The following is a 72,089-nucleotide window of genomic DNA, read 5'->3' on the forward strand; positions in this document are numbered from 1 at the left end:
ATCAAGTATTAAGTACAAATCATAAGCTATTATTCTAGGACCAGGAAACCAGAGTTCAGTACTCAGTCAAAAGGGAAGAATAATTAAGATGGCATTAAACACATAGAGAAGATAGGCTGAGCTCAGGTGGAAAGTATTTTGAAAATAAAGATTAATTTAAACTTCTTCACCTTACTTTGAAACACTTCAGTTTTACAGCTTCTCTCCATTAGTTTTCAGTCTCTAAACACCTTCACAGGAAAGAATTGGAGAACAACAGGGTACTAACCCCAATTTATTTTTCTACAACTGCTGCTACAATTTAGTGCTCATAATATTTCTGAACTTCTAGGAGAATATCTCTTGCTTAGAGGTGAGCTGAAATGAGCCCACAGTAAACTGGATGCTTTTAATATTCAGGGCAACATTTTCCTGAAGCTTATGAAGACAAAGAGGAGACAGGGAGAAAGGTTAATATATTTTACTTCAGGTGAATTGTTGCTATGAAGAAAATCACTTTGCTGAAAATCAAAGCTTTTTGAACTAATCAATGTCTTACTGTATTCCAGAAGGAAGGTTCCTGAAATAATTTTTGGTAAAAAATATTTAGGAGCCAAAGCAAAAAGCAGCTACTAGATACATTATAATGGAAACTCATTGAAACTGACTCTCTTCCTCTGTTGGAAATGGAAATATTCAGTGACTTCTATGAATCCTTAAAAATAACACAGTCTCAGTACTGAGGGTGGGACCTTTTAACTTCCCAAAGAAAATTGTTTTCTTATTTTTTTGTATTTTATATTCAGTTATAGCAAGAGTTAAACAAAATCCCCCAAGTGGATTAGAAAAGATATAGAACAAATATGAGAGGGACAGCTTCTATAAAAAAACCAGACTCATCAGCCTCCAAATGGGCCAGTATAAACAAATAAAACGGTGCTCTTAAAAATCATGAATGGTGATGACTGCAAGTAGAAAATTCCTAAAATATGTTTTAAATTATTACTTCTACATTTAGACATAAGTACATATTTTCAATTTTCTGTTCAGTCTCTTTTTTTCTTAGTGTTTCTTTCACTTGCAGATTTGAAGGGTGATGCATTTTTTACAGGTTGTAGTGGTAGGAGATAGTTTTTATACTGCACACTACCACTTGAAAAAGTCCAGTCAATCCAAAAAGAACTCGAAGATGTGGTCAGACTCTCTTCGATGTATTCTTGTTTCTGAGAGACAAAGGAGCTCTATGGTACATTAATCATTGAACATTGTCTTCCTCCATACTAAATAGTAATTGTGAGACTGATAAGAATTGTAAGGTGGTTTAAAAAATCACTGGCAATAATTTCTTGAAACAGATAAAGAAAATAACACATCAGAATGCAGAGACAGTTCTAGATTTTCAAGATGTAAAATTTTTTAGATAGATAATATTTTATTAGCAGCTGATTTCATCCCACAAGGGGAAAAGCAGGAAAGCCTGAATATCAATTGTATTCTATGTTGTTAGTGCCAGCCTTGTCTGGCTGAAAACAAGTTATTATGGATTTGTAATGATAGATTACCTTCTAGTGCAGAAGAACTGTACACAAGCATGATTTCTGATGTCTCCTTAATGAAGAGACCAGTCATTGCTGGAAGCAAGCTAAAACAATCTGAAGTTGAAAGCACTTTCAAGATTTCCAGGTTATTAATTTTCACTGTTTAATAAATATACTTAGTAGACACGGTATGGTATAATAAAGTATAATATGCTGAATGGATCAAGAACTGGTTAATGGACTTAAAAATGAGCTGTCAGTGGTTAGTCATTATTATACAGGAGAAGGAGGTTCCATAGGGAGCAGGATACTATCCAAAGACACATAATAAGGAACTAATTATGTAATAACCAGCAATAAAACCTGTGGAAGGCAAAATATTTATCCCAATGGTAAATAATAATCAGAATGTAGATGACATAAAATAATATGGATAGTTTGATAAACCATTTATATTCAAATGAACTATTTCTAATGCAACCATATAGAAAGTTATTTTAATATTGGAGTTTGCAGAATAAGATTTTTCCCCCAAAATGAAAAGATTCAAAATACCTGAGTCCTAGCAGCAAAATAACTAGCATTCAGAACAATGCCATAGCAACTAGAAGTAATATTGTTCTTGGAGAAGGAGGAGAAAATTAATTACAGCATATAGTTTATTTTACCATTGCAGGGAGTATTATCAATTTATTCACAGTAATTATGTTTTTTAGATATTTTAGAAGAAGGACAAAAGTTTGGGAAAGTTCACAAAAAATAAGATTGGCAAAATGATGAAGGCAGTGGAGAAAGTACCTTAAAGTGAAATACAGAACATATAAAAAAGAAGATTGTAAGGTGATTTGATTGCTGTGTGTAAGTATCTTCACAGAAAAAAAATACATTAAGTTCTAAAGAGCTCTTTTATTTTGTGCAAGGCATGGTAACAAGAACCAGTAGCTGGAAATTGAAACTAGGTATTCACATTGGAAATAAGTTATTTATTTTCATCAATTGTTGAATAAAATCTATCAATTCTAGTGACAGGTTTTCTCATCTCTTGACACCTTGAAATCAAGACTCAGAAGTTTTCTAAAAGTCTATTACATCCTCATACGGTATTAAGAGGAAAGTTTTTCTATTTCATTTAAACTATGGTGTAATTTAAGGACAAGAAATGTTATTTATGGATTAATTGGAGGATCCAAACAAAATGGTCCCTTGTAGAAATTCCATATGATTTACAGTCTTATAGAATTGCATCATATATTCAAATTGATAAATTCTGTTTTTTGTTAGGACAATATAGAGTGCAGGCGCTGTATTATTAATTTTCTTTCCTGATGATTACTTTGTGGTATGCAGCTTCTGCAATATCCTCAGGAAGTTATAGGACTCGAGAGAGAAATGTTACACTCCCTCAAAGAAAATGAAAGCACTTTCTTTCTCTTCCTTAACTGATGGCTGGATTTTAAATAATACCTTCTACTTCCTCTTACTCATCCTCTCCTCAATCTCTGCATCATAACCCTCCTGTCTGATCCTTGATTACCAGTTGCTTCTGATCTTAAAATTCATTTGTCTTGGCCTTCTTCCACTGGCAGCACTGACAAGTATTTTCAGTCTCAAATGTTTCTTGGATTATTATTTCTTTTCCTTGCAAAAACTAAACAGTTGACACCTTGTGGTTTGTGCAGATCTCAAAGACTGAAATTTGTTTCTACTTTATTTAAGAAGGAAGTCACAAAAGACCTCTAAAACTATTAAAATAGAATCAACTTCTTTGACAGCGATCATGAACTTGAAAATATCTGAATTTTGTTTTATGAATACTATATTTGATTCTACTTGTGTCTCGTGTTGCTGACCACCTGCTTTTATATCATTTATGTTAAAGGTACATGAAAACACTGTTAGATTGAAGAAGAAAAGTAAAACACTAACCCAGTCAGAAGCATCCCCAAAGACAATATTGCCAGATGTATAGCTGAGCAGGGCATCTCAGGAGATTTGGTGACTCATCAGTGAAAAAAATCTTGTCCTGGAAATTGTTTCATCAAGGCCATTTATTCAGAGGTGCTTGTTACTTTTGAAGCTGGTAGCTCTGGATTCTTTTCACACTTTCATCTCCATCAAGAAAGCTTTAAAAAGTCCAGTGTTCAGCCAAACCTAAGAAACTCCTTTTTTCTGTCATAGGGAAGAATTTTTTTCTATCAATGGAAGTCTGTGCAGCTCTGTTTCATGATCCAGTCTTGGAGAGCAGCTTGTTATCAAGACTGAAAAGAGTGATCAGTTTGAAGAATGGCCTGTGGGTTCTCTGGGGTAAGGCAGGCCATCTAGGATGAATCAGAAGAAGCTGACAGGAACATGCTTTGGACAACTGAATGGAAAAATTTATAATGCCTTGATTTGACAAAGCTGTTTTAAAGCCATTTTGATAAGATATTTTCAAATAGAGATCCCAGGCTAGATTTGGTGACGTAACTACATTTGTTATCCTGGGATCCATAACCCAGGATATAGATTGGGCTTGAGCAAGCTTTTCCTAAAGCTTGCTCAAAAAATAAACCCTTTCCTAGAAGGTGATAGAATTACAACTAATATCTGCATGAGGGATGATAAAATCTTGAGCAAGAGCTGTAATTCAATCAGTCTGTGGTGTGCAATATTCCCTCTATTCCTCCTTCATGACAAGTTTTGAAGTTTGGAACTTTCCTAGAAATGTCCTAGAATTATTATTTTTACTTTTATTTTATGTTTCTCATCTCCACTTCTTACTTAGCTATACGTGAGCTCAGGGTTAGATTATGGAACACTTTCTTTTCTTAGCAACACTTTACATGATAGAAGGTTATTATCTTATCCTTGGTTAGTCTTTTCCAAATAAGTAATTCTGTCCTCTCAATCTTTTGTCAATATATTTTTCAAATCTCAGTTCTCATATTAATTTATCTAATTGATCAAAACTCTTCTTTAGGTATCATGCCCAAATGTATTTCTTGAATTATGATGCAGAACGGAAGAAAGATAATTTCCTGCATTTTAAAGATGACATTTCTATTTATTTCAATAGAACTTACATTTGTCTGTTTTTGTAACCTATCATTACTTATGTTCATAAGTCTCATGGTAATTCTCTTTCCACAAAAATAAAGGTAAAAAAAACAAAGAAGAAAGAAGGCTTGTTGGATGTCACTCAGTGGAAAAAGGTCTTTAGTCCTATTCCAGTGCTACATCCAGATATTCATGCTGTTCTGTCGTATGCTTGTTTTCATTTTATTTTCAGAATATGTTTGCCCCATTGACATGTGAATTTACCGTCTGCTTCTCCCCAGCAGGTCTGGCCACTGCAGACACATGGCTCAGCAGACACTGTGCCTTGCTCTGGGTCATTCCTAGGGAGCTCATAATAAATAACTCAGATATTTCCCCAAATACTGGATTAAAATGATGAAATGCTAAAATTTCATTGAGCAAAAGGACCCCCCTGATATGTACATGAAGAAAGAATTTAAATCTTGGGACAGCATAAACTGTTTCTGAGTGTTCACAGCCGTACATAAAAACATTTAGCAGCCTGTATGTCCTTTCTACAGGCCTAGTACTTTTTGCTGTGGTCTGGATTGTGCCCACTACTTTGTTGTAATTTGTTTTATCATTTATATGGGGAAATAGTAAAAAAATGGACATCTAGGTTATTGGTAAAAATATATTTAACATTTGTGAAGTCTCATCTACCATAATCGTATGATTTTCTGTCAACCCTTTTCCTCAGAGCAGCTCTCTGACATTCTAGCCTTACAGTGGGAAACAAAAGAGCTGAAACACCTGAATGTTTGCTAGACTGTTGCAATACCTCTCATGTTTAAATGTCACCTGTTAAATTATAGTGTATGATTTTTTCCTATTACAGGAGTTTCAGTAAATAGGAGCAGAGAAGAAAGAAAGAAGCTATAAAAAAAAAAAATCCATTTATTTCTTTTGCTCTATCCACTGGAACTCTGGGTGAAGTAAATTTTTATCTTTGTTTCTTTACACTAATTATTTATTTGAATGCATATATGGGTAACAATTTGTCATTTTTCACTAAAGCTTAAGTAAAAAGCTCAGATATATCTAAAATACAGTTCTGAGAAACAATCTCAGTCCAAATCACTGCTATATTAGAAAACACTGAGTGATCAGGCTGCTATTCAGATTTTTAAGAATGTCAGTGGTCTAAAATTAAACTTCAAAAAGCAGTTTAGATGTCCCAGGTTATCCATCAAGTTTATATGTGTCTATAACACTACAGGGAAGCAGCTGTGGGGAAGCCAAAAAATGAATGAAACCAAAATGGATGTTCAGGAGTCAAATATGTGCAAAGAATTTTGTGAAGTCCTGACCTAGTTCAGCTTTAGCCTTGCAGGGTACCCTTTTTACTACCCTTTAGGCATAGGAAGCCTCCTATTTGTGGAATCATGAAGATGTCTAGCAAGAATGATTTTCATTTCAGAATAGCCAGGTAAAGAGATGATGCAGAATAAATATCTCCAAATTTAGCAGGGAAGGAATGTGAAACTCTTTTTCCCATGGCCTAAATAATTGCCCTGATGATAGCTATCCTCCAGCATCCTGCAGTTTCTCTCTTTATTTTATACACCAAAATTTAAATTTCAAAAGGGTTTGATTTAAATCTAATGTCAAACAGGGACAATTTCTAAATAGTCAGAAACTAGCCTGCATCAAAAAATGTTTACTAATTTACTCAAAAATAAAAATGCTTTTGCTACATGGTAAGTAAAACATCAAAACACCCGAATATTTAGAGCTACTTTTGACATGCTTTTTAAAAATATTAAGTATGCTAAATCAACTTCAGGTTTATTTTATAAGCCCTTGTAGAGTCAAGGCTATCATTAGGTAATACTGTGATAATGTGTGAGGAAGAAGTCACATTGAAGCATAATTATTAACCCCAGTGGTGTGGTAGGACAATATCTTGGAGCCTTGCTACACTAAAAGCTTCTGCAAAATCATGGTCCCTGATTTGAAGAGCTTATCATCTAAATAGATCATGCAGCAGCAGAAAAGCAGCTGTACAGATGAAGAGAGCTCTGTGTTGTTGTTGAAAAAAATCAACACATATTGTTCAGTGTTTAATTCTGCATTTTCAGGCTCACACTGAACCAACAGTTTCTGAGGTGATATCATGGACATAGGTTAAACATCAATATGTTTTTCTTTTGTTGTTCTTCCTCTCCAGTGTGGAAAGCATATCCCTTTGCTTAAACACTTCCTCTGAGTGACTGGTATCACATTTCATGTACCCTCAATACCTTCTAGCAGTATCCAGCATAATGAAACCTACTTCAGCATTGACCTTATTTCAGTTGGGCTGTATGTGTGCTAACGTGCGTGATTTTTATGTCTGATTTCATATTACTGCTTACTATTATGTTTCTAACATCATATCCCTTTATTTTATCTCTTTTTCAGCTGTGTTCAGTTTTCCTTCCAGATACTATCAGACTGATTATCAATGAATTCCATGAATATGCTCTTTGTTCTTTTAGATCATTAAAGATTGGAAATAAGAAGAGATATCACATGGGCTTTATTTATCCCAGTAAAAGCCCTTCAGCATATTCACATTTTGCCATTGCTCATTAGCTTCTGCTTATATTTCTCCAGACAGCATGTAGTTCAATTGAAAATACCTAAGCACTCTTATCTGAATAAATAATGTTATGTATTTTGCAACAATTACTCACTACCAGACGCATCTACCTAGATAGTATTTTTTATACAGAAGATAATCATAGTCAAATAATTTTAGTAAAACTAGGAATGCAATTTCATATCAATGCTTATGTATTTTATCCATGAAAGATATAATAGTATAAAAATGTAATCATACTAAGTGTATGTGCTAATCTCAAATACTGCTCTATAAATCTACCCAGCTACATAAAGTATAATAGAATATACTTATCGACACAGCTGTATCAGCTATATTGCTGCCACAAAAAGAAACACTTTTAGTTTTCTTGCTCTTAATCTGCTGGTGCATTTTCCAACTTCAGGTGGTCATTTTCAATCCTTGTGCATTGTCATGGGGTGGCTTTACCTTTAAGGTGGTTTTGAGAGCTAAGGAAGTTGAAGCTGCTGGTGGCTGATGGGAGTCTTTTCTCCTGACACAATTATCAGTCGTTTCTAAGAACTGACAGCAGTTTTGACCATTAAAAAGTGAAGTCAACTTGTGAACACCCCCTTAAGATGTACAGCCAAAGCTCTCTTGTTCTCTTTGTGTTTCCGGCTTCTGGAAAGGTAACAAGGCTCTGTCTTGGCCTCCTCCCCCCGCTCCAGGCTGGACAAGGCCGCAGAGGGCGGGGGGGGGGGGGAGAAGCAGAGCCGGCCAGCTTGGTTTAGTTTTCAGTTTCTGCTGCTGGACTGAAACATGACACCATGAACTCTTGCAGCTTTTCTAAGACTTTAATTCTTTTACTACCTGGATAATACGTACAGATTAATCCTTTTTCCCAGAGAGACAGAGAGAGAGACAATCAACATGAAGAAGACATCATAAAACCACCAAAAACAGTGAAGAAAAGAGTTAAGTTTTAGATGGGGAGAGAATTAGGAGATGCTTTATAAGCTGAAAATATCTTTCTGTTAAAGCTATGGAGATGGAGAATAGGGTCTTGAAAAACTCCTTTAATTCATGACAGAGTATATAGGGAGGAATGGAGTGTTCAAGGTTTGGATTTTGAGCAAAAGGTGGAGTAATTGTGATACAGTGAGGTGCTGGAACAGAGTGAAGCGAAGATTTGAGGCCTTTGAGGGCAATGAGAAAACTGTTTCCAGAGAAGCTCACAGAGACAGATGAAGAAGACTTTTGCCTTTGAATAACTCATCCTTAAAATGACATCCCTAGACTCATGGCCCATACACACCTCAGAGTGATGTGAAATGGGAGGAGTGAACTCTGATGACAGAATTTCCAGGCAGCTGGCATCAGGAAAATAGAAAACTGTAACAGAAATAGTTTTCTCGTGAGAAACTCCATAGATTAGCAGAAGAAAACTTCTGTTTCTCTACAAAGGCTGATGAAAAGACTCTAGTAAGAATTGGGACTGTTTTAACCACCAAAGTTCTAAAGTTTTTCTGTCTCTATGTTGTCACGTGTACAAAAGAATGGTCAGGTAGTGGGGGATAAAAGAGTATTCTAGAAGTTTATTCTGGTGTTTTTATTCTTGTAGTTTTGTTAATAAACTTTCTTTATTCCTTTTAAGTTTTAAGCCTGTTTTGCTCTTGTTCTAATCCATATCTCACAGCAAGAAATAAGTAATATTTTTAGTTACTGCTTTAAAACCACGACATGCATTTATTTGCAGCATTGTAATCTATGAACACAAATCAATACATATATACAACAAGCATGTAGAGATGCAAATAAAAATGTAGAGGCATATTTTAGGTATATGTAGATATTTATGTGTATGAGTGTACAATTTTAGATGTAATGAATCTGCTTTTACATAGATATTTGTATTACATTCAAGATGCAAAACATTTGAACATTTATGTAAAATATTCTGCTATTTTATATCTGCAGTGAGGCTGTAAATTAAATTGCTATTTTCACAAGTGTTATTCTGATTTCTAGGTGAAAATTCCATAATTCGTATGGCTGCACAAAATCCCACTTGTTATCTTTCTTGTATTCATGACACAAAAATATGAATACAGATGCTAATTGCATCACCTTTCCTGAGCTCTTAGTACTCTTGCATTTCAGAGCAATTCCATGATACCTTTAGGAAGCTGATGTAATGAAATTGCCAACTGAAAAGTCATCTTACTTTATTTTCTATGAGAATAGTTTCAATATGCAGATGACACCAAGCTGGGTAGGATTGTTGATCTGCGGGAAGACAGGAAGGCTCTGCAAAAAAATCTGGACAGGCTGGATTGATTGGATGAATCATGTGAATTTCACCAAGGCCAAATGTCCTGCACTTGGGTCACTACAAACTCATGCAGTGCTACAGGCTTGGGCAAAAGTGGTGGGAAAGCATCCTGTCAGAAAAAATCCTGGGGTATTGACTGACCATGTCTAAACGTGAACAAGTGTGTGCCCAGCAGCCAAGAAGGCCAATGAGATCCTGGCTTGTATCAAAAATAGTGAGGTCAGCAGGACCACGGCAGTTATCATCACTCTGTATTCGGCACTGGTGAGGCCACACCTCAAATCCTGTGTTTAGTTCTGGGTGCCTCACTACATTGAGGACATTGAGATGCTGGAGAGTGTGTAGAGGAGGGCAACAGAGCTGGGAAAGGGAGCAGGAGCACAAGTCTGATGAGGAGTGGCTGAGGGAGCTGGGGTTATTTAGCCCAGAGAAAAGGAGGCTGGGGGGAGACTTTATCACTCTCTACGACTACCTTACAGGAGGCACCAGCAAAGTGTGAGTCAGCCTCTTCTCCCAGGCAATGTCAAGACAAGAGGAAGTGTCCTCAGGCTACACTAGGGAAGGGTTGTCAAGCGTTGGAACAGGCTGCCCAGGGCAGTGGTTGAGTCAGCATCCCTGGGGGTATTTGAAAAATGCATCAGTCAGGCACGTGGTTTGTGGTGGACTTGACAGTGCTGGGTTACTGTTGGACTCAATGATCTTAGAGATGTTTTCCAGCCTAATTGATTCTATGAGTCTACAATAATCTGAGAGAAAAAAAAAAAATTTATCAATTTTATTATGGAGTTATCTTAGTGGAAGAATTTTTTTCCTCGCTAAAAAGAAGGGAAAACTTGTGTCACAGGACTGGGATTGCTTCAAATTGTTCAATATGGAACTACAGTGACATTAAAAGATGAAGGGAGTTCCCATCAGAACAAAGACATCCTCATTTTTCGTTGTCTTACCTCATTAGAGATAGATGACATGAATTCAAGAGTAATACACATTTCCTTGGGCAGGAACGCATTCAGTACTACTCTTCAGAGATCAACTTAACAGTGCCAGAGGGTTTCTGGTACTGAAAATTTTATTTTACTTCATATACTAAATGCATACAGAGAGGCATCCAAAACTACTAGTCCTAGTCTTTGAACAAGAAATGTACAGAAATTCAAAGTACAGCAGGAACAGAGAAGGAACAGAAGGAACAGCTGCACAAGTAAATGGAAGCAGAATTTGATAGGAAACTGAATAAAGACACTGACTAAATTACTAGCTTCACTCTCCATATTTTGAGATGTGGAAAGTTTTATTTCCTTAAATTATTTATAGGGTTAAATTAACAACAGTTCTAAAACACATAATAACATTTAATAACACTACAATAACTTCTAAAGTGACTATTACTGCAAAAACACGCTAAATTGATGAATAATAGAGTTTTCATACATTAAACACATGAAATATTGCATTTGAAATTATTAGCTTACATAGTTTTGAATTGCAGTAGCTGCGATCTTCAATAATAAATGTTGAGTTTGGATGAATACAAATTACATTATAGTACAATCGAGATAAATGCCAGGTAGATTTTACTATGGAAATTTTTAGGGGCAAGAGCGTAACAGAACATCTCTTTTGTCTAAGAAAAGGTGTTTTTCTCCAGTGACTAGATTCCATATCACCATTCACCATCATTCACTACCATACTCTGGGCCTGGCCATCCAGCCAGTTCTTAACCCAGCAAAGAATGGCATTGTCCAAACTGTGGGCTGCCAGCTTTTCTAAGAGTATGATGCAGCAGACAGTGTCAAAGGCTTTGCTGGAGTCCAAACAGGCAACATCCACAGCCTTTCCCCCATCCACTAGACAAATCACCCTGTCATAAAATACCAAGCTGGTTAGTCAGCCCCAATGGCCACAGCCCATGCTGGCTGGGTCTGATCCCTTGGTTGTCAACTGCACCACTCAGCTCAGTGTCATCTGCAAACTTGCTGAGAGTGTACCAAATGGCTTTGTCTATGTCATTAATGAACGTACTAAATAATACTTGTCCAATATGGATCCCTGAGGGACACTTGTCACCAACGTCCATTGGGACTCTGAGATGCTGACCACCAGCCTCCGGCTGCCCCCATCTGATCACTTTCCTGTCCATCTAACAGTCCACCCATTAATCCATCTCTCTCCAATCTAGAAAGAGGGATTTTGCAGGGGACCATGTCAAAGCCTTAATGTAAGTCCAGATAAATGCAACTTTACCTTTCCCTCATCCAGTGACTCCATCCTAGAAGGTTGTTCAGACAGGATTTTACCTTAGCTGTACTAACTGTCCTAAACCACCTCCCTGCCCCACATGTGTCTTAGAACAGGTTCTATGAGGAACTATTCCATGATCTTCCTGGGGACAGAGGTGAGGCTGACGGGTTGGTGGTTCCCAGAGTCTACGTTTCTACGCTGTTTAAAGATAGGTACAATATTTCTCTTATCCCAGTCACCTGGGACTTCATCTGACTCTCATGTCACTTCCAGTATCTCAGAGAATAGTTTGGCAACCACATCAGCCTATTTCCTCAGGATTCTAGGATGCATCTGATGAGACTTATGAACATTCAGGTTCCTCAGGTTATGAACCTAATCTTCACTTACAGTGGGACACTTTGTTCCTCCAGTCCCTATCCTGCTTGGCACCCATTTGAGAGGCTTGGGAAGAGAGTCTGACATTGAAAACTGAGGCAAAAAAAATTGTTGAGTACATCAGCCTTCTCCTCATCTGTTGTAACGAGTTTTACAGCATTCTTCATGAAACTTCTACACCTTCTCTGACTTCTTTTTCTGGTTAACATACCTGTAGAAACTTTTATTATTTTTTGAGTCCTTCGCAAGGTTCAATTCCATCTTTGCTATGGCCTCCCTCATCCCATCCCTACACAACTGTATTTCATCTCTATACTTGTCCCAGATCACCATCCTAGGTTCAGCTACCTATATATTTGCTTCTTTCCCTTTAATTTGACCAACAGATCCCTGCTCAGACGTGCCAGTGTATTGTCTTCCTTACCTGATTTGGAATCAGGTCCAAATCCCAAGATAGCTCCTGGGAATTGCTAGCTTTTGCCCTCTGTGGGAAAATAGGTACACGAGAAGTGCTTTTTAAATTTAGGGTGTGTATTCGATTCCTAACTATTTACAATTCTTGAATAATATACACCCATATCAAAGATCAGAGTTGGTTTATTTGTTTCTAGTAAACTAAGTTTCTAGTAGTGACTTACCAGTCTGTTTATACAACATCTGATTCAGGCATCATTAAAACAAGTCTGAAAACTTAATTATTTTAATCGGACTTGGATGATCTCCCAGATGATAAGGAGCAGTGACACCTTTTTTAAGTTTTCTGTTACATTCCTCTGAGCAGCAAAGATGCCTGAGTAACTTTCTGCTAGCAAAAGTGACAATTCCACTGTTCATTCCCCTGCTTCTTGTCTGAATCCTCCCCTCCCTTGTGTTACATGGATTTGAGGATACCTTGCTGAGCCAATTCTATTTATCAGCCTGGCAAAATGCTGATAAGCTACAGTTGGTCTACAGTTTTGTAAGCATTTTTGCTGAGATGCTGAAATGAAGTTATTCACAAAAGCTTCAGCAAAACATCAAGGTGAGCTGAGCAAGGACTGTAGAGACAGGACTGAGGGAAAGAAAAATGAGATGGAGAAGAACTCCCTCCTTTTGAATTTGCAATCTCCCAAGCTAGTTCACTCCAGCCAGTGAAAGTATCTCTGTTAACGTAAGTTTCTGTTACTTATGCAAGATCTGGATGATGTTCTCCTCTTCCATCTCTCCATCCTGTCTGTCAGTGTTAATGGATCCAGAGACAGGACTCCACTCCCTGAATTAGGCTCTGGAAGAAAAAAATTGTTGTCCAGAAATGTTTAAATCTGGCATTTTTCTGCAAGATTAAGTAATAGCTCACTTCATAAAAGTGCTCACTTCATAAAAACTAACTTTCCCAGCCCACGATCATGACATAAAAGTCAGTAGGTATTACTACAAGAAGACATCAGACCCAGCTTCCTGTAACCATCAGTAAGTTACCAGTGTATAAGGATAATCTCAGGTAAAAGTTTTGTGTCCTGTTAATTCTACACTCATACAATGGAAAATCTGCCTAAACCTCCCAGATGATCTGAGACTGTATAAACCTAACATGAATAATAGATTAACCATGATTAAAACATTTCTCTTGAAGTCACTGACTATGGCTGTCTGTCTCAGTACACAGTGATTCAGCAAAGAGAAAGTACAATCTTGGAGAAGCTAAGGGTGAACAAAAATGGAAAGAAACCCACTGTTTGCATTAGGATGGTGTACCATTACACTCTGAACACACATCCTTTTCTAGTTCTACATTACCTTATGGACATATCCATCTGCTGATCACTGCCTCTGTCCACCCTTGACTCCCAGGCAGAATTTACTATCACTTTGAAATGTCAGCTTTGCTGCTGCCAAGACAGCTTCAGTGTTCACTCTTAGGAAAAATCTTGTATTTAAACCCATTATCTTAGCCCATCTCAATTTCACTGCAATTTTGACATGAACAGCTCTGCTGAGAAGTTTAGGTGAGCGATAGTTCATAGTGAACGGATCTGGCAGTGTGGTAATAAGCAGCTGGAAAAGTAACCCTTCCACCAGTTTGCAAAGCACTCTTCTGCCTGAACATTTACAGGTTACCACAGCAGCACCACTGACTATTGTTTTACACCTGTATTTTGTAGGTGTATTTACACCTGAATATTGCACCTGTAACTATGTATTGGCATGTGTAAAGGTAAGAAACTAATTTCTCTTTGACAATACTGAATTTAATTTGGACTGAATTCTGGCAAACAGAACACTTAAGACAGCTTTTGGATCTGCAAATATTCAATGAAGGGCATTGACAAGATTGTTACCAAACTGACAGGCCACTGAGGTACATAAAAGTTAATTTATTCATCAGACCAACAGTCCTTACCCTGAATAAAAAAGGACTGATTAACATATCAGCAACAGATCTGATTTTCTATGTTAAAAGGTTGAAATTCTATGCTTTTGTTTTCTGACAGTTAAGGTTTTCATCTTTGGCTGAGAAAATACTCTTTTGCCTACATTGCAAAAAAAAATAATGTCATTGAAAAGTAAGAAAGAATCAGTAGCTTACTTCATTTTCTTTACAAATATAGTTGAAAGGGGCCTCAGGACTTTATCTGGTCCATGTTTTGTCCAAGAGTTTCTTATATGTATGTAGATCTTTCACATTTGTCTTCAATTCTTGCACAATTTGTTCTTCTAAATTTCATTGGATGGAATTTTCTGAAAATATCAGTATTCTCCAGTTTGAGAATATCTTACCATTGATACCATCTAACTGTTAGAAATAAGGTGGAATGTGGTGGGGGAGGATTCCAAATTTTAGAACACAATTAGTAAGAAAGAGTTCAATGCTTGAAGAAGAAAAATAATGGATTACAAGTCCAGTTTTGCACCTTCTCCTTTGCCATTTTGTGAAGAGACTGAAGGCACTGGGAAGGAAGGGTTTCATTTCATTCACATTTCTACTCATCCAATTATCATCACTAAAGCTTTGAGAAGAATCTGATAAAGGCTTAGCTACATGATGTGTTAGGCTCATAAGAGAAGTTTCTGCCTTATTCAAAGGCACAATTCAGCTATTTAATTTTTTGTTTTCTTTTTCTACATTCTGTAGAACTCAAATAAATCCTCCTTTTGTTGACTCAGAAATGAACATGACTATGGCTGTGAGAGAGGGGTATTCTTCCACAGTATTCCGAGAGGAATTGATCTGTGTTCTCATAAGAGGAAGAATAGCACAACCATAATCAAAAAGAAAAAAAAAAAAAAGCCACATCAGAGCATTTGTAATCAAATCAGAATTCCATTCTTTGAAAGATGTTATTGATTTTTAGAAATTTCAATTGAATTATAAGGAAGAGATTACCATGTCTTATTTGACAGAGGACCCAAGCATTCATCCTGAGTATTGAGCTACTCTGATGTCACTTCTCCTGAGGTGAAGAATTTCTCATATCAGACCCTTCTGATACAAGATTAGATACTTGAATTTGCATTTCCTCTATCCTCAGCCAAGAGGATTGAAAAGTGTGAATTTATTTCTCATTAGAGGTCATTACTGAGCACCATATAGAACAATTTTATTAATTTTTCTTTCTCTCCAAACTGAAGGCATTATTTATATTTTAAAAAATGCAAGAAATCCTTTCTGCTGAATATTTCCCAAAAGATATTTTATTTGCTTTGATGAGAAAAAATGTTATGAAAGGTAAGAAATCATTGCAAAATAAAGTTTCATTCTCTGTACAATTGCCTTAAGAATATAAGTTTAAAAAATTACATTTAATAATATGAGCTTGTATTTCATGCTGAATTTGTTAAAATTAAGTCATTTTGCACAAAACCAGAAAGAACACGAAATTTATGCTAAGTGCAACAATGTGCAGTCACATTTTTTCAGTAAAATTTGATCAGCTGCTGCTAAGAAGGTGAGTTCTGCCCATGTTCCAAAGAAAAAACAGAATTCTTGAGAAGAACCAGTGCATTTGGCAGTCTTATTATAGAGGAAGGAAATTATTCTCTGGGTGTTAAATTTTTCAAGTTGGTTGAAGCATAGTGCTAATAACACCAAGGTTGTGGTTTTGATCCCTATATGGGTCATTCCTCTAAGAGCTGGACTTGACGATCCTTATTAATGGATGATGTTCCTTCTAACTCAGAATATTCTGTGATTCTCTGACAAAGCACTACAGTCATTAGCAGAAGCACTGTGTACTTCTCCAAACTTGGTTTGCATATGTTGAGACTGACTTTTTGTCCCACTGCTTCTCAGATGGTTTGATCCTTGCAAAACACACCTCATCCCCTCACAGCTCTTAGCACACCAGAACCATTACCAAACTGAGACTCCCAAAGCCTGTTACTCTTTCAGTGCATAAAAAGATGGCTTTCTAATCCTAGGCTACACTAGAGAAGATTTCTAATATTACTGCTCCACTTGTTCCAACTGGTCAAGATGAAAAAATGGCTGCATTTAAGAAAAGCTACCATACAAGAACAGAAAGAAGAGAGAAGCTAGGAGTACAAGATAAGGAAGCTCAGTAAATAGGAAAATAGGAACAAACAGATAGGAAATATGCACACAGAGTGAATAGGAAGAAAAAGACCTTGTGATCTGTGGAACCACAATGAAGAGCTGTCGTGGTTTAACAGTGGCCCAATGCCAGGCACCCATGACAATCGCTCGCTCACCCTCCCTTGCCACAGCCAGGCAGAGGAGGGAAAAGGGAAAAAAAAAGTTTCAAATGTTTCAAACGTTTCATGAGTGAGATAAGGACCAGAGAAATATTTCAAGGGCAAAACAGGCTCAACTTTAGTTGTAAAGTGAAATTTACTACTAACAGAATCAGAGTAGGATAATGAGAAGTAAAATAAGCCCTTAAAACACTTTTCCCCCCCAGCCCCTCTCTTCCTTCCAACCGACAGTGTGGGGAGACAGGACATGAGGGTTTGGTCAACTCATCACTGAGATTTTCTTCCGCTACTCCGGGAGAGGAGTCAGTCCTTACCCTGTGAGACCATGGGGTCTCTCCCACGGGAGACAGCTGTTAACTTCTCTGGTGTGGGCCCACTCTCACAAGCAGCAGCCAAAAGGCACCTGCTGCAGTGTGAGCCCCTTCCATGGGCAGACAGTCCAAAACTGCTGCGACGTAGCTCTTCCCACAGGGTGCAGTCCTCCAAGGACAGGCTGTTCCAGCAGGGAAAGCAGGGACCCCCTCTCTCCACTGGGTCCTCCCCTGGATCACAGCCTCCTCCAGGCATCCACCTGCTCTGGCTTGGGCACCTTCCCCATGGGCTGCGGGTAAATCTCTACATCCCCTGTGGATCCCCAAGGGCTGTGGTGGATCTGGGCATTCCCCGTGGATCCCCACAGGCTGCAGGGGCACAGCTGCTTCACCATGGTCTCACCACAGCCTGAAGAGGAACCTCGGCTCTGGCACCTGGAACACCTCCTCCCCTCCTTCTCCACTGACCTTGGTGTTGCCATATTGCTCCCCTCACATGTTCTCACCTCCCACTCTTCTCTTAATAGAGGTAAACCCCTAACTTTGTTTTGATTTTGTTCGTAAATATGTCATCACAGAGGTGTTACCAGCCTCTCCCATTGGCCCAGCAGCATCTTCAGAGCCATCAGCCATTGGCTCTGCAGGACACAGGGGAAGCTTCCAGCAGCTTCTCGCAGGAGTCGCCTCTGTGGCTCCCCCTGCTACCAAAAACCAGGCTGTGCCAAACCAATACAAGAGCCAAGAGAATAATTGAGAACTAAACCACCAGCAGAGGCTGAGGAGATTGGAAGGAAAAGGGAAAACTGTGTGGTAGTAAGTACAACATATTTGCAACTGTTAGGCGGCACTTTTTGTTGGAAATTAATATATTACATGTATCAGCATTTCTTTGTTATGTGAAATATATGATTTAGTGCTTTTCATAGTTGTGACTAGACTTTTTTCCATAATACATAAAAAGAAAAAGTGGTTTTCTTCACCAGAAGCATTCCAAAACTGTATGCTTAAATCATTTGTTCATAAATGAAAATAAGTTAAAGAAAAGTAAACCATCATTTTTAATTTGATTATATATTATGATTTGAATTTGAACAAACCTTTCACATGAAACAAAGCACTCTGAGGGTGCCTTTCAGGACCTGAGTTATTTTTCTTTTGTTATGTAGCAATGAAAGAATGTAATTCTGCATTAGAAACAGCATTGCCAGCATGTCAGGGGAGGTGATCGTTCCTCTCTACTAAGCCTTGGTGTGGCACTGAGTCCAGTCCTTGACTGAGAGGTATGGACCTACTTCAGTAGACCAAGCAAAGGGTTACTAAAAAGATTAAGGGACTGGAATATCTCCAATCTAATGAAAGACCGAGAGAGTTGAGACTCTATGGGATCTTATCAGTGTGTACAAACACCTGAAGGGACAGTTTAAAGAGGGAGCCAGACTCTTTTCAGATGTGTCCAGTGACAGGAATACAGGTAATGAGCCTCTCTTGAAACACAGAGGCATCTGTTAAACTTCAGGAAACACTGATCCCTGGAGCAGATTGTCCAGAATGGTCCTGGGCAACCACCTCTAGGTGTCCCTGCTTAAGCAAGGTGTTGCATCAGCTGGCGCACAGAAGGTGTCTTCCACCTTCAGCCTTTCTGTGGTCCTGTGATTCTATGATTTCAGAGGCTATCTTTGGCTTCAAGCTTGAGGTTAAACAACAAACCAAATGAAAGCATCTCAAAGTTGACACGTTTTTGATTAAACACTTAATTACTTTTGGAGTTAAATAATCAGTCTTGATTGCTATATTGTCCTGATAGAGGATAATACTATTATTAACAGTGCAATTTTCAAATTTCTAATATTTAGTTTTAAAAGGAAAAAAATAAAAAAGATGCTTCAAACAATACATGATTAGAGTATTTAACTTACAAATAAAGTTGTCTAGTTACAAAATTCCTATATTACCATTTGCAGTGCAATTTTAAGTGAGCTCCTTTATGATATTCTCGATTTGCATAATTTATGGAATGATCCCTTTTTAAATAGAGTTCATAGCTTATAAAAGGCTCAGAAAAAGGACTGAAAATGCAAGACAATTAAATCTCCTGAACTCTGAGTAGTGAGCTCATTGAGCCCAGTAGTCTGTGAATACTGGTATTATTAAAAGAGGGTTCTTTTAATAATATTATCTTTTCTGAAGCTGCTTTATCGTATAGCTAAGCAAAACTTGAATTTCAGTAAAGGATTAATAGAACAGGTTACTGTCCTCTTCCAAGACAGTACATGAAAATTACATTTCTTAAGTAGTTTTATTACTTGCAGTCATTAACATTTGAAATCTGTAGAAAGCTGGGGAGGTGAAATGAGAGTCCCAGGCAGTTGAATGTCCGCGCACAATCATAGTCTCTATAAGATTTCTTGTGTCCGTAAAAATGCCCTTAGGTCCTGCAAAGCCTATAATATAATCTGTAATAAGAATTTTGGCCATTCCTGATAATGGCAAACCTTACAAACCTCTTCCTGACTTTGGTTTTCTACCAAAGCTATTCATGTATATATTTATTCATGAATTTGCAACAATTTCTGTGAGGAGGCCTTCCTCATTCACATCTGCAAACTGAGGATAGGGTCTGATTCTTCAGAGTAATTCAGCAGTCTCATGACCAGGCTGATCTCAGATAGGTCGTAAGTTTTCCCTGTTAGGTGATTAAAAACCGTAATTTATGGAGCTGAGGAGGAAGGAAAGTCATGTTTCAGTATGTAAGAGATGATACAGTCACACTATCTTAGAATTCTGTTTGAACATCATTTTTCAAAAGTGAGAGGTAGTATGTATACAGTCAGGAGGAGTATACTGGACTTGGAATGGACAAAAAAAAAATACCTACATAAGACTCTATTATTTTTTTAGCATTAAGAAAAATTTGGCAATTAAATGATGTCCAGAGAGAAAGTTATCAGAGGATTACATTAAATTGTAAGAATATTTATACTTGTGTATATATTATATGTGTTGATGTGTTCACCCACATACACACCTCCAGAAGACAGACTAGCAGTGAAAAAAAAAAATCTGTCATGTGCAAAGAGATTTAAATAGGTGACCCAAGATGTTTTTTCCAGTAATTTTAGCTGGTGATTAGGAATAAAAATTTAAATAAAAAGTGCATAGAGTGTGAGTTCATGCAATATCCAGGCTCAGAACTCATTAACATGTTTTCAGTGCTTTTTTTAAGCATACAGTAAGTTGCATTTTTAAAAAGAGTTTATATAGATTGCAACAAAAAATGGCACAGGAAAAAAAACAGTTGTCAACATCAATTAAGAGAAAACTATCCAAAACAAAAATAAGCTGATTACAACAGAGGAAGAATTCTCTTCTCCCTGAAGATTTCTTATAGTTGCCATGAGAAATTAAATGTGTAACTGAAACTGAGAGGAGGGAGGATGACTTCACATGAAGATGAGTTATTTAGGTGTGACAAGAAAATATATAAATAAATTCCTTGTTTAGCTTAGAAATAAGATCAATATTGGAAGACTTATTAAGTTTTTTTTCCTATTTAAATGTTAAGCTTTATAGATTTATAAGCATATAATATTGATGAGCGGTATATATGCACACACATGTCTTATTATTTTAAACTACTTTTATTATTACCTGTACCCAAACTGTGTGTTTAACATTTCGCAAAGATTGCAAGGATCAGCAAAGGCTGATAATAGAAGAACAGAAGATTTTTTCTGCATGAGAATAAGATTGATAAACAGTTCCCTGAATGTGACAATGACAGTTATCAGACATCTTCTTCTCTAAGATATTTTAGTGTGTTCAGGTTTCAAAACAAGCTGATGATCTCATCAAATCCCAGCTCTTTCCATATGTGTGAACCTTTTACCTGACCAAAGCAGAATGCAGTAATACAGAACAATTTATTTCCTTATGCTAATAACATTGTTCTTGATCTGCATATCACATTTGAAAAATTAAATTAAAAATCGTGAGAGTTTGGGGAGTTTCCTTTTTCTTGTTTTCCTCTTTTATTTTCCATCTTTTTAAGTCTGATTGTGAGTAACTGATAGAACTGATAGTCTGAGCAAGTTCTTTGACCTCTCACATGCTCCAACTTACAGGCGGAAATTGCACTTCCCTCCTTTTGTTTGGAAAATGAGAGAAGCCTAGAGTAAAAAAAAATGGAGCAGAAAGAAAAATAAGTAAATTAAACTCTTTAGTTACTAAACAGAAAATCAAAGCATCTCTCTTTTTTTCTGTCTTGCTTTTTACCCAAAACAATATCATTCATATTTTATTTTCTATAAGGCTTTTTTCAAAGATTAGTAACTTATTGCTTCAGTTCTAAAGAGACCCAACCATGTAATTTCTTTGCTTTAAATATAAAGGTAACATGGGCAAATCAGGAATGCATTTTATCAAGTCTTGCTAAATTTCCATTAGTTCTCACAGCTATAGATTTCACTCAACTTGAAATGAAAAATCATGACCCTTTGAAGAAAAACTTTTCATTGCTTAAATATGTAATTAATATGACACAAAATTCCTTGAATCAATCAGCCAAAGGTGAGAGTGTCATTGAGGAGTGATCTGAAGGCATATTTTACTGAGCTTCTTCAAGTAAAAGTGTAAAACACATCCAAATAGTCTAAATAAAAACTTCAAGCATGAAAAACACTGAGTTTATCCTTCTGTCACTGCTGAATATTTAGTTCTGATCTTGAACAGCAGCACAGCTGCCTATTGTGATTCTCAAGTAGATATCTTTTAATTTTCTTTTGTTTCATGAATACAAATTCCTATCACTAAACTTCAATATCCTTGGACTTTGGAGGAAAAATGCTATCATTATTGTGTGGAAGTGAGAATTCCAGGTCATCAGTATCAACCATTTAATAGTATCATTGAATGCCAGTGAACTGCGTGCAGTACAAAGTAAATACTTATAATTAACTGGCATAGCATAATTATAATTAATTAACTGCCATGATTTCTAAGCTGCGTGTAGATCTGGGGGTTTTATCTTTTGAAAATAGATTAAAGTTCTGTCTGAAAAATAAAATTCTATTCAATGAACTTCTAGCTTTGGACTTATAAACCTATAGCAGCTACAAATTGATGATTCAGAATTGTTTCAAAGGTTGGGGAAACCTGGGAATCTATCTAAATGCATAAATCTGAATATTTGCCAGTAAACAAAGAAATTTGTATATCTCCAAGGATTTAAATGAAATCCTAGCTACAAAATTAAGATGTATTTTGCATAATGCAGGGTACTGCAGAGAATTCTTTTGTGGGGATGTTCAAAAGTAATCTTTCAAATTGAAACTCACTGTAAAAATCCATTTGCTGTAATTGATTTCTTAAGTGTGGTACATATAGAAGGCAGTGTTTCTATAATGAACAATTAATCTTAACAGAACATGTTTTTTTTTTAATCTAATAAAATGTGGATTATTTGATTGTTTTGAATAGAAATGCACAAAAAATTATATTGCCAATAGACAAATTTATTAAAATAAGTTTTATTTTATTTCCTTATTTTTGAGTTACTCAGGGTAGCTTTATATAAGTGTTTCATTGTGTTTTCATGTCTTACTTTTGCTTCTGGCATTGTGACCTCTCACTTTCTAGAGCTTAATGACTTTGAGCTCTAAGAAATCAAGGTGGCTACTTGTGGAAATATTACTATTTTTTTCATACAGGGCTAGGTCTTAGAAATATAAGGACCTCAGCTTTCAAGTAAAAAAAAAAAATTCATTAACTATAAAGAAAAGCTTTTGAAACTTTGGCAGGACAAAGCAAGGTTTCAAACTTCAAGAAGAAAACAAAAGAACAAAATGTGTTCCTTCTCAGATAAACTTAATTAGATCATCGTTATAACATAATTAAACAGTCTATCTCCATCATAGTTGATTATGTCTTTATTATAATCTTCATCATCTGGGAAAGGAGGAGAGCCAGCCAATGATTATGGGACATTTAAACTGAAAAGGGTAGATTTTGATGAGCTATTAGAAAGAACCTCTTCACTCTGAGATACTGGAACAGGTTGTCCAGAAAAGGTGTGCATGTTCCATTCCTGGAAGTGCTCAAGGCCAGGTTGGATGGGGCTTTAAGCAACCTGGTCCAGTGGAAGACATCCCTGTGCTAGTTCCTGCTATATGAGATTATGTCAGAAATTGTATACTTTTGTTTTACTGAATACTAATCCCTTGCACTAATCTATGTGTCTCTTGTCTAGAGAAGATGAATAGAGAGATTTGGCTTAACTGTTTGGCTGATTTTGTAGTCAGTGAGAAGACATAAATGTCTCCAAAGTGCAGACAGTTTGATCCAAGATAGTTACAGAACACGAGTTCAGTTCTTTCTGGAATTCTGTACACCAACCTGCCCTTTATCAGCTGTGAAGGGAGTGAAGAGAAACCCTTCTATTAACTGGTGATAAGATATTCCAGTCCCATTTAAATATAGGTATTTACCTATATTAGGTTTACCTCACATTTACAGATAAATCAAATATGAACATGTGCAAAATTACCAGTTGAGACAGGATTGCTGTAGTTTTGAATTGAGCTTACTGAACCGGACCACTTCCTGATTTTGAGCGCTAAGCCCCTCTCTTTAGTTTATCCTTATAGTTATTTAGGTGAAACTCCAATTGAGTCTTAATTATTTGAACTTACTTGGTCCTAATGATTTAAAATTTAAGAGTATTTAATCGATGTTCTGTGGGCACAGTATATTTTTCAGTTTTATGTCCCATAAAAGGAAAATATTAGTATTTTTTTTCCTCAATACCTAAAGAGAAACAAAAGGGAATGACCTGCACTTAAACCTAATGCATAGCGACAGACAGGGTTAGATCTCCAACAAATTTCTCCTTTCCACAGACGAGCAAATGATCTATACATGATTCCAATTTAGTTAATGATGTGACTTTGCTACAAAAGAATTCCTCATATACAAATAGAAGAAAGGTCTGTGAAACATATTAGCTATTCTGTTCATTCTACCCATTAGCATCAGTACCTTGGCTAGAAGATTAAGTTTCAGGTTGTGGTTAAAGAGGGATATTTTCCATTTGGAGACAGTCTACAGAAGACTAACACAGGTGATCAATAGAAATCACTGGAAAAACTGGATTTGCTTTGTCTAGACAGAAAAAGACTAAGGTGAGATATGATAAGAGTCTTCTAATGTGTAAAAGGGAGCTGAAAGAGAATGGGAATAATTTATTATTTTTTCCTGGGTACAAAGTAATGGACTTGGAGTTCATCAAAAATGACTGTGGGAGGTATTTAAAATGAATGTCAGCTTTGAAGACAGATCTCCAATTGAGTAGGTTGTCTGGGAAGGTATGTACTCTGCCTCACTGAAGATATTTTAGAACAGGTTAGATGAATATGTGTCTTGGGTGGGTTAGTTATAGCTGATCCTGCCTTGGATGTGCAGACTCAGCTAGAAGACCTTTCAAGCTCTGATCTATGACTCTATAGAAACAATACTAACCTCCTTTGTAACACACTTTCATATCTACTGTTAAAATGCTAAATGCTATCTTCAGATCCAGAAGTGAAATGAATTAAAATGTAGTGAAAAAAAATTACTATATTTTTTACTTGAACATATTTTCCACCATTAAATTTATTAGAAGAATTAACAGACAAATAGGTGAACATATTTGGAGGTTACAACTGTATCATTAATTCCTCTAAAAACCAAGACTACACTGAGTTACTTCTGGGGTTTGGGTGTCTCTGATGTCAATTTATAAAAGAGATGAAGATTACAGAAAAAAAATTTTCTTTCACTGTTCTAAACTCTATTTATATTCATCTGTAGATACTATAAAGCTGCTTTTTTAGCTTCTTTCTTGGCTCACTGGTAACATCACCTCCATTTGTAGAAAACTGTGAGGTTGTGGGAGCCCAGTCTTCAATCTGACTGTGCAACAGGATCATATTTCCTGTCATTCCTAAACTGAAAACTACTTTAAGCATGTTTTTAAAGTAATATGACGTTTTCTTGTAAATGCCAGTTAACTCTTAATGCAACAACTGTGAATACAGCTAAAACAAAAACTACATATAAATCACAATTTTTAAATTCCCTATAACAATAGCTATTTATTTGTGAGTTAATGAGTCTTATGAGTAAAAACTGAGAAATATGCAACATAAAATTTATTTTCTATATTTTGTTTAAGTTTAGCTTTTAGGGGGAGGGATTAGTGTGCATTTTTTATTATTTTTATTTACAAGATACTAATTTAAGGGTAAGGTTTCAATACATATCTGTTGAATGGTAGTCTGTGGTTTTGACTTTTAGAAGACTACTGCAGTAAAGAATCCTTTGGTGAAATTGGATCAGATTTTGATCAATGTTTTTTGCAGTATTTATGTTTACTTTTAAAACATTTTTGCCATGATAATGAAGTCTCGGTGGTATGCAACCTTTCAAAGGGATGTTAATATTAGCTCTTTGTTTCTTAACAACCATTGCCTATTTGGTGCAAATTATGGAGACTAAAGCTTGAAAAGTGTGTTTAAGAAAGATTCACGGTTTAACATGCACTAAATAAATCATCGTAGAGTGCTCTGAAGGTAGAAAATATAATTCATATCACAACTGTTATTGATGGAGAAAAAGTAAAATATGTGCTCTTGAGGATATCCACTATTTAATCTTAGTTGTGAATTTTCATAGTTTAATGGACTGATTTTCTCAAGATAATATAAAATATACTAGAAACAGGGAAAGATTTAAACATCTTTCCATGTTCTCCAGATAGACTATCCTCCAGTCTTTTTATTGACTTGCATAATATCAATGAAAAATTTATTCTGTAGAATATAGCACCATAGGTTGGATTAGCAAAAAGTTGTTGAAATTATTGCCACTGGTATTTCTAAGCATCTCAGGCAGGAATCCAGAAGAGATCAATGTGTCAGGCACCAAAAGAGCTGAAAAGTAGGGTTTAGCCAGCTCAGTAATTTTAGATGTAGCTGGGGTGAAGCTTCTAGTTATGCAGTGTTGCTGCTTCATAAGTGTCTTCCAGCAGTGGATTTCCACTGGACCTTTCTCAAAAAAAACACTGTAATAATATTTAACACTAATCAGAATACCTCCAATGACATTTTTTTTTATATCTGAGAGCATTTGAAATAATATTTTTTTTAACAGTGTTTCTGTCTTTCAGTTGCTGCTTCTTTAGCTGTTCTGAAGCAATGCAACACAAATAGATCCCATTTCACCTTTATGCTCCTACTTGGTTAAACATTTTGCTATAGATATTTACACTAAAGCTCTTTATACATTAGTGAGAGAAAGATGTCAGGATACACTGCATTTGTGGCAATTGTAGTCCCAGCTTTGGGGATAGGTCCCCAGTTTAAAAAGAAGGACACAGTCCAGATGGATTTAATCCACTGTGCTGCATAATTGGTCCTTGCATGAGCAGCTTGCATGAAAATGCAAATTTTTGCTTTGCTAGCGTAATAGAACCCTCATCATAAGCATAGTGGATTTCGATGCACATATACTTATTCACAATGCCCAAGGCCTTTCTTACTAATAAGTATCAAATTTAGAGAGCATGGATATGCATATTTGGAAACAGAGGTTTACTTCCCTGAGGACATTTTACTGTCAAAATGCAAATGCCCGCTGACTCTAAGTACTGTGCAGCTTAATATCAGCTGAACATTGGCAGTGAGAATTCTTTGGGGCTTTTAGGGGTAGCATTTTTTAGATTTGGAAAGAAAACATTACATAAATCATTCAGAATCAGGGTCTAAATATTTCCTTTAGAAGAACAACTAAATGCCTACAGTAATACAAAGCAAATAAAAATATATATTAACTGACATTTGCAAATTCATCATCTGTCTTAAATATATTAAGGATGGTGTTTATGTTTTTTTCATCTTAAGGGGTCTGTTTTACTCAATGTTGTTTCTCATAGTTTGTTTATAGTTTATCATTATAAGAATCCTACAGTGATTCTCCTTTCAGCTCCAGAGAATGGTTGCTTAGAATGAGCAATCAATTATCAAGCAGAGTTTTGCTCAGGAAGCTATTGACTACAAAGTTCACGGGTGTCTGTGAGATGCCTTTTCAATTATTTGAAACTCTTAAAGTCAAATGCAGGTTAGGTACTACTGATGAACCTTTCAAATACAAGATTCTCTCCTCATCTAGGTGAATTAAGGAAAGTAAAATAAAAATAGCTTGGAAAATATGTAGGTTTTCCACGTGATATATTTCTTTTTTTCCTGGAAACATATAATTTCAGCTTCACAGATGATTTGTCTCCTTCATTCTGACAAATAAATAGATATTTCACAGTCAACTAATAATGTTACTCTCTTTCCAAATCTCTAATGGAGAGTTATGTCAGAGCATAACTATGTCTAGGTGTCTATTTGTAGGACTCCTTTAACCCAGCAACATATCATGATCATCACCGATTTTCAACTCACTTCTCCCCATGGCTCTGTGAAATAGATTTCTGAACACAGGCAGTCTGGGATAGATGAAATTAGGGATGCACCCAGAAAAAAGCAGAAGAGAGGGAATGATCTAGAAGTAGATCAGAAGTTAATTACTTTCCACTATAACTGTTGTATATATATGCTTGATATCCAGTTATCTTTCATAATGATTTGTATGCAGTGAAAGAATCTCAATGCATCTCAAAGAACAGAGGTACCATTTATAAAGCCTATTTACATCCTTATTTTAGATGAAAGGTTTAAATTTAATTAAAATTTAAACAACGGGTTTTCTTTCCTCCTTTCCTCACTCTCTTCATATTACTATCTCAATGATAAGTGTTTTGAAGCAGTGTCACTCTTTTAAGACCCATCAGTAGAGTAATTAGCTCAATCAGGACCTGTTTTCCTCTGACAGCTCTGCACATTAATCACGACAGCATTTCTAAACTTTTTTCCATTTCACAAGTAATTAAATAGGAAACCCAAGAAGGACTAGTCCAAGAGATCTTAGATGTGCTAACTGCCTAATTTTGTCGAAAAATACCTTAGTTAGCATAGTATTTCATAATTATTATGGATGAGAATCATGTCACCCACTTATAACTGCATGTAGTTTCTAGCATTACAGCCACAGATAAATTATGCTTCATGGGGAACCTATAGGCCATAGATTAGCATCTTCTTAACTACAATGTCCTCTTCAAAGAGGCCTATATCTCAGCACTGATTTTGTCAATTTCTGTGCTGTAGAAAAAAGAAAATAAAGTTTATTTTTCTGATAAATAACTTTCTTATGAATGTAAAACAATAAATGAAATACAGAGCAGTCAACATTCTGTAGAAAAATGCTTATGTTTCATATTGTTACCCAATATTTTGTCAGAAATAGTTAAAAAATTAGGTATTTTGCTTTCCAGGTAAACATGTAGCCATCTCTCAGTTACTGATCACTTGTGGGACTGAGGGTTGAAGCCAACCCTCTGTGCATAGTCATGTGTAACTAATAGTATAACTTCATGTTCGTGTACCTGCAGGTAGCTTCATAAGCAGAAAGCACCTTCCAATTCCATTGAAAATGTATGAGCTAAAAGAGAGTCTATCTACTTATTCAAAACTATTGTATATCTGCAAAGCCACCATGAGTAGCAAGCAAAGGTATACATACATGTAAAAGGTTCCACTTCAAGTTTAAATTTATTGACTGCTAAAACTCAAGTGGAAAAGAACATAATGGTGGACTAATTTCCCTGTGACAGATTATATTTTTGTGTGTGATAGTGACAAGATGGTAACTTTATCTCTGGAAGAAAAGTGTCACTTCTTGCACCAGATCATGTAATGGGAAAATGTGGAATGAAATCCTTATTTTCTTATCTCCTCTTGTAATAAGCACACATGACTAAGATAGATCCATGGAAAATATTTTTTAGTTAGAATATAATTAAAGGGTAAGTACAGACTTTCTACCATAATTTTTTTAGCAGGAATACGCTTATATGTTGTATGATTTTTCTCCTGTGTAAGTTGCCAGTGTACTGAAAAGAAAGAGCATTAAAGCATGATATACAAGTGGAAGGTTCAAAGCAGTGTAAACAAGACAATGAGGGTGACTGCCTTTAAAATCTAGGAAACTGAAAATTGGTTAAGAAAAGACAGATAGATGCCTACAGAAAACCAAAAAGATATGGTAAGACTGTACTTGTTAGCATACTGGGTACAGGGCTAAACCATATTAGAAAATTTCCCACAAAGCCAAGTGTTAGTTTCACTGAGATAGAAATGTTTGTCACTGGAACAAGGTCACATCTCCCATACTCATCCCTTATGGGAACTCCTGGTGTGCTGGCAGCAGCACTGGGACTGGGGGTTTTAAGTCCAGAACCTCACTGTTTTTACAGCTAAGCCACTCCAAGAGTGGTAACAGAAGCGCTGGATCCTCAGCCCTGAATGAACTCACCTCAGGAATCTTCCAAAGCCACAGACTACTGAAGAACAAAAGATTAATTTTTTTGAGCAGCAGCACACTGCAGTTAGGCAACACTGTGTTTCCAGGTTTTTTTCTTAGAAATTTTCCCCTTTTGTTGTAGACTTTCCACTTTTGTTTTAGAAGTTCAATGAAACTGGTACTTGCATTCAGGAAATAGGAATCCTCACAAGAAAGAGACCTAGTTTTTTAGACAATCTTCTATCCAGCTAAGAGTTGTGAAGACTTTTGGTACACATCATATCAAAAGCAGGCTCTTGGTAACTTTGGAGAATTTTTAGAGAAGAAATGTAAGAACTATGGAAGAAAGCAAGAAAAATGTATTTGAAAGTCCAGTAAGTACTAAGAGAAACAGATTATATGGCATCAGTTAGGGCTCAATCTTGGTAAACTGAATGAGAAATTAAAAGGAGATTTTCATGGAAATCACAGATTGCATTTGATAGTAGAATAATCCTTCTGGTTTTAAATGTCTTTCATCTTAATGGAGGACTTTTTTCAAGGTGTCTTGATGCTAATCCTTCATTTAAATCTTAATAACTGTGCCATACCTAAGGGAGGTCCGGTGTAATGGTTTCTGAAAATCCAAACCATGATCTACATATCAGAAAACCTAAATGTAAAAATAGTGGAAAAGACTGTAATGTGTCTGTTACATCCTTGAATTTCCAGAGATGCAGCCATATGTGTGTGTTCACATGCAGGCACACATCTGCAGACATGTTTTGAGGTACAAGGCTCAGTAGAATTGAAAAGAAGTCCTCCATCTCTGCCATGTAAAAAAATAAACATGAGGGGATGGTAACAGGAATACCAGCAAAATGGGAATCTCTGCTAAGTGGTCTTCCTAACTTTTAAAATATACAGTCAACGCTTACATGTTAATGTAGAGGTTGTACTTTGGCCTAGTTGAATCTGGCTCATATCTTGCACATTTTATTAACATCCATAATATGGCATAGATAATTCTGTCTGATTTCTGTCATGCATACCAATGATTTGATATATTCTTATGCATTGAATACATTAATTGCTCTGGGGAAAAACAGGCACAATATCTATGTATATGTTTAATCTTTGCAGTATATAGAAGGGAGAAAAAAAATTTAAAAAATTATTCCTTCTTAAAGAAATTTGCCTTAAGATAATCATACAGTATAAAGACATTACTACCATTTTAAGATTACATTTATAAATGTATGCCAATGTTTTTCTTATCTCTGTTGTATTTTACATCTTTCACTGTAATTCACACACTGCACTTGATCTACATTTCTTGGTACAATCTGGTTCATTTCAGTTCTGTTGCTGACTTCTCAGTTATATATGCGATTAATTTCCTTATACTCTCTCTTCTATCTGTATTTCCCTTCCAGGTAATGGCAAATAACATGCTTGGCTTGTTATTCAAAACAAATTTTGGATTTTACAATACTTAGAACAATTAGTAGCAAACAATGAAGAAGAGCTCAAGATCACCCAAGGTATTTATAAGAGTGATCAACGCACTGTACCTTTGAATTAATTTGAATGTATATAACTGTGGACATGAAAAGGGATTACTTTTGTGTAAGTGGGAGGCAAGAAAGAACAAAAAAAAAGCAAATTTATCACTTTGAAATAGAGGCAGAAAAGAGAAACTTTTAAAAGGGGAAGTTGTAAAACTTGAGAATGTGGTTATAAAACCCAGCAGTGAATGTGATTTTTTTTGTGAAAATGTACTAGATTCTCTCTTCCTTCAAAGGCAATGCTAATCCTAAAAGGTCAAAAGAATATGAATATGAAACACCATTGCAAAAGAAAATCTTTAAAATGCATGGGCCAGATCATGCCGTTTTCTCAGTAATGCATGCACCTTCCCACTGGTTAAAACAAGTGTCTCAGTGGGGCGCAGATTCCTGCTGCTCATGTTGAACAGTACAAAGAATGGGCCTAACTGTGAACTGTGAAATAAGAATCTTCTCAGAAAGAGAAGTGGTGTTGGATGAGGTAAATAAAACATGATGACACTTGTCTAGACAACCATTGGTGCTGAACTAATTGTGAATTTCAATCTTGGAATACACTGTTGCATTATCCAAACAGCATCTCACCATGCTTACCTTCCAAAGTGTTGCTCTTAGCATCTGTGTGCCACATGCAGTAGCAGTGGTTTTCAGCAGTGTTCTTCGTTCATTCTGACATCATATTCCCCTAGGGAATCCTGAAGTTCATCAGTAGCTTAAGAATGGTTTCTTTATGAAGGGTTTTTTCAGGTGTAGTCAGGTCAGTGATTTTTTATCAGAAAAAGCATTTACAGGAAACCAGTGAAACATTCCTAGAAGTATATTTCTACATGAAAAATGTTCCTGGAACCATTTAAAATTGGTTCTCTGACAATTGGTTTAGGAGGGATGGAGCCATGCTGTTAAAGAGGGGGGAAACAAAAAATTTGTAAAGACTGTGAGGAAGGTCATATCACAAACACCATTGCTCCAGCAATTATTTTTAAGTTTGGATGACCACAGGTGGAAAAAGGATTTACACCTCTAATATCCTGCACCAGTGATCCAGACTGACTTTTGAGTAAAAGGAAGCCTCTGCTTTTGTCAGGCAAGGTGGGGGGAAATAATAATCTCACAGAGCAGTATGTTTCCATTACAGTATAGCACCACCTTTCTAGGACTTGGCTTGATTTCTTCTTAAAGCACTTTCTTGTGTATGGACTGAATAGATAGATGACTAGTTTACAGACATATTGTATGAGAAGCCTGAGATTCATAATGCTGGACAGCATTTCAACCAGAAATTAGATTTCTAAAACAGGTGTTTGTGCAGTTTGTTTCTGTCTTCTTCCTGTTTTAGTTCTTTGCTACTGTCGTGGTTTAACCCCATCCAGCAATAAAGTACCACTCAACCACTTGCTTACTTAGCCCCAGTGGGATGGGTGAGAGAATAAGAAAAGTAAAAGAAGAAAAATAAATCGTGGGGGTTGAGATAAAGACAGGTTAATAGATAAAGCAAAAGGTTTGCACACAAGCAGCACAGAAGAATTCATTCACTTTGCATGGGCATCAGGTATTCAGCCATTCCCAGGAAATCAAGGCTCCATCATACATAATGGTCACTTGGGAAGACAAATGCCATCTCCAAATGTACACCACTTCCTCTTCTACATCTTGATGTGCTGAGCATGACATATGGTCTGGGATATCACTTGTGTCACTTGGGTCAGCTTCTTGCACCTCCAACCTCTTCAACAGTGGAGTGGCATGAGAGGCAGAAAAGGCCTCTTGGGCAAGCTCTGCTCTGCTCAGCAGTAACAAAAACATCTCTGTATTACACTGTTTGCATCACAACCCCAAAATATATCCCCATAACAGCTTGTATGGTGAAAATGAAACCTATCCCAGCCCATATCAACCCATTCATAACCCCTTATTCTATATAATTTACATCATGGTCAGGTTTCATTCTGTCCAATACTTCTTCAGTAACCACCACCCCATCTTAACATCCTTTGATATCATATGCAGCTTTACTTCCCTTAATCTTTGCACCACACTTGCAAAACATCCCAAAAATTCCCGTTGTGTTGCTGATTTAGCCCATGACTTTGGGCTCCATTGCTTATGGTGGAGCACAGCTATTCTCAGGACCAGCCATCGGTGCTTAAACTATTGAATAAGGAAACCTAATTGGCCATGTAATTTGGCATATTGGGTGTCTTCTAGGCCTACATGAGATTTAAATGTGACTTCCTGGAAGTCTCATCTTTCTGCATTCAATGAGTACTTTGCTCATAGACACACTTAAACTCCTGGGAATCAATAGTCTAAATCATGAAGCAAAAGTAACTAATCTCAACCAGTGAATAACAAGTTTGTATGTTGAAGAAGAAAAATATGGCATAGGATCTTTTTACAAAAATAATTATTTGAACAGTGGAAGAAAGCAAATATATTCATAAAATCATTGTTCACAGAGAAGTTAAACAATAAATTTTCTGAACAAATTATTCACTGAAAAATATTCACTCAAATCCCTCTACATTAGGCCTCTGAATTTTTCCAGAATCTGTGAAAAATAGCATTTAAGTCATGCCTGAATGCAACTGTAAAACGTCCAGCTGAAAACTGTAAAACATAGAGCTGAAGTAGGAAGTATAAATACTCACAAGCACCTGCCATATCAAAAACGAATCACGATTCTCATTGAAGCAAGTTGAGGTCTTTACAAGAATCTTAATCAGCACTCTTCAGACAGCTTATCTCACTAGAGACAATGAGCAAGGAGTCCTCCACTGTTTAGAGTCTCTGAACAGATAATTTTAAAAGGAATTATTTGTAGATTAAATTTAAAATACATTACATTAAGATTTTTTTCTTTTAAGTAATTCAGTTGTTTTTTTCTATAAGTCAATAATGTTATGTGATGCCTAGGTACTGACTCTAAGTTGCTGGAAAAAACACCCCAGCCAGAATTATTAAACAAAGTTTTCTCTAGAAATTAAGAGTAGCTGACCCCGTAACTGGTGTAAATCCTTCTGTGCAGGTTCCTGTGACATGCTCAATATCATCAGCTGTCCTAAGGGAACTACAAAAATAAGCAGCAAGCTATGTCCTTGGTCAAGCTATTGAACATAAAAATACTAGTAAGGAGTACTTACATTTTTTTAAACTTTGGAAGATAAATGTTTCCTATTAGATTATTTAATGAATATTTAATATTGTGCACATATTGTGAATCTCCTTACATCCTTGGAGCCAGAGCTTCAAAAGTTGGTAACCTTTCTTTGAAATCTTAATTTATTTTTTCAGTCAATAAAAATTTACATCCATTTATAGCAGTTAAGTATGTACATATTTTTATGGAGTTGGTGTTGAATTTAAATGCATAGGTGAACTTCCAATCCCTTTGAGTTTGTGCCTGAAGGTGCCTAGTGGGGGACAACTGGATTACTGAAGAAGCAGCACAGGCTTGACCATAAAAATCTCCAGTACTAGTAACAACTATTCTGTATGTATTTGTCCTACTCTGGGTTCAAAAAGTGCTCTTCCTACTACCTTTGTATACATCTTCCTTTGTTATTTGTAGCTCTGGCTGTCTTTTGTAAGCCAGGGTACTCAATATCCATACCAAGTCCACTGGCAGAGGAAAACAATGAACTTCAAAAACAACCTGTAGAATGTTTGTACTTGTATATAAATAATGCAAATAACCACAAAACATTCTTCATTAGGAAGGGCTGGTGACATACACTCTTCTTTCCAGGATTTCTAATGGAGGAAAAATAAGATTTTTAAAAAGTGAAAGTTTTTTGTCTTCTATTTATTCTTCTAATAAATAAACAAAGGTTCTGCAACAAGTAATGTTTTGTCTTCAATTGAAATAGTCTCTTAAATTAACTATTAAATTCCTTTGCAAAATAAATAATCAACAAACAAACAAAACCAAAACAAAAAAACAAAAAACCCCACAAAACCAAAATGAACACAAAACCAAAATGAACATAAAACCAACCAACCAACCAAAAAACAACAATTCACCCCCCCAAAAAAATCTATAAAACTCAAAAGAAATGTAAAACAGTATTGGAAGAGAAAACAGATCAGAAAATTTTCTGAAACCAGTGTTTATCTCCTGATGCTTTTTATTCTGTTTGAAAAATAAGAGGTTTTTTCCTGGGACTGAAATAAGATATTAACACAGGCATATATACATGGATGAATAATAGGCAAGAATAGAATTTAGGGAATTATGTAAATTTCTTTGAGATATTTTAAGGATGGATGACCGTTTCAAGATAAAAAAAAAATCTACACCTAGACAAAAGCACATCTACTCTGAAACCTTCTCTCTTGAGAATGCATTTCCTGTTAGCAATTTTAAAAGGTCTGAGCTAAATTTACCTTGAATTCAAATTACCTGTAAAAATCTTGAAAAGGACCTTCCAACATGCATTTTGAATGCTTTTATTTTGCTTGCACTACTTTCAGTTCTAACTGGAAGTTATATAGAAGCATGAAGGTGCTTTGGGAAGTATTATCTCTATTATTTCCTGATAATAGGAAATAGTTATAAGCACATTATCTATTGGTGACAGACCCACAGTCCTTGACCAGCCCATTTTTTGAAGTATGGCTGTTGGAATTGTTTCATGTTTATCTGCTTTCATACAACAGTGAGGACCATAAGAATGATATTTTGGAGTGACTTGAACATTGCCACAGTAGTGACCTTCACAGTATTTTCTGTAACTAAATCTGCAGCTCTATTGAGATCTCTATTGTGATCAAGAATATGAAACATCACAAAGGATATGTTTAGACCACAGCATGAGGGAGCTGTTGTGTTCCTGTCTATGTGCCTGGATAAAATACCTGGTCCAAACTGGATCTGGTATTGGACAAGGACTAATCTTAACTGTACTAAAGGTCTTTGAGACTGTAAGCCAGGAACCTTCAGAACTGAAACAGAAAAATCCTTACCTCAAACTAATGAGCCATTTCTGCAGATTGAAATGCAAACACGTGTTTTCTCCTTTGTGAAATTGTGTAGAGGCAATTCTATGATTATATCTAATTATGATGGGTTGATCTTGGTTGCAGAACTGGTGCCCACCAAGACATTCTGTCACTACCCTACTCAGCAGAACAGGAAAGGGACAAAATAAGATGAAAAAATGTCATAGCTCAAGATAAAAGCAGTTTTATAAAGCAATACCAAAGGCTGAATTCCCTTGTTTTCCCCTAAGTCCATGACACACATTTTCTCTTTTTTTTTTATAGCTGAAAAGATATCATATAGTGTGGAATATTCCTTCGGTCATTTTGGGTTTATATATAAATATATAAATTATATAAACATATATTTAATTTTATATATCTCTCCCCCCAGTCAAGTATCAGAATGTTTCTTTGTTCTATTAAGATGTTCAAGTACTTTTATTGTAACTTTAAAAAGGTAGTCCCAGGAGTAATTTTTAACTTACTGATGTGAAGTGCACCTTAGCTATATTTTGACCACGTATTGTGTAGGAAGCACTGGTGTGTACAAGTACAGTCTCTCTGGCAGTTGCAAGTGAGCATTGCAACTCAAAATGGCTTTCTACACACTTGCTGATAAATAGTGCAGCCTCTGGAGCCCTAAAAAAATATTATATTTTGTAGGCTGTTAACAAGGGAATATTCTTGGGAAGTGAGAGGGTTGAATCTTTACACAGAAAAGAGCGAAATGAACCCATATTTTCAGTTTTGGGGTACTTTATCCACTGGAGAATTGTGAAAAAGGTATATGGTGGTATTACTAAAATCATGTATACCAAACAAGACATTTAAAGCAAGTCCTTTTGCCCTTTAAATGCATAAAGATAAAACTAGGTGGAGAGCAGACCTAAACACACAAAAGGATAGTATTTCTCTTTGATGTGGATTGTGTTGGTGGGGTTTGCTATATCCTGCAAAAGAACATAAGCAAGGGAGAGCAGAGTGACTGCTGATTTTCTCTTTTCCACCAGCAAAGACAAATACCCAACCTGAAATGCAGCAGCTTGTGATAAGCCACTGCCCGCTCAGTCTCTGTGTCACCACTGTGGCTGTCAGACTTATTTAAATTTCTCCATACCAACCCTTATTTTAGCTTTAGTAGCACTATTGTTTACAAAATATTATATATGAGGCAGATGCAGTTTCAGGTTTTTAAATGACAACAAGCTTAATCTTATTATGCACTGAGGACATATAAAAGGAGGTGCTGAGGGCTGTTTTATCCCCTGCCTGTCATGACTGCAGAGGAGCAATTCAGCACCTGCAGAAACAAAATCACATATATCTCAATGTCTGTTGATTTGACCTAGAAAATAACAGACCATACATTTATTTAATATTCAGTTCTACTAAGCAGGATCTCAGTGTATGGTTACAGATATTCACCCATCCATTTGCATATAAGTACATGCTTGAGGAAGGAAACTTATTAGCTTCAGTAATAACACACAAACTCAGTTGATGGCTAGAGCTGAGCTGATGCTCTAATTCTACTTCCCTCAAGCTGAAATAATGCTGGGGCATCACCTTAAACTAACTGGCACTTGTCAACAAGAGGAGATCAATTTGCCTGCTACTATGATGTCTAATTAAAACACTGTGTGTTGAAGGCTTGTCACAGGCTGTTAAACAGTTGAAGGGGTAGCTGGCATTAACTTCATTTTACTGGAAAATCCTACTTCAGTTGAAACACATTGAAATGTTTTTCACAAAAAAAGCCCCTATCAAATCTAAATCTGGAAATCCTATTAACTTCTGTACTGATATGTTCTCTAAATTTAAATATACCTGTTCATATAACTCTTTACTGTCTGAAAACACATTATAGATTTCCTTTTACACCTGTTAATAAAATTCTTTACTGTCTGCAAAACACGTTATAGATTTCCTAATACAGTTAATTTATTTCATTTGCTACAACTGATATATCTGATCTGAATGTGATCTTATTCCCCTGACAAGTTTTTAGCACAGGTTTTCTGATTCCTAATAATTTTAGTTTCCTGTACTAGAAGCAATATAGCACTGTGATTTCCCATGTGATAGTACCAGATCTACTCCAAACATAAGGGTTTTTTAATTTGCCCTGGATGTCTTATGTCTTAACCTAAGGGAAAGGCCAGAGTTCAAAAGAAGCATCAAAAAATTGTCTAAAAATGCCATCCAAAATCCTCCATATCAAAATCTTTCATCATGAGAAGTAACATATTTTATTTATATTCTCAATCCCATACTGAAATTACCAGGTCATCAAAACAGTTTGGTCTGCCTATTACATTAATATGTGTTGAATTCTCCAAAAGATAGCACTTTATTTGGTGAACTATTTTTAAAGCTACTTAGAATATAGAAAGCAATGAAAATAAACACACTACAGATGTGCTGACAATTAGCAGGTTCCTGTCCCACAGGCCCATAGCCTTCAAAATGATATACAACTCAGAATAACAGAAGACAAAAACTGTAATTGCAAAACCTCAATGATTTTTGAGTGGTCTTGAGAACCCAGAGAGAGATCCAGCCAAATGGAAGCTGGCAAATATCCTGATTTTCAAGAAGGGTAAGGAGAACCACAGGAAATACAAGCCTGTTAGTCTCACCTCAGGGACTGGTAAAGAAGATTGGAGATTTTTCTGGGAGATATTGAACACCTGAAAGACAATGCAGTCATTGGTCACAGTCAGCAGGGTTTTGTGAGAGGAAAGTCCTGGTTATCAAGCAATCCTTTTATGACAAGGTAAGCCACCTACCTTATCAGGGGAGGCCTTGGATTTTAGTAAATGTTTTGATGCCATCTCTCACAGCAGCCTTCTGGACAAAACGTCCAGCACACAGCTGGATGAACACTTCACACGATGGGTGAGCAGCTCATGGTTCATGGGTCAGGTACAAAGGGCTGGTGTGAATGGGGTAATATCAGACTGGTGGCATGTCACCTGTGGGGTTCCACAGGGCCTCTCAACATCTTCGTAGGTGAAGATATAGGGATAGGGATTAGGGTTACTAAGCAGGTTCACAGACAATTCAAAAGTGGGTGGAGCTGTTGACTGCCTTGAAGGCATGGAGGCCCTCCAGAGAGATCTCAACAAATTCCTTGGACTGTTCAGCCTGGAGAAGACTGAGGGGAGACCTCATTGTGGTCTTCATCATCCTTACTAGGGGGGAGAGGAGAGGCAAACACTGATCTCTGCTCTGGGGTGCCCACTGACAGGAGCAGAGCCTGAAATTGCATCATATGAGGTCCAAGTTGGATGTTAGAAATAGGTTCTTTACCCAGAGGGTGGTTGGGCATTGGAACAGACTCCCCAGGGAAGTGGTCACAGCACCAAGCCTGACAGATTTCAAGTAATGTTTGGACAATGCTCTTGGGCACATGGTGGTGTGGTGCAGGGATCCTTGTAGGCCCCTTCCAACTCAGCATATTCTGTGAGTCTGTTCTCCTTTTACCTGAATCCTGAAAATGCTTGAAGAGAATGCAGTACATCCCAAACAGCATCTCAGATACCTAAATATAGTTCTCAGCATGGGTATCAGATAAAAATCATAAATATTGTGAAACTGTCTTTCAATCAATTTTCAGACTTACCAATACAGCTTCTATGTTATGTTCCTTTATTGTTACTGCAAAATAAAATAATAATAATGCAAACAAAGTCTGCTTGAACAATCTTCAATAAAAGAATAAATGTCCTTTCATAAGTTTTATTGGAAAAATGATGTATGACTAAACATTGACCTCCACAGTTATTTTTCAAATGTCTCATCTTCCAAATAATGTAACTCATTCACCTAATTCCATTATAGAACTCATTTTGTTGCCACTGTATGAACCATGAAACAGCATTTCCAAGGAGTCATCATAGGTACCATGGCACTTACAATTTTATTTTTTTTATTCAAGATAAAAGATTGAAGTAAATACTTGGTTTAGCAACAGACAGTAAATAAATAAAATCCATAAGCAAGTGAGCATCTTGATAGAAAGGATTTTGCTGGACCTGTTTTATAATTAAATATACAGATGTTTTCATTCTAAGATTCCAATTTATTAAGTTAAAACCACTTTTATGACTCTCTTACGTAACCTTTTCTTAAAAAATTATTTTTCGTTTCTTTTTTCTCTTTCTCGATTCTGCTGTCCTTCTGTATTTTTCTTCCCTCCTGGATTTCTCAGTCTCCTCTGAGCTGAGCTCCTTTGGAATCCTCCCTTGTGGGGAGTCCCACTTATCTCAGTTCTCTGGGTTTGAAGAAAACTCCCAAGCTCGTTAGAATCTTGTTTGTCGTGTTTATTAGGATGTTATCACAAAACTTGGCAGGTCTCTCCAGACTAGCTGCACAAGCTTAATTCACCACAACCTGGCTCATTTTCTTCTGATGGTACAGAATGGCCTTGTGGCTCACTTTGGCTTTGAAAGCAAAAAATTACCCTGAACTATGCAGCCTTTTTATCTTTATTCTTATCCAATTAACAATAGACACGTATATTATTTTTCTTAATGACCCAATGACCCATCACCTGTGTGCTGCACTGCAGCATTTTCTGTCCAATCACTTATTATTACCCAAAAACCTCTAGAAGAAGAACATGAAGAAGAAAGAAGGAAAAGAAACAACATTCTAAATCCTCCATCTTACATTCTGCTTTCTAAACTAACTTTTTCACCCAGTGACAAGAAAACACTCTAATCTGCACACTCACACTTTTAGCTTTTTTATCTAACTTCAACAGTTTTCATGTATCACCATGAAAACGTGCTCATGAATTTCATGTTATATGAAATTCAGTGTTTTTCTGGATCTTAGAGTTAAGTAGCAGAAACAAGGGCACACACTCTGTATCTCAGACTCCAACATCTTATGTTGTGGCAAATCTGAAGAGAAAATTTAAAAAAAATTTTTAAAGTAGAAGTAATGCTACTTTCGATTGCCATATAATTAATTACATTAAATACAACTGAAAATATATTTATTAATGATGAAATATTTGTAGAAATGTTTTAGCAAGAAACAATACTAAGTAATAGGTTATCCTTCCTAATTTTGTACTTGATTACTGTTGTTTGGTTTTTATTGAAAAAATGGTTTTGATGGCATGTTGTAAGGACCTTGGCAATGCCTAAAATCAGAATAGGACATACCAGGACAAGGGATGCCAAAGAAAGGCCATTTGGACTTAGTTCTACAAAACATTTTTTAAAAAAAAAACTTTTAATTGTGTTTAATTTGTTGACATTTATTTTGCTCGGTTACTTTTCTGATTTAATTAACCTGCACTTGTGAAATTTTCCAAATTGGCAGAAGTAAAAAATAAATTAAATAGAATAAATATGTGTACTCTCTCAGTAAAGTGGTTCACGTAAACTAATCACATTACTACAGATAACATTACACAGTTAAATAATCAGTATTTCTTTTTTGGTGGCATACCTCTTTTTGTTACCTGTTTTACCTCTATTTGTTACCATTTGATAAAAAAGCTAAAATTTAGCTTTACTCATAATGGTTATGCTAATTTAGAGGAGCAACAGCATACAGGCTATAAACTACAGATGTAAAAGTGTTATAGTACTTCAGAAAGGTTTAAAAATCTAAGTCTTAATTGAAGAGTTTAATAAAGGAGAATTTATAAATTCCTGGTTACATTATTTTAAGTCCTATAAATCCAGTTCCTGGGGAAGTCAGGTGATTCCTACATAAAGGGATAGCTAATTATAATCTAAATATTTGGACTATGAAAACTGTCTAAGAGCCCTGGAAGTAACAGGTATCTCTACTACTACTACATCCCCAAGTTAGAGGAGGAGCAGCCACATAAAACTGAATAATTCTGACTTGAAGATGTATTTGAAAGCTTCACCATTTGTGCACCATGGTGACTTCTCCACAGTCATGGTGTCCCCTGAGGATGCTCCTGGAGCTGCCACCTTCATCACCTGCCAAGTCTGGTTCTGTTTTATTAGCTTGACACATTGCATGATGGCAGTCTCGAGCCTTGGGTGTCTGAATTCCATCTTTCAACATATTGCTTCGGGCCCGTTGTTTCTAACTTCCCATCAGGTGCTGTCATTTTCCAGTAGTCAGCTGTGGAGAAGTGCCCTTTGTGCTTACTTAGCGTACTATAATTCCTGCTTAGATTAAATACATCTCCACCAGCTACAAGAACAACGATCTGCCCTCCTGGAAGAGTTTTATAGAAAGGTGAACTGTATAAATAAAATACCACTCTGGAATGAAGCCAAGAGATTACATTAGGTATTTCCCCTGAAGAAATTTTATCAATTAGTTTATATGTGTGAGCTCTTACCAGATTATCTGGTTCACATCTTGACTAATTTTCTGTCACTAAAGATGAATATTACATTACAGTACTGTGCAGTGCAGCTTACTTAATTCCCTTATGAGAAAATGAATGACTTCAAGTTTAAAAATTGAGTGCATAAGCACTGAAAATCAAAAAAATATTGCCTCACTGTGTTCTGAAATAATTTCTTTTTGATGTGCTCATGGAATTTTAGTAATTCATAATTTACTGGTATATGCAGACAAGAAGTGTTTGTAGATATTGTAAATTTTGAGTAATGTGATTTCACTCCTATAAGATCTTCCATTTTTATAGAGTAATAACTTTGTTTTACAACTCTGCATTAGTTTTGAAAACATATTAGCTGCCATGTCTCTTTGTATAAGTTTTCAAAATTTATAATTTCAGCTTTGAATGGAGAGATGATATCATGGCTACTATTTTTGCATTTGTCTAATTACTATTTATGCCTTGATCTTTTAGTCATGTGCTAAGTGAACAGATATATATAAAGTACAAATGGATTAAAGAAGTGTGCAAAGGTCTGCCTGTAGTGGCTATTAAATCCAATTTCCAGGTGCATCTTCCAGATGAGATTTACCAAGAGATAAAATTCAATGCCTGTCCTGCTCTGGAAGGGAAATATTTGGTGAGGTGATCCCTTCTTAGGCCACAATACATCTTGGGCAGATTCTCTTTATTGCTTATCCTGTTTAGTCAAGAAAATATCTTGATCATCTTTCACAAATCTGCTACCAGCCACAGTGGGAAGCTGAGCAGCAAACTTGCTGGGTGTTTTGTCTGACCTCCTGCTTAGTTTTTTGCTGACTGATTCTTCAATGTTCTCTCTAACAGGGCATAAAAGCCCAGGAAAGTTTAAAAATATCCTTTTTTACACACATTTAAGTGACTTGGTTCATCTGCCTTGGACATTTTAAAGGATTAGTGAGACTCTGCATAAATAGCAACAACTAATCTGAAAAATCCTCCACTGATGGGAGTGAACCCAGGCCAAGAAGAAGGAGAAAACCGGTGTTTGTTCTCCTGTGGACTTCACCTCTGAAGTAGGTCAGCTGTGCTCACATTGACAGGGCTCTGACCTGCATGTCCTCGGGATTTTCCATGAGACTTCTGTGGCCCTAAAACATAATTATCAGTCACTTGGAATACTGAAGTTTGAAATTCCTGAAATGACGGGAGGATTGTGTTGCTGTCCACATGAATGCTGTTATAGTCACAGTATCACACCAGGCCTCAGCCATGGCATTATGGGGAGTGAAAGTTCCCAAAGATCCTTGTGAATAATCCTGGAGGTTAAGGAATGGCTAAGTAGCTCCACCTTTCTCTACTTACACCATGTGTTGTCTGTGGTCCCAGAAGCATGCTTTGCCACAGGTTGCATCTGGCCTTTGTCTCAAAGGGAAGCACACAATTAATTGCCAAAGAGAAATCAATGATATATGAATTTGCAGGATGGACTTCCAGGGACCAATTAGAATTTGGGAGCTAAACAATAGGTTAAATTATTCAGCAAAATGCACTATGTATTTTCTGATTCTCATTAAAAAATACATTGCTAATCATTTCTGAAAAGTCTAACTCTGTGTTTTTCATTTGCAGAAGGTAAATTTTAGCTGCTATCCAAATATTTTGTTGAAATCACAGCTGGAGCGCTGATCCAGCATTGAGGATTCAGCTTAAGGTTATTGTTGTATTGAATGCAATCCCCATAATTCCTGCCTGCCAAAATTTTGTTTCCAGGTACACATTTTCCTGAAATGAGTAAAGAAACCTTGCTCATCTGCCTTTTATTCATGCTTTATGTGTATGCATGTATGTATTATGAACAAAGAATACCAGTGGAGCAATGAGAATCAGTTGCACAATGCTTTTTGTCTGTAGGTTGCTGAGTCCTCAATTAGCAATGATAGGTAGCAAGACTGATTTAAATTAACATGCTCTCTACTGGGTTTTCTTTGGGTACTGGAAATGAGATACACAGAATCAGTCTGACTGTTTCTTCCATCGCTTGATGTCCTTCTAACCACAAATCTTTTTTATTCAAGAAAACCAAACCAAACAAACAAAAAACCCATAAAAACAAACCAAACAACAAGAAAAACAACAAACAAACAAATAAACAAAAACTTCCCCCCAAAACCAAACAGAGCAGCAGCACTATAAATAACGTGTCTTCTAGTTCTGAAGGACATTTCTCAAACAAATGAGGGTGGAATGCACATACATCAGAAAAGAGAACATCTAGCCTCTAATTGAGGCATCAACTTTTCATTTAGAGATAAGCAAAGTAATTCCTAAATCAGACATCTACCATTTTTAGCAGTCAGGGTTCAGATACTTCTGCCTTCAAAGCTTGCTTGTTTTGTATCTGAGTATCAACAATTTAATGGCAAAGAGTAGATGGAAGCATAACACTACTTAGGATATGAATTATAATTTTCTGAAAGATTCTCTAAATATGTTCTCTAAAATAGAGGGTACTGAAATAAATAGGTCAAAAAAAAGACTATAAAGTTGCAATATTTATAATTTTAATGATAAATACATAATTTTAATAGCATACATTTAAATAAACATTATAAATTAATAAATATATAATAATATATTTCTATGTTATGTAATTAAAATAGTTTGATTAACAATATAATTTTATATAGTATCTTATAATATTTGAACGGGTATTTATAATTTATGTATATATACTAAAATACCAAGGAAATAGAGAAAGCTAACATAGTTGCAAAACAGTTGAATGAACACTTTGCATTAGAAAAATATAGTCAGGTATGCCAAAAGTATTTTAAAAATGCTGTTAATAATTCCACATTTTAAGGAAAAAGATACTTCAAAGCTACGGTATACTACAGAATATATAATTTATATTTGTAAATTATAATTTATTCTTTAACGATTCGTGTTTTCCTCAATATATTGAACAAATTTTCAAAAACACATCTTTTTATTATTCTTTGAAGGTGTAAGAAACACTTTCTCTTACAGATTAGAGTTCTTCATTGGCAGGATTACATAGAATGCCATAGTTTTACATTTCTCACCATTGCTCGGAATTTCAGAATCTCTGGCTCACTTTCTCATGCAACAGAAGGCTCTTAAGCCTATTCGGGAGTGGAGAATAAAACCATCCTTTCCAAACCTCAGTCAAAGCCATTCACCAGTCGTTCTGATTTTTTGGCTTAGAAATTAGTCCTTAATACTCTTAAGTAAATTGCTAGTTGCTGTTTTTGTGTTCGGTTTTGTTTTTTATTTTCTCTTGCACAGAACCATCAGAGGCAACAGAGATTTCAGGGGATTACATGCTTTATCAACAGAATCACTACTTTGAAGTTACTCTTACATGAGTCAGCTTCATGTACCCTACCATTTATTTCCTAAAGCATTTAAGGAAGTACACGGACGGATGAAAAGACTGGGAATATAGTTTTCCTCTTTTACACAGCCTGGTCTGCTGCTTCCCTCTCTCTCAATTACCACACTCAGAAGTGAGAAAATGCAATCACACAATAGCAGAGCTTGCTTAAGGTAGTTGGGTTCACTTCATATATAAGACAGAAACCATTTGTGAAGCCTAGAATGGCCTGTAATTATACACCAAGCAGTTCCATAAGAAAACAAAAGAAAACAAAGGAAGACCACCACAAAACCAAAGAAACAAACAAGAACATATTAATCTTTTGTTCCATTTATGAACAAAGTTGATGCACATGATGGTAGGAGATTTACACAGATACATTGGAGAGAATAAGACACCCAGAGTAGCTGAATTTGTTAGAAAAAATTATTGCCATTTTGAGCGGCAAAACAAAAGCCCTACAATACACAAAATCTGAAATATAAAAAATAAAGCAATAATGTAAAGCCATTTTTATTGTCTTGGAAAAGCCTTTTAAATGTTGAATGAAAGGAGGAAAAGTAGTATTTTGTGAGGAAAAATACAATTTTTTTCTATCATAAAATTATAATATAAGGATGTCCAAATTATTTAACAGTTTTTATTAGTAATGCTTATACAAATATGCATATTTTGATGTATGTGAATTTACAAGAAAGACATCTAACTATTCTTTTCAGTAGAAAGCTTGGTAGCAGTTTATGCTTTACTATTTTGTCCCAGTGCTTAGTAATCCTCTTGAACTGGAGGCCATTACCTTCAAAATGTCATAAAATCAAGCTGCTTTTTTCCTGCTACATCAGGAAACAGAAAAAGTTATCTAAAGAACTTAAGTTGAACAGCTACAGGCTGACTCATATGGTCCTTTCTATTCAGCCTAAAGCATATCCACACAAAGAATGCAGTTTCTGTTTCCAGGCCATCAGCTCATCTCATGCTGCTCTTGTGGAAGAATGTGAAAATGAAGCAGTGGGAGAATTTCTTGAGAAATTTTGCTGTGTGATGGAAACTTGTCACTGTATAAAACTGGTGGGGCAATGCTGCTGTCTTTTAGCTGCTGTCTCCACCAGCCACAGCTTGTGGCAGGAATTCTGCCAACCAGGTGAGGAGAAGCAGAATGCAAGCTACACACAGAGGAAGGAGAATGGGAATGTGACATAGCAACAGTTTATGTAAGAGTAATTCTACATAAAATTTCAGCAATTTACTGAAACTGATAAATGAATTTGTATCCTTTGGGTACAAATTTGGATTTTCAGCCCAAAAGAGTTTGCTAACCTTTCTGGTTTTTAACTGCAGGGAGTGGGAGATTGGGGTGGGGTTTTTTTGATTGGTTTGTAGGGGGTTTTTCACCGTTTTGACATGTTTTCTTTCACCTTAGATTGCCACTAGCAGCTACAGCAGTATAAGCAAGAACTGATTAATTAAATGGAAGGAGCAGAAAAGAAGTGGCAAGAAGACTGCTTCTGAAATAATATTTTGCCAAAAGAGAAATCATAATTCTGGATCACAATGGAGTTTATTGTATAAAGTGGAGAGGAGAATTTTATACTTGAAAGAATTAATTTTTTTTTTCTAGTAGTTTTTCTGGTTAAATGATGTATATCTTTTAGGTTAAATAAACAGATTTTCAAAAAAGAAAATGGGGGCTGGAGGGATGGGAAAAACAGATCAGAGGCTTGTCTGGAAAATCCAGAATGCTTCCTTTAGGAAAAAATCCCTCCTTGAAATGGTAAACTGCATCCTCAAATCCCTCTCCTCACCCCCAAATAGTTAGGGTAAAAACAGAAGCAAATTTACTACCTCAAATATTTGTTTAGAAAACAGTGTAACCACCAACCCATGTTCCAGGTGAAGGAGGGAATGAGTGAGGTTCCATCTTGGTATATGGACAAAGAGGGATGTTTGGGTTTGATTCTAATGAGGGTTCATCTGCTTCCTTTTATCTCATACTAATTACTGTACCTTTGTTTCCTATTGCAAGTTTTGGAAATGAAAAAGACAAAACCCCAGATATTAATTCTTACCTTCCCTTGTGTTGTGTTATATGTGGTTGCAAGCTAAAAGCAAAGATCTCCATGCTTTTGAGACACCTTCAGTGAGGCAAGTGGGATATTCTGGCAGTTTGAACTCTCTACAGTTTATGGTTTTAGAAAATCTCTGGGGTAATAACTTTCTTAGCCATATTGCCTAAAAGCTAGTGAAATAGGAACCTTGGGGGTATAAGAATTTTGCAATCATAATAGCAAAATTGAAAAAAAATAATCCCAGAAGAGAATAGGGCAGTAAAGAACAAACCTGCATCCTGGGGTTCCCAGGCAAGCTTGTGAGTCTTGTATTGACTTTTACCCTTTTTATTGTCACTGAATTTTATGGCCACAGGGGTAAAAGCACTCTTATTAAGGACTTTTTACCACTGTCATTAAAACTAATGATAAGATCTGACAGAAAATTTCAACAGACTGGGGGCAAGGCTGACATCTGTTAAAAAAGACTTGTCAAACTTACTTGGAAAAGGACCAGAACCCTGATGCTCTTGTCAAACTTCTTTTCCTTCTCCTCCAGGGGAAGAAAAAAACCAAACAAAAGCCCTTCCTATGACTGCTTCTGCCAAAAACCCAAACCCACAACCAAATCCATAAAATTGTTAACCAACATACATATAAAATATCTGCAGTTTCTCATATTTGAAGTCTTATTCTATAATTATGTGATTTAGTGTTATATGTAAGGCTTCTTATTTGATATGGTCCTGAAAACTTAGTATACCTTCTCAAGAACTCAAGAATTAATTGAGTAAGGTAGATCAGGAAAAATCATGAGACACATTTAAAAATCTTCATGGTATTAAAGAATGATGGGAAAGGCTTAATCAGAATTATGTTAATATTACAAAGTGGACTGCTATTGGTTTGGTTAAGTCTGCCTTATAAAATTAGTCTTCTCCTGAAATCACTGTAGTTTACATCCAAATCCGTTTTGGATTTACATTTACAAACCTATTTTGCCCATACTCACACAAGTAGGATTTTTGCCATCTGCAGGAACAAGAACAAAGTTGAATGTTAGCATGATCTAGATCCCTCAACAATGCCCATGTGCAAGATTTTGATATGCAAAAATATTTTCCTTCAGAGAAAATAGGTCCTTAATTTTTAATATATATTTAAATCCCATAAATCAAATATTACCTTCATGAAGTATTTATGGGTGAAAACTCCACCGATGAATACACCATAACCTGAAGTTATGAAGTCAAGATCAGGTTTCTGGAAGACCTGTTTTTATCCAAAGACAGGACTTATTAAATGAAAAAGTGCATTCAGTTTTCCAGTTCTGTCATAGAAAGTTCCAGGCTAGGTGGTCTAATTGCTGCTTCCAGGGTAAAATCTATGAATGTGTTAATTTTATTGTGATTTGTGACTAATTCAGGCATTTGCATAAATGCTTTTTTGTACCAAGTTCTAAGCTTTAAAACTATTTTTTTAGCAAGTGGAAAATTCCAGAGGGAAGGGAATACTGTTTTGTGAATCAAGTAAAAAAACAAAAACAAAAACAGCCAAACAACAACAAAAAACACTTTACCAACAATACACTTGTTTTTAATTGTAGGTAGTAAACACCACTTTTAGAATTTATTCTAAAGACTTTTAATTATGGATTCAGTAGTGAGTTGCAAATATTTTTACTTAGATTACTTAAAAATAAGTCTACAAACCTAGAATTTCTGCAGAGCAGATAATTATACAACTGCAAATATGTCAGCAACTATACAGTGAATAAGAGAAAGGACCTCAAAGTGAAAATATCTTTTTTTTTTTATTTGAATTTTATGGGTTTAAAATAATGTCATCAATCATTTCTTCTTGGTTATAGGAGTTGGGCCTCCTCCCCTGTAATTTTTACCAAATTGTCCTCTGACATTTCATTTTGCTGTTTCAAATTGTTGCAACTTTGAATAAAACATTTTTTATGCTTTGTGTATTGTAAATTAATTGCTTCTGTCAGATTAATAGCTCTTCTTGGGAATACAGAAAATTATGGTACACTTGACAGTGGTTTTTCAGTGCTCCCATGAAATCTGAAGGAAACTGATTGAAAAGGAAAACTCAAAACAATACAAGCCCAACTCCTCCCTGAACAAATAAAACAGTAAGCAGAACTTATTTAATCTCAGAAAGCGCCTGCAAGCATTGTCATATCAGATGTTGGAGAGTAGAGTACATTCACCCTTCAAGGAAAGGCATTTTAAAATTCATTTCAGTCATTGCTTGTAATTGAGTTTAACAGCTGAAAATCCTTCAGTTGACCTCCTGTCTATCTTTGTTTCTTCTTCTAATACATTTACTCAGAGAGCAAAATGTCTACACGAACCATGTGGAATGACAACAGTAAATACATATATACACATAAATATATATACCTGCATTTGTTGTATATATACAAAAAATTGTGCATTGTATTGCTCTTATATATAAATATATGTACAATAAAGTTTATATTGCTAAATATAAATAACATGTTTGTATTTATATATATTTATGTATATCAAACATACACCTACACAAAGAATAATAAAACTGTCAAAGCCATCTGTTTGAAATGTTAGAACTGATGCAGGCAAATAATTGTAATTGCTTAAATTGTTTGGGTTTTTTCCATACACAAAGAAAATTTCAGAGCCGTGTGGTACATAAAGTTCATATGTAGAAACTAATTAAAATCCCGTCAAAGCAAGCCTATCATCTGGACTGAAGTGAGTGAGCAAGAAAATGGAACAACTCTGCCATAAAATTTGGCACAATAAGTTGCTTTTATTTAAAATACCTTGAAAGAATTTAGAAGCTAAAATATGGTCTTGAAAACACTATTTTAAAGCTGCTATTCTTCTTACTCCCTACTATTCTTTCAACACCTTGAAGTTTCTAGCTATAAAATACTACAGTCTGATTGTAATAATATTTTAATATCACAGCTTTATCTAGTTTTGACAAAAAATTGTATTTCCTTGTTCTACAGAAGAAAGATATGAAAGAAAGTAGCATCTGGACAGCACAAACCAGATGAAAATGCCTGCAGCAATTCTGGATTTGCTGTCCTTTAAAGGAGGGTCTCCCAGAGACTCAGTCCCACTACCCCATCAAACCTTTGGAAAAAAATAACAGGAATTATCAAATTGCCTAAATGGTTGACAGCTCTACCTTTCTAAGGTTTTCTTAATTTATTTTGGTAAATTCTTTAGCAGTATTGGTTTTGCACATAGCAAATAATTTCATTTCAGCTTTGTCCCTCTCCTACCAGTATTCTTGAAATATGACCTGTGTGTTTGACTAAGTTAATAGCTAAACTATACACTTCTGAGGGAGGCACTTACCACTGCACCACCTTCCAAAAGGTGAGGAAAAAGCAGCTTTTACTATTTTTTTTATAAATATACATTCTCAGACAATGTGCAAATTACATTTCTGCTTATCTTTTTGCCTCATTTCTTTCCCAGCTAAAACAGCCTAACTCTTACTCATAAGGAAAGACCAAATAAAGTTTGACATCTCTCTACTGATGTTTTAATCCCATTCTGAATGCCTCAGATCTGTCCTACTGGACAAAAAAAAATATTATCACCTAGAATTTCTCTCTACTCTACTCCAGTACTTTGTCCAGCTTCACTTTTCATATAACAACCCTCTCTCATTTAGAGGGTTACCACCATTAGTATTATGGTGGTATTATGGGTATACCACCACATATTACCACCATAAAAGAATTTAATAACCTGAAGTTTTTCTTTCACCAGTATTTCTCTCAGGGCCCTGACCAGACTCACCTGCAGCCTCCACCACACCAGTCATCCCAGCAACTCAAACCTCAGCCTGGGGCATACCAGAAATGTAGGCTGCAGCTCAGTTATAAGCTGGTTATAGACCTACTGATCCTGACCTACAGACTGCTTTCCTAGCTCTGCTTTGTCACAACTTATCTGTTAGTAAATTGCTGCATCTTGTCTTAGTCTTGTCCTGACTTGACCTCAGTGGCATTGAATTACTAGAGCTTTAATTTGATTTATTATGCCACATATATAACAGATTGAAAATTATACCTTGCATTTGTAATCATCATTCTTAGTGCCCAAATGTCCCCAACATGCTTTATCTCAAAATTCTGAAGCTGTACTAGTATTATAATTGTTTTATAAAAGTAGGCCTGGAGTACCCTGATTTCTGAAGTTCAAGACAAACCTACTTCAGGGCTCAGCATAGCTTGCTATTGTCATTGTGGATGCTCTTTTCACTTCATCTTTTATTGTTTCAATAGTGATCATCCCCAGCACTGCACAGACAAACAAAACTTGGAGCTGCTTATTTTGGAAGTGCTTATGAGATGTATCTCTGGATAATTCAGAAAACCTGTTATAATAAATATTTGGAATGGAAGCAGCTGCAGTATTATAATTTTGATTTTCATTAAATTTTAAAGATACATTCTAGAACTGATCCAGAAAGAGGCAGAAAAGATGCAGAGGAAAACATACCCAAAATAAAAAATAAACAATAAAATTAGTAATAAAATAGTACTAAAGTGCCCAGGAACCAATTTTCTGATTAATTTTTTTTATGAGCTTCCACTATTTTTTTTTTAATTAGAACATTAAATGTAATATTCCACTCCTCAATAATTTTCCATTTACAATCGTACTGCATTACCAACTATGTGTTTCAATTAAAAAGACAACACTTTTTATGGTGCATTCTTAGGTAGTTTGAAAGTGGTTTTGTCACAACTTGAGAAAATAATGGGCATATCAAGGTAGAATAAGAAATCTTTAAGTACATTTATTTTACTTGCAAGATGGAAAGAAGGTGACAATTGAAGAAACCTAACTGAAGAACCAAGAGAAGAGAAGAACTTCAGAAGAACGAAGTAAAAGAATGCAGTCTCTCCTGTGGTTATGTAGGAGAGAATCATGTATCAGTGCCAACTTCAGTTCAACCAAGGTCCAATTTATTCTTAGGTAACTTTTGCAGGTTTCTGTTTCTTTCATGTCAATAATGAGTACAGAATGGAAAGTTTTGGTTACTAGCCTTTTTTAAATGTGGATTCCATGTGGGTATCTTCTACATCATGATTTATTTGCTGACTGGGTAGCAGAGTTTGGAATTTGGATTTAGTTCTTGTAGAATAGTTGCATATACACTGTTTATGTATAAATAACTATATATATATATATATATATATATAAAATTTGGACATGGTTCAGGATAGAAGAAAATATATTTTCTTAAATAGTATTGACTTATTAATGATGACTGATGATGATGGTGCATGTTTAGATTATTTCATATGTGAATGGTGGGTTTGTGTTTGCAAAATGGTTTCTCTCCTCCCATTTATTTACTATTAAAAATATGGTAATATTCCATATTTCTTTCTTGGTTCCAGAACTTCTGGACTCCCCATTAACGTTTTAAGAACCCTTTGTGCTTACAGCAGAAAATTTACACAATAGCATGACAGATACAGTCATTCACTGCTGCCAATGGATTTTTAATGTAACATTTCAAAACTTGTTTCTTGTAGTTAATATATAAAGCCTGGATATACCTAGGAGCTCTGGTCTAGAACAAATATGATTAATTGATCTAACTCAGCCTACACTGAGTTTGAATATAGTCCACTGAAAAAACTGTGCATCCTGCTACTTTGTAAGATTTCTCAGATCCAGACTTTGTTCAGCAGTCGCAGTGAAGCAGGACCAAAATAAATCATTGAAGAGTCTCTAAGCCAACAGATATCATTAGACTTGGAGTTACAAGCTTAGACAGATGTCCTGAGACTGCAGTATGCATCCATCTGTAATCAGTGAGAATGAAGAGGAAAAATTTCACTTGTACCTCTACAGTGAATACAGATTGGATCCAAAGAGCCAAGGCATTTCTGTCCCCTCTTTTGAGGAGCTCTGACATTGCTTTATGTGGGGAACCAACAGTGTGTTTGTATATTTAAAAGTGATATACAGATATTAATCCAGGACGACTATTTAGAAATCTACATCTCACAGACTGGAGTCATTCAGTACCACCCTCATATTCAGAAAGTGTGAAGAGAAAGGAGAGAAAGAAGATTTTATCCTTTCATTACTTTGTGGCTACAGAATATCAGCTGAAAGGTTTCAACAGCTGTCAGAATTTTTCCTCCCTGAAAAATCATACAAGAAATGAAAGCTCAAGTAAGTTTGGATTTCCAGTTCTACCTGTAATAGGAACACTGGAAGACCTGCCAAGTCAGTACTTTCACAGCACTTTTATTTGGTTGCAGAACAAAGAAACTCAAAGTATAGACATGCATATGAGATTAAATGCAGATTTTTTTCCTTCAAATTACAATTTCAATGCCTTTGAATTTCACCCAATCAGTATTCCTGATTTTCAGAGCCTTTCCTTGTAACCTTCCTGTGACAGTTTCCTGACACCTCTTGCTGTCATCCACATTCGATCAAGATTCAGAGAGTGTGCTTGTAATTTATATTTTAATTTGATTCTTTTGAAAAGTATCTCTGATTCTATCTCTCAGGAGGGACCAGCATATTAGGCAAATCACAAACAAACAAACAATAACTGGAACAACTAGTGAATTTGAATTTCTATTATTTTTATTTTGTTCTATTTGATTTGTTGCCCTCATTTACAGAGTCAAACAACATATCCATAAAATTTCATTCTCTACTCCTTGTCGAAATTTTTGCTCCACTCTTAACTTATGTGAAAAAAGCTTCAGAAAGCTTTCATCTCTTCATAGGAGACTCAATAAATTAACTAACACGTTACAGTGAATATATTTATGATGAACTCTTGTCTTGTTGCTATGAGTATGTCTGTCCAATAATTATTCTGCTCTCACTGGATTGATTACAGAATCACAGAGTCACTAGGCTGGAAGAGACCTTCAAGATCATCGAGTCCAACCCATGTTCTAACACCTCAATTAAAAATGGCACCAAGTGCTATATCCAGTCTTTTTTTAAGCACATCCAGAGACGGTGACTCCACCACCTCGCCGGGTAAACCATTTCAATATTTTGTCACCCTTTTTGTAAAAAAAGTTTTTCCTAATATCCAACCTATATTTCCCTTGGTGCAGTTTGAGACTGTGTCCTCTTGTTCTGTCAGATGCTGCCTGGAGAAAAAGACCAATCCCCACCTGCCTACAGCCACCTTTCAGAGAGTTGTAGAGAGTGATAAGGTCACCCCTGAGTCTCCTTTTCTCCAGGCTAAACAGCCCCAGCTCCCTCACCTGTTCCTCACACAGTTTCCTCACAAGCCCCTCACCAGCCTCGTTGTCTCCTCTGGATGCACTCAAGTGTCTCAACGTCCTTCCTGAACTGAGGGGCCCAGAACTGGACACAGAATTCGATGTGTGGCCTCACCAGTGCTGAGTACAGGGGGAGAATGACTTCCCTGCTCCTGCTGGCCACACTATTCCTGATACAGGCCAGGAGCCATTGGCCTTCTTGGCCCCCAGAGCACACTGATGGTTCATGTTCAGCTGCTGTCACCAGGTCCCTTTCCACCTGGGCACACCATTCCCAGACTATAATGCTGCAGGGGTTATAGTGGCCAAAATGCAGGACCCAGCACTTGGACTTGTTAAACTTCATCTTGTTTGACTCTGCTCATCCATCCAACTGTTCCAGATCTCTTGCAAAGCCCTCCACCCTTCCAACTGATCAACACACACTCCCAGCTTAGTGCCAGCTGCAAATTTACTAATGAAAGACTCAATACCCTCATCCATGTTGTCAGTAAAGATATTGGACAGAACAGGCCCCAGCACAGACCCCTGAGGGACACCACTCGTGCCCAGCCCCCAGCTGGATGCAGCACTGTTCACCTCCACTCTCTGGGCCAGACCATCCAGCCAGTTCCTAACCCAGCACAGAGTGCTCCTGGTCCAAGCCATGGGCTGCAGCTTCTCCAGGAGTGTGCTGTGCGAGACAGTGTCAAAGGCCTTGCTGAAGTCCAAATAGAAAACATCCACAGCCTTTCCAGGATCCACCAGGTGGGTCACCTGGTCGTAAAAGGAGACAGGGTTGGTGAAACATGAGCTACCTTTCCTCCACCTGTGCTGGCTGGGCCTGATACCCTGGCCATCCTGTAAGTGCTGTGTGATGACAAACTGTTCCATAACCTTACTGGGTACTGAGGTCAGGCTAACCAGCCTATAATTACCAGGATCCTCATTCCCACCCTTTTTGTGAATGGGTGTCACATTGGCCAGCTTCCAGTCATCTGGAACCTCACCAGTGATCCAGGACCGCTGGTAAGTGATGAAGAGAGGCTTTGCAAGCTCATCTGCCGGATGATGATCCCTGAGGTACCTTCAAAGCTGATATTCTATGATTCTATGAATTATTTCTGATCCCTGATAGGATGAGAGATCAAACTCATTCAGCACAAATGCTGAAAGTAATTTAACTCGGATTTCCATAGCATTCATGACAGTAAATAGCATTCCTTAAATATCTGTGTAAAACAAATATTAAAAAACCTTGGAACTTGTCTAAATGATTAATTTATAATACCAAAGAATGTTTCTAAGAGATTTTGGATTGCTCACCATACAGTCTTTAACAATAAGAACTGAAGTTGATCCTGGATATAACTTGATGCTATAGTGAGCAAGGAGACTAAGATAGAAAAAAGCCATTATATTGCTTCTTGTGGCCATACCTTTCAGTTTTCATTGCACAGTAAGAATTTTTAATAAACTTGAAGGAAGTTGTTCCTACAAATGTCTCTGGTAAATCATGCTGAATACTTAGAGCAAATAGACAACAGTTGCATAGAGCTTTGGACTAATATGGTTGTACAGGAATGACATAACACCAATTTCTAGGACTGAACACTGAATTTCTTTACAGATGTATTTTTTTAGGTTTTTTGCTCTACTTGTAAACTTTGTTTCGAATAAAATTAAATAGACTATGTTAGGTTATTGGAACTTCTACTTGAAATGTCTTAGGCAGTTTGTTTAATTTTGTTAGTGTTAAACCAGAATTTTATTCTTTGATCTTGTATGAGAGAACATAGAGTGTGTTGATTGAAATAGAAATAGGCCTTATTTTTCATATTTATTGTATTGCTGCTTAATTGAAGGATGGAACATATGACACAGAAAGCATTAAATAAAATTTCTGACACAACCTTTTAGAATTGACACTCCAAGTTTACAAGAGAATTACCTTTAAGAAGGAAGGTACTGGATAAGAAATGAAATGGTTTCAGTGGTTTTTAGACTGACTCATCAGTATGAATTCTTACTGTTGATGCAAATCATTCTGTTCTGGAGAATTTAAGTCAATGGTTCATCATTTCCCCATAAGGGCAGTAGAAGCATGCCTTTGCATCTCATGCAGTTCACCAGAGTGCAATTAATCTCTAAATTGCTTTGCTGCCTCTATTTACAACATTAACAATTCCCAATCAGACCAGGCAGGACTGTAGAAATTAAATGTAGCTCTGAAGGCAGTCAGGTTTTTTTTGGTTTTTTTTTTATTTCAATTGTTTTCTCCCTTTATCTGAGAGAGCAGACATTTGAATATATCATGGCACTGCAATGAAAGAGGAGCAATTTCTGAAGAGAAGTTGTAAGCAGAGCTGATGATCAGCTGAGAGTTAGTTCTTAGAATGTGGAGTAGATAGAATTACTGAGCAATTGCTGAGATGAATAGTGAACAAAAATGTTTACACATGTTAGAGTCAAGAAGAAAATAAAAACATACCTTAAAAATTACAGTAGAAGAAAAAAACCTGCTGATTTACCCAAATTAATTCATGACAGGAATTTCCTATAAGAATAATTCCCAATTCTTCATGTTGCTACTCAGGATTGCAGTGGTGTCTATATATCATCCAGGAGGAAGATATTTCTAAACTCTGCTGTACTGAACTGGAAAGGTCATGACCTTTCAGTGACAAGCCTGACTCATTGCAATTTCACACACATATTTACATATTCACAGGTATTTAGTCATTTATACAATTCTCATACAGTGCTATAATGTATTTCATGTGCCAGTCCATTCCTCTCAGGAGAAAATTCATATTACAGCTCAGTTTTTAACCTGATACAGAACTTGAAAATGGATTAGGTATGGAGATTCGCTCAGAAACCTCAGCAAGCAGCCACATCATCTGCCTAAACAATGCCATCTGATATTCAGAATAAACTGTTTTATCCTGGATATTCTTCCCTTAATTTCCTTTTATTGTGTGTGAAATGTTTACACACATATGCACACCTCACATGCATCTATATGCATATCTAACAGATTTTTTGGTTTCCAAGGACGTTGGTTTGAAAAAACCCTTGGATGACAGTTTATGCTATTTTCATCACATTCCTTCTGAAATGTTTGTCATGCTTGGTTTTGATGACATCATCTATTTTGTCCTGCTCACTTCAGGCCAAAATTTAAATGAAACCTGAGAAAAAATTGTCATCAAAGTCTAAGAATGAGGTAAGTAGTATGTAGCAAGACATCCAGTGTGGAAGTGGGAAATCAGACCTCCCTGTCAGCTCCTGTTCAGGATCTTTACAAGTATAATGCTATCTCAGTTTTAATCCAGCCTTTGATCTTGAAGCTTCAATACATTCTTTTAACTACCTGATGCTTGACTTAGACAGTTTTGTAATTTTCTCACTATTGTGAGTTTGCTCTCAACATGATTAGTAAGCAGTTACATATCGTATTTTCTAAATTTATCTTATTTTAAGAAAGAACCAGGATGTGTGATACAGAATAATCAGATTTCTTGACTTTTTCTTTAATGAGAAAAGTTGTGGCTTAGATGTTGTATCACAGGGGCTTGAATTTATACTTGCCACTTTTGTATCATAGGATCACACCTGCTATTTTTGTGAAAACAGAGAGGAAAAAAAAAAATAATTTAAAATAATATGGTTCTATTCCTTCTCTCTCCTGTAAAGAAAAAGAAGAGCAAAATATTTAAAAAATAGGAGAAAAAATCCTAAGCAAAATCCTGTAGTGTAAGTTGTGGTACAGTAGTTTAAGAAGCTGATGAGTGAAAGTTGGCTAGTTTTCCATAAATTTAACCAAAATATACATTGTAAGTCCTGATAGAAATGCTTTGAGCTATTCTTACAGCCTGATATGTCCCAGCTTCCCCTGTACACTTTTTTCAGTGTAGCTCTTTTGCCTTGTGGTTTGCTGGTATTTGGGGAAAAATAGGGAGTTTGCCCTATAATATGAAGATACTGTTCTTGCAGTCCTAAGTAGCCAATGATATGATATTTTTTTTCTCTCCCAGCTGAGGGCTCTAAGTACAACTCTGGAATGTGTTAAGAGATTAATTTGTACTCTAGATCTGCAGTCAATGATATGCAACTGGTAAAATACCCTCATTTTAGCTCTGACATATAATTAAGTGTTGATTCCATCATGGAAAGGGAATGTAAATAGTCATATGTGCATTTTTGCACCTTATGTATTTTCTCAAGGATCTCTTTTTAGATTACTGAGAAAAAACATGGGTCTACTCTTAATGCTGTTAAGTCAAAATTTGAAACAAAACCTGAAACTTTGGATTTTTCTCTTCTGACTCATGGAACCCTAGAACTGATAAATTCCAGTTGGGGAATATATTAGCATATGTAGTGCCTGCCAAAATTGTTTCTGGGACTTCATAATAAACCAGTCTTTTAAAATAAGTTCTTCGTGTTTCATATTGAATGGTTTTACAAAAAGAAGGGAAGATACACAGGAAAGTGGCACAATAATTTAAAAATAGTTGGGTTTTTATAACCCTGAACATTTTTATGATCTGTCTGCCTCATCATCTCTAAAATTAAGCAGCAATATTAACTAATTAATATTATAAATACATCTAAGACAAAATAAATAGTACACAAAATTTCCAAGAGGAACTCCTTCCACTCATTGTTACTAAGTATTCAGTTTTTTAGGTATAGTAATTAAGCTGAAACAAAATATGTAGCAATGGAAAAGTCAATCTCTTAATTTGAGACAAATTTGGTGCTGGATTTTAAAATGCAGAAGGGACTGTCATAGAGTTTTCATTGAAACTAATATCATTGCTTCTCTTCCTAGAGATTTCATAATCTCTTCAAATTTTAATAAACAGAGTTGGTGAAAGAGCTTCAGGTAAATTCATCATTTTTTAAAATTTCTAGATTACAAAAAAAATCATTTAAATGCTTAAGTTTCCCCATATTTGGCGGCTGAAATATTGGTATCTTTTATATTAGTGAGATCAGAATTTCATCTGTAAGTTATGAAGTTGCTGCAACAAGAGCACACAGATATATTTTGGAATTTTTCATATACCTATTCTGAACTATTGTCATAAGTTATACAATTCCAGTCAATTCATATTTTAGAGTTTATATATTTGAAATTTTTATTTGAAATTTTACAAAAATGTCCTATAATAATCTCCCCTAAAAGGTTGTACATACAGGTTTTTAGAACTGTAGACTGTGTTTAATACCAGAAAATCTTAGAATAAGAAGACAAATTTTTTAACTCTGCGGATCTTATTAGTTTTGCAGTATTCTCAAGTTTATGCCTTTTCAATACTATTTTTAGCATACATAGACAGAATAAGATGTAACAGCCATGCATTATTTAAAAGTCATACCTTGACAAGTGATGACAATTGAGCATGACAATTTTGGAGATTCTTATTTGTTAAGATTTCACCATAATCACTTCTCAGACCTCTTCCAAAATTCCTGTTGAATAATAGTTTGAAGCAGCTCAGCAAAAGTACTTTATTCTATTAAACTAGAAAATTCCTCCCCAAACCATCTGGGCTGGCAGGTGTTCATCATCAGCTCTAGGTTGCTACGAGACAAGAATTGCTTATACTAATTAGTCACGTAGCATGAAACTCCAATTTTGCTCATTTGAAACAACTTATGTCTGCAAGGGCATATCACCAGTACCTGTAAAGCTCAAGTTGTAAGACCCAAGTTAATAATGTCAGAAAAAGAGAAGACAGGGACTACTCATACATGTAAAACCTTCCAGGTTTGCCCGTAGCTCTCTGACCCATGGAGAGTAGCTTATTATGAATGATGTGTTAGTGTATGCCTCTGTGACACAGATTAAGTCACAAGGCCAGCTCAGTCATTTCTGTTTAACTAACAGAAATTAGGAGTGTATCTCTGAGTTGTAGTCATTGCAGTGTTGAATTTTTCTCCTGAGAACCTTCCTAATGCTTTCAGGTGTGTGTGAGGAGAAGACAAGAAATACTATTCAGTTCAAATACTCAAGTTATAATTTTTTTTATTATTTGTATCATAATGAAGTCCAGAAGATTCTGGTAAGGTTAATATAGAATTCAGCAGCCAACATTATGAACAACCAATAGACATGCCACAGAATTTTCCATATTAGAGTTGAAAACTTAGAGAATCCAAAATCAACATAATTTGAGATAAATTCAGACAATATACTCTGCAACCTAGGTAGCATTCTAAGTAAAAGACTATTCCAATTTTGAATCAAAAAACTTCCCCACACACTTGCTCACAAATACTCCATATAACCATCTAGCCACTTAGTGACTGTAAACCACATCAAAATTCAAAGATAGATTGGAAGAGGTATACAAGCACTAATTATGTTTCCACCCAGCTGAAGACCCTGAAAAGGGATTGAGTTCATTCTAAAGAGCATTTGTCCAACACAGTCATGGTAGTTTCATTCAAGTCTGTGACAATCAGAGGACCCAGCCTAATGAATAATGTAATTCAATGGTTTCAAAAAACAACTTCTTATCTCTGTGTCAGGGGATCATGCACCTATTTTTCTTTAATACAGTAAGTGTAAAGGTTTCTAAAATACTAGAATATAGGGAGTCCTCAGGTCTGGGATATAGTTCAACATGGTCTTCCTTATCAGTTTTTTGCCCCATAAATTCTACAGAGCTTGCAGAAGTTCCTTTGACAGGGAAAAGGCAGACTGTCACAGTCTTACCCATAAATGGACAATACTGTAAGTAAGGCTTTGAATTATCTCTGATCCATTGATTTCCAATTACCCTTACCTAATACCAGTTTCTCTGATTTTTTTTCAAATACTCTAAGCAAAGTTGTTTTTCTCTTCAGTGTTTGTATGCCTGTACTGACACCCAGCTAAGAGATTCCTAAGCAGCCTTTATTCAACTCCTAAGTCATCAGTGATGGCCTTAGATGTTCTTTTTCTACCTTTTTTCATTGTCTTCTTGTAGCTGCTCCATGCTAAGCCTGCAAGAGCACTTTTTGAGGATCCTGCTGGATTCTGGAGGACTGAGTCTCACATTGCTGAAATTAAATCAGATCCAATAGCAGCACCTGTATCTCCTGAGGGCATACATTCCAGGTGTGAAATTAGTTTAAATAGCATCAAAAAAAGTTTTGCAGTTAAAGTATTTTTTTTCTCTTTCATTCATGTCCCATTGATTTTTGGTGTACTCAACACAACTTGTATGGACTGACACCAAGAAGGTGCCTCCAGGGAGTTGTAACTTCCCCAGCGATTGATACTTGACTATATGTGCCCCAGAAAAAACATCCATTTGGTTTAATTAGTATATGAGGGCTCAGATTATATTTTCCTTTCTCTTGATGGCACACAGCCACCTTGACAATAAAGGAATTTAAAAAAAACTACTGTATTTTATGTGATAGACCAGCTTATGATGAACACAAAAATCCATTAGACTTTTAATTTATAATGATAATAAGCAACAGATTTCCACAGAACAAGTGATTTTTAGTGTGTAGTTTAGGCAGTTTTTTATCTTTTCTTCCCTGATTTGACTGCAGGCTGGTATTCATTCAAGATTCTACTGGGGAACCTTAACCATCTCCAGCTCTGTCTAAATTGTCAAGTCATAAAGATAACAGAAGTGGATCCTTAAGAATGAATCATATGATGCTGAAGACTTGAAATCTGTATGCATTTTGGAGGTTGAGATAGGGCTGTTAGAAATGGTATATTTTATTTCAAAAAGTTCTAATACTTGACTGAAGGTGTAATTTTGAATGTCAGTACATTTGTCAATTTTCATTGTCTCAAAATGATAAAAGGCTTAAAACTCCAGTTAACAATGGTGAATGGAACTATCGGAATTCTTGCAGACCCTCTCTATTTAAGGTAGAAAATAAATAGTCCCTCCTGCCTCCCAACCTTTAAAGTTTCCATAATGAAAAAAAAAAATGTTGAAAAGAATTTTAAAAGTAATCCCCACAGCAAAAACTGTTTTGGCAAGAAATGAAGCCATGTAATGTGTCCCATTTCATTGCTGAATAGAATAATTTGCCTGGAATCATTAAATTCTTATTCATTCATGCAGCAAACGGAGAAACTTGCTGATTCAAGGGAAATTTGATTATTTCAAAGACATAATTCTTCAGCCAATTAAGAAGAAGCAAAATCTGGTGCTGTCTTGATATGGGGGACAGAAAACCAGGCATTTAATTTTCTGGTAGCACAAACTTATAAATTGAGAAGGAAAAAATATAAAAATAACCCAAATTTATCCTAACATTTTTTGCTGAGCCAAGTACTCAATGCTTTTCTTTATAAGGTTAGTGAAATGTAAAAAGCTGTATGGATATTGTGAGATTTACATAAATTATTGATGAATGCCTTCTTATTTTAGTTTACCTGCAGTTGTGAGATTGATAGTTATCCCACTGGCATTGCAGCATATGCTTTTTGTTCTTTATTTTGTTTGTTCACAGGAAAAAAAAAAATATCTGCAATTTGTACACAGCATAGTGCAAACACTGGTTTTGTCCCTTTATACCTGTCTTGTGTGGTCTGAAATGCATGAATTACAACAAGACAAGGAAGTTAGATTTCCAAGCCATTGAAGAATAAATTAAAACAAGTAAGGAGGAGGACTATGAGTATCCTTTGCACACAAAGGTCTTTTGCTAGAGAGAATTTGTTCATCAAACAAAGAGTCCATGATGTAGCTGGATAATAAGACAATTTGAAAGACTTGACATTGCTCAACATTAACTCTGTAGCTGCACTCTTGCTGACACAAGGTAATGGGCTTCCTGATTAATCCAGCCAAAGAGCTGGTGTGAAGGAGAAATAACACAAACCGTTCTTCTCTCAGGAAGTGCTAAACTAAGAAGAAAAGAAGAAAAGGAATCAACAGAATAACACTATTTCTGACTTGTGCAATATCCTTCCAATAATATGAAGGCTGTTGAATACCTTATCACACTGTCCTCCTGTGTTCTCAATAGCATCTTGTCTTCTTAAGTGCAGGTCACTTAATTCCCAAATAGTAATTTTAAAAATAATATTTGTAACTTTTAAACAAAATTTTCAAATTAGAATGACCACCCTTACAATTTATTTTCAGAGATGTGGATACCCATCACTGTAGGCACAAAAGGGCATAGAAATACTGTCTTTTCTATTGTCTTCTTAGATGTGTTCAGGCAAACATCTTTTCTATCTGTTAAATCAAAGGTAGATGCAGCCATGAAGTTGAGATGCTATGTATGTCCAGAAATAACCTGTCCAGACAGCTGTCAGAAAAGGAACTAAAAAGAAAAACTTTCTTTTCATTTTGTAGTAACAAATATATAACCTGAGACTTATTCAACCTTTACTATTACTGACATAGACCAAGACAGCATGTGTATGAAAGCACACATACATAACCATCCAAGGTAGGAAGAAAGAGAAGGTGCCAAATATTTACAAGAACAATGAAGAAGATGGTGTGGTGGGTCTCACTGGGCACAGAACACTGATTTTGCATAACTAAAAGACTAATGAAATTAGAAGGGGAGACTGGAAAAAAAATTCTGACCCAAAAGAAGGGGGAAAAAAAGAGAGAGAAAAAGAGAGTGAGAGAGAGAGAGAAAGAAAGAGATAGAGAGAGAGATAGAGAAAGAGTGAGAGAGACAGACAGAGAGACAGAAAGAGAGAGAGAAAGAGAGAGAGAGAGAGAGAACCAAAAACTCCCTAAAAAATCTAGAACAAGAACCTGAAAAATAAGCTAACAAAAAACATACCTAGGAATTTTGGATAATTTTATCAGAGAAAAAGAATTTAATGGTAAATTATTACAGAAGGTCATAAAAATAAATTGCTTTTTATTTATAGCCCTATTAGATACCTGGATATGCTAAGCTCCCTCAGCCATCAATTTGTTGCAGCAATATTTCTGTTTAGCATGATTTATTTTATGTTTATCAAATGTTAAGGATGGGAACTCTTCTCATAACTCTCCCTTAAATATTCGGAAGTTTTTGAATTGTAAGAACTTAAAATTTAAGAAAAGAAGACCGTTGTTTTCAGGTGATTAAACCTGTGAGATCAGCCCAGAAGTGATTTTTTCCCCCTTGGTGCTAAATTGAAAAAATTGCCCTTATTTTTTTTAGATCTTTAACCTTAGTTTTGCTATTAAATTAATAGGTATGAAATTCCAGAAGCTTTTGAGGAGGCAAGTAAAAATTTAACAAGAAAATACTATTACATTTTAATTGCATTTTTTTAATTCATTATAGTTACATACTAATTATTGCCATGGTGTTAAAAATGTGAGGGAATCCACAAACAAACAAAACTCAAAAACAACAAGATGATAAATGCAACAGAGTTTGTGCTTTATTCTTGCCAAAACAATTTGCAACAAGTATTTGTACTATTTCTGTCCCTGGGTAAGATTTTAAAGGAGGAAACAACTTCAGTACAACATATTTCATGAACAGGACCTGTCATTCATAGCTTTAGAAAATACTCTTTTGTGTAGCAGATGTTCTCTAGATGCAGTCTCCAGAGAGATTCATTAACAATTGAATTAATTAATGAATGAATTCCAGATTTCATCTGTCTCAGTTCATGGATAGATATCAGTACAACTTCCTATGGAAATGAACAAGGAAATTTTGGGACCCCATCATCACTTCTATTTCTGTTTTCCATTTATATTTTCTCCTGGAACTGCTTAGAAAAAAATGACCATAACCACACACACACTGAGATAAACAATTGACTAATCTGTATATGTAATATATATATATAATATGTATAATTTTTATTTTATAATTATGTATACATAATAGATATAATTTTTATATTCAGATTCAACAAGCCTCTTACAAAGGTTAGCAAAATCATATATGAGTTTCATTACCTCGTAATAAAGAAACTTTTTAAATAAATAGAAAAAAACACTAAATCTGTGGGAGAGAAAAATCTCTTGAAAGTACATACTATTAGTTCTTTTTTTTAATACTTACCTGTTGGTTACACAATTCCATAGATTTGTAATTTGATCAAAATCAAAATGTTTTCTGTAATTGTGAAAGCCAGATTAGTGTTTACAGAGGAAATTTTCTAACTATTTTCTGAGCAAAACTTCACAACAGATAGTAGACTTCCATTGTATGCATACAAATATTTCCAGTCTTTCCTAGAGAGCCACCTTCTCTCATTTTAAAAGTCATTCGAAGTGTCATCCCAAAGGCTGGAGAAGATTGAACAAGTTTTTTGATAGCAAACATGTAGAACACATTGCTTTGCATTAAAAAATCACAAATGTTCCCTATTACATCAAATACAATTTTCTTCTTCAGCTCCTAGGAGGTTTTGAAGATGATTCTATTCCTAAAAAATTCAGAGACATGTCAAATTATCATTTTTCGATATAATAACTTTGTTTATTCTTAAAACTTCAATTCAGCGACTTTCAGGAACATTTATCTTTGGCATAATATGTATGCCTTAAAATTCTACAATTAATTAATTAAGCCACATTTAATCACATTTAACCATGAAATTGCTGTCTCTTAATTAAATCATGTTGCAGGAAAAAGAAAGCTGTACTGTTTTACTGTTATAACTTCTAATGTCAGTGGTTTTAAACTGGAATTAAATTTAAATTTCAACAAGTTTGACAATGTACATTGGCACACAGTGCAGACATTGTTGAAGGTAACCACAGGAGTCTGTTTTAAGAACTGATGTGATTCATCTTTGGCACACACAGTAAAAGGTTAACATTCACAAATATCTTCTCAGTCTTTTAATGGGGCTGTGGGAAAGGATTAAGTTGAAAACACTTATCTCTCTCATTTTCCTTTGTAAACAAAGATAGCATGTAAACAAAGGCTTTCAGAGATTGAGATGTACTGAATAATAGTGTCATTAGTCCCTCACATTCCACATGCCTGGACTTGAAGAGTATATTTCTGATTATAAAAATGCAGTCTCTTAGGGTAAAAATATGTAAATAGAGTTTTCTCAATGGGGTAACTCAATAGAGTTAGAGCACTGTTGAATCATTGAGCAGTTGGCAAATTGAGTCAAGAAAGTTTGACTTTCATAACTCTCTGTGACAATGGGAATCTCAATGGGATTTTTCCCATCACATATTTATGACAATATTATCACACCCAATTCTGTACTGAGAAGTATGTTAATCTACTTCTGTCCATCCTTATTGTGAAGTGTCCCATTGGGTAGCATGACAAAAGATGGCCGCACACACAAGAGAATGCAGAGGAAAGTCATAGTTGTGGGAATCCCGGTACCTGGATGCATAACCTATACTTGTAAAATGTGATAGAGGCAGTGTAGAAGGCACCAGGAGAGAGGGAGGAGCCAGACCCACCTGCTGGACAGGCTGAATGCCCATGGCTTGGAGATGCACCATGTGACTCACTAGACAAGCAAGATCTCACCAAGCTGGCACACACTCTGTACATGACTCATGTTTTTGATATACACCCTTGACTCATCTATGGTAACACTACTCAATGGAAGAAAAATCACCAAAATAAGGAATTTTATATTTCAGATTTGAATCTATGTGACAAAATCATAAATGGTGATTAGTGCTGCTTTGTTGGTTTTCCCTCTTAGAAAGTAATTTCCAACTGTTTGGGAAGAATTATTTGGTCATGGGGAATTTCTTGAGGTAGGTTTATCCTATCTTCTAAGGATGAGATTCAGATAAACCAAACCAGAATAGACCTTCTGATGCAAAAACTTATGGGAACTTACAAGTAAACTGTGGTAGAGAAGTGATAGGTCACTAAGATATGTCACCTGACTGCTGAGCAGACCAGACCTGTTCAGCTTGAGAAGCCTTTGACATAACCTACCAGCATACCTTTGGGGCTCGGAAGATGTTGAAGGAGATGGAGCTGAGATCTTCATGATGCTGTGTAGCAGGAGAATGAGAGGCAACAAGTACAAGCTGAAACAGAAGAGTTTGGATCTGGACACAGGAAAACCTTTTTCACCATGAGGGCAGGCAGGCAATAGAGCCAGTGGTCTGAGCAGGCTCAGATCTCCAGTCTTTGAAGTGTTCACAGCATAAATGAATGAAGCATTAAGCAACCTGATCTGATCCCAGAGCTGGCAGTCAGCGTGCCCAAAAGCCAATGGCACGGGTGTTCTGGCATGGTGGGGGACAGGGCAGAGCCCCACAGCCTGGGCTGTCCCACTGCCCCAGCCAGGAGCAGGCAGCTGGTGTTTAGTAGAAACAATTACGTGTCATTAAAATTATGGATTACTTTGATAAAAAAATTAGATTAAATTTCTATCAATCAGCAGTGAAAAACCTTGGGAAGTTAACAGCCTAATAATTGATCTCAATTTAAACACGGTTGTTTTTCATGAGTTATTTTTACCTTGGTAGAAACTCTTTCTTCCCTTGCTTAATAATCTATAAAGTTTATGTTGTAACATATTCTGAATAAAAGTTCAGGCTCCAAGGCCCAAAAAAAAACCAAAACTGGTCACAAAAATACTTTCCATGCTGTGGCCAATTAATAATTTTGAATACTCATATTTTTGCAGAAGCCTGCCAAAATAACAAAAATTGTATAATTTTCAGCAGTGATTTTGACTGTCTACACATTACAGTTTGTGACGTTCAATTACACAAATGAAGAAATATGGGATGAATTTTCTGTAAATATTTAGCAATTAAGACAAAACTTTTCTATAATATTATTAGTAATTTTTGATATACAAACACTAGTAAGGTAATATTGACCACCATTTTCTGCATTATTGAAAACCATACTTACTAAGAAATTCCTGAATTTGTTTTGTTTTGTTTTCAGCTTTAAAGAGCAACTTTCAAGAAGGTGAATTGGAATTCTTGCATCCAATATCAGGTCATTATCTAAAACAAACAAATGAACAAAAAGAAAAAAGAAAGGATGATCCTGTGGTTATACCATTATGTCTATTGGACATGTACACAATATTGATCTTTATAGAAGAAGAACAAAATTATTAATTAAGTGACTTACAAAAGTCCAAAGTTACCATTGAAATTAAACTGTTTACAGTAGCTGCTTGCATGTCAAGGTTTTTTGCAGATACTTTTTGATATGAGAGTTCCCCTGATTTCTGCACATCCAGTTCTGGTGCACGCACCTGGACACACAAAATTTACTTCTGCCTAAGCATCAGTGAATTCTAAAGGCTATAGGAATAACCCAAAGGTCACTTGAGTTGTACCCTGACACCTTTTCCTCGTGTCTAATGATACAAAAAGGCATTCAAAGATGGAAGGCACAGGTTATTGATACTACCCAGTCTACACACCATAGTGATTAGTCTCTCACAGTATTAAGTACATATTTATTTCTCTACCTTGGAGGGGAATGCAAAGTTTTAAAATAATTTTTCTGTAATTTCTGTATTTCCTACAGAAAAAGGTTTAGTAGGCCAGATAGCCTCCTCCTCAGGAAACAGTATGAAAAACTGCAGTTTGTGAGACTACTGACTGTCTTCAACGTTACTAAGCAAAAGTCCTCAAGCCCTTCTTCAGTTTGCATTATACTGCTATTGAATGAAACCACAACAGAAACAACAACAACAAAATACTGGCGAACCAAAATCTAAGATTGCCTTTGGCAGGGAAGGTTTAATATAAAACTACAGAATTTTTTTCTCATCTACTGCCTGTAGGACAAGGTTCCAACATCTCAGCAATTACACAGGAGAGAGATAAAACATTCTTAGTCACTAGACAGCCTTTCTGCTAAGTTTAGGAGCTTTCTTAGCATGCAGAACTTTGAATTCTAGTTTCCCCTGGAATGCTGAACCAAAGTATCTCTCTCATTAACAACCCTTTAGGTAATAAGAGAAGTATAAGCAAAACCCTGAACTTCTTGTACCATTGCCATAAAAAACCAACCAACCAAATAAATAAATAAATAAATATTAAAAAAACACACACAAAAAACCAAACCAAACCAAAAAAACTTCAAAACCAAACCAAAAAAAAACCCTCCAGAAGCCTGAACAACAAAACCAAACAACCAAACTAGAAAACCAGCAGATAAATTCCAAGTAGCAATCCCCTGACTTTCAGGCTCCAGTTTCTAAGCAGTAGTTTTAATACTTGCGATACAGATCAGTAGCCTGATGAGTAGCTCAAAGTCCAATCATAACTCTGGAAAGGAAAAATAGTTTAAAGGCACAGTAACTGCCTGTTTAACTTGAAGGCACCTAAGCATTTAATTGGATCTACTCTAAGAAGATATTTGCAGGACAATCTTCTAACATGTAACTATCTCTGTTTACATGTAAAGGACAAAAACAGCAGAACAAAAAATTAGTACTACCTTAACAAATAGGTTGCTCAAGTTATTATCCTTTACTATTTTGAGAAAATTATTTATCTTTTCCATTTCATTCAGCAACCAGTGAATATAATTTCATGCTTTGACTCAAAGGAAAGATGTTATTTAATAACTGCCTGTACTAATTCCTGGATCATGCATATTTTCCTTGATAGTCTCCAGATGGAATGCTTTCACCTTTCTGTTCATCCACATGTTACTTATAAGATCTGACAGGATCACAATACACAGTAATATGACTGCAGGGCACATACATAAACGTTTAACACCTACAAAAGGAATTTATTTTTCATTGTAGCACTTAATTTTACAAATGCAAGTCAGAAGATGCTGCAGACATTCCATAGCACAAAAATGAAGTCCTACTCACATGATAGAACTTCATATTCTCTCAAACTGGAAAAACAGTCCTGAGGCCAGGGCAAGAGCTCCTGCCTCTGACTGGGGCATTGGGGTCTGCCCATCATGGCATTTCTGTGCTATTTCTTGGTCAAAAATAGGCTCTTTCCCCATGAGGTTAACATGAGTAGGGTCTGCAGAAGCACTTGAAAAATGGTGGCATGAGACCTCCATTTTTCTTCCACTCCTCCAAACTGAGAAAGGTACAATTATAGGTGAATCTGTAAAGGCTTAGGACTCTCTTTTTTCACAGATTTGAGATCTCATTATCATTCCACAAGTCAATTTGGCTTACAAGTACAGATATATCTGTGCCTTACCCTTTACAGTCTTCTTAGATTAGTTAAAAGAAGAAATACAGTTTGTAAATGTAATATTCTTTTCCTGTCTTCAAAGTAATTTTATCAATCTTGTCAAACACAACTAGCGAGACTGCATTTCTCAAAGTAAATCAGTATTTTATATTTTGGAGTGGACATGGAACCCTGCTGGAACAGAAAAGAGTGCTCCTAGAAGCACTAAGATTCTTTTTTTGTCTCTATTTTATATTAGCCCATTCCTTGAAGTGTCAGATAAGAACAGATGTTTTCAGATTTTTAGCTAGAATTTTTTTTTTTTAATAAACTTTTCAATTCTGTCATATACATACTTTATCTATATCCCATGATGTATCTTAAAGTGCTTTATGTTCTTACTAACACTTAAAAGCAAAAGCCTTTAGATTCCATTATATATGTATATGTCATTACACTGATCAAAAGTTTCAGGGGCTCACTGGGGTCACCAATAATTATTAAGAAGAGAGAAGAGAACAGTTAAAAACTCCACAAAAGAAATAAAAAGAAAAAACAATCTTGAAATAAAAATATAGAATTAAGATTTAGCAAATAGGTGAGAGAAGATGAATCATAAAGCAACAGCCATTTTTGTATAACTAGAGTTCACTAAAATTAAAGCAATAACCTTATGCATCTGAATTGGTTGATCTTTAATAATTAGCTAATAAAAGGCATTTTCTACTAAAAATATTTTTGTGTATATGTTGCTTAAGACTTTTGTGAGAACAACATCCAAGATAATGTTCCATTATTCATACTAATCAAAAACAAAGGTAATCTCTCAAGGGGTTATTTAGAAATACTCGTTTATTTTTAAATAAATAGTATAGTTCATTCACACGTTATTCTGTAATAATTTCAGATTTAATTA

This window comes from Pseudopodoces humilis, chromosome 5 (assembly GCF_049639895.1).
Source record: "Pseudopodoces humilis isolate 2021_Gansu_Grassland_sample_001 chromosome 5, ASM4963989v1, whole genome shotgun sequence".
Lineage (NCBI taxonomy): Eukaryota > Metazoa > Chordata > Aves > Passeriformes > Paridae > Pseudopodoces > Pseudopodoces humilis.